This window comes from Chiloscyllium plagiosum, chromosome 21 (genome assembly GCF_004010195.1).
Source record: "Chiloscyllium plagiosum isolate BGI_BamShark_2017 chromosome 21, ASM401019v2, whole genome shotgun sequence".
In the NCBI taxonomy this organism is placed as follows: domain Eukaryota; kingdom Metazoa; phylum Chordata; class Chondrichthyes; order Orectolobiformes; family Hemiscylliidae; genus Chiloscyllium; species Chiloscyllium plagiosum.
The window spans coordinates 34,107,105-34,165,437 of NC_057730.1; the positions used below are offsets into that span (position 1 = coordinate 34,107,105).

General features: G+C 42.3%; 1 protein-coding gene across 4 annotated transcripts; it reads right to left on the bottom strand.

The window, feature by feature from the left end:
• Positions 1 to 7,234: 7,234 nt before the first annotated feature.
• LOC122560737 (sodium/myo-inositol cotransporter 2-like) lies at positions 7,235 to 47,024 on the bottom strand. 4 transcript variants are annotated; one of them, XM_043711731.1, is made up of 18 exons: positions 46,857 to 47,024; positions 46,532 to 46,695; positions 44,650 to 44,721; positions 44,459 to 44,563; positions 42,203 to 42,262; positions 40,082 to 40,186; positions 36,197 to 36,302; positions 35,897 to 35,977; positions 34,660 to 34,865; positions 29,515 to 29,650; positions 29,300 to 29,407; positions 27,910 to 28,060; positions 21,106 to 21,274; positions 18,676 to 18,891; positions 12,160 to 12,226; positions 8,160 to 8,255; positions 8,000 to 8,068; positions 7,235 to 7,708 (listed from the first exon to the last, which is right to left on the bottom strand). In XM_043711731.1, exons 2-18 carry the CDS (start codon positions 46,685 to 46,687, stop codon positions 7,497 to 7,499), a joined length of 2,115 nt encoding a protein of 704 aa, XP_043567666.1. In that variant the 5' UTR covers positions 46,688 to 46,695; positions 46,857 to 47,024; the 3' UTR covers positions 7,235 to 7,496. The 4 variants fall into 4 exon arrangements, 2 of the variants coding, with proteins under 2 accessions (XP_043567666.1, XP_043567667.1); XM_043711732.1 differs by lacking the exon at positions 12,160 to 12,226 and having other exon boundaries at positions 7,567 to 7,708; XR_006314796.1 differs by lacking the exons at positions 7,235 to 7,708; positions 8,000 to 8,068 and adding an exon at positions 12,829 to 12,942 and having other exon boundaries at positions 8,169 to 8,255; positions 18,776 to 18,891.
• Between the last annotated feature and the right edge of the window lie 11,309 nt (positions 47,025 to 58,333).

Sequence of the window (58,333 nt, forward strand, 5' to 3'; positions counted from 1 at the left end):
ATTAGCCAGCAGGAGTTTAAAAGTAGTCATCTCCAGACTACCCATGGTACCATGTGACAGCAACTATACTCTTTGATTTTCAGGGGCTCCTTTTCCATTCTCACCACCATATTTATTAGATAATGCAGTCACATAGAATTATTGGGTTCTGTGTTCACGTTGACATAAAGGGTCTTTGGACTTGCAAAAATAACATAATTAAAAGAATTTATTAATATCCTCAATAATTATCAACTTTCTATTAAACTTAAAGCCAAAACACAAAAGAAAAGTATTTATCTTAATGACCTCCTCCTGCTCCTAAGTGTAATGTTTCTATGTTCATGTATTTTGAGACAACACAGTATTTGGATTTGGATTGTGCACCAATCTAAGTTCATAGAAGTTTCTTTTGGGTAATCCAAGATGGAGGACAGGAAAAATTTCTGGCTGTAAGAGCTGCTCCTTTGTTGAGGTATTTTAGGTGCTGGAGGTGATTTCCACAAATTCCAGGAGCAGCAATTACTGTTTTATATCCTGTGGCATTGTTTTGGAACTTTGGGAAAAAAAATCAAAACAAAAGCAGTTTCAAAAGGGAGAAGAAAAGAACAAAGGAAGCACATGGTAAGGTCAGTGCAGGAGGGAAAGAGAGAAGGAAACTGATACTGCCATTGCTGTTTGAATTCATGTATTGCTGGATATTGGAGTATGTCTGGGAAAATTAGCAAACAGTGACATTCACAACTGATCTTGGAGGAACTGTTTGGGTGAAGTTCACAGCACAGAAGCAGATAAGTGTGTTGTTTTGAGTGGCCTACAGAAAGTCTGCAGTAGTGAGTAGAGTGGGTTCTTTCTTGATTACAGGTTTTTGGAGCTATGTCTCTTGATTAAACTTCAAATATAAGCCATAACTATTCATTTAACCTGGCGCAGTGTTTATAGAGGAATAGGACAGTGTCAATTTCTGGGTCTGTAGATTGTGAAGGAGCAAAAATGGCCTTTAGTAGTGCTTCTTGTTAGATGTGGGAGTTTAAAGAGGGTTTAAGGGTTACTGCAGATTATATCTGCAATAAATGCTGTTGGTTGCGAATCTTGTTGGATCGAATGGACCAGTTGGAGAGATAGTTAGAAGCAATGAGGAATTTGCAACAGCAACAGTATGTGATGGATGACAGTTATAGGAAGGGGGGAAAGTCTCAGATACAGTCACGTAGATGGGTTAACTCCAGGAAGGGTAAGAGAGGTCGGCAGCTAGTGCAGGAGTCTTTTGTGGATATACCCATTTCAAACAGGTATGTTGTTTTGGAAAATGTAGGGGGTGATGGACTCTCAGGGGAACATAGCACGAACAGCCAAGTTTCTGGTATTGAGACTGGCTCTAATGCAACGAGGGGTACATCGGGTTCCAAGAGATCAATTGTGTTAGGGGATTCTCTACTCTGCGGTACAGACAGACCTTTCTGTGGCCAGCAGCGAAAAAGCAGAATGGTGTGTTGTTTCCCTGATGCCAGGATCAAGGATGTCTCAGAGAGGGGGCAGAGGGGGAGAGGGGTCAACAAGAGGTCATTGTCCACATTGGAACCAACAACATAGGAAGGGAAAAGATTGAGATTCTGAAAGGAGATTACAGAGAGTTAGGCAGGAATTTAAAAAGGTGGCCCTCGAGAGTAGTAATATCTGAATTACTCCCGGTGCTACGAGCTAGTGAGGGCAGGAATAGGAGGATAGAGCAGATGAATGCATGGCTGAGGAGCTGGTGTATGGGAGAAGGATTCACAATTTTGGATCATTGGAATCTCTTTTGTGGTAGAAGTGACCTGTACAAGAAGAACGGATTGCACCTAAATTGGAAGGGGCCTAATATACTGGCAGGGAAATTTGCTAGAGCTGCTCAGGAGGATTTATACTAGTAAGGTGGGGGCGCGGAGGGGGGGTGGAGGGGGGGCGGTGCGACCCAGGGGGATACTGAGGAACAAGGTCGTCCTGATATGGTACAGTTGAGAACAGAAACACGTCAGTCAGGGCAGGCAGGAGCAAGGTAGGACTAATAAATTAAACTGCATTTATTTCAATGCAAGGGGCCTAACAGGGAAGGCTGATGAACTCAAGGCATGGTTAGGAACATGGGACTGGTATATCATAGCCATTGCAGAAACATGGCTCAGGGATGGGCAGGACTGGCAGCTTAATGTTCCAGGATACAAATGCTACAGGAAGGATAGGAAGGGAGGCAAGAGAGGAGGAGGAATGATGTTTTTGACAAGGGATAGCATGACAGCTGTGCTGAGGGAGGATATTCCTGGAAATACAGCCAGGGAAGTTATTTGGGTGGAACTGAGAAATAAGAAAGGGATGATCACTTTAGCGGGATTGTATTATAGACCCCCCAATAGTCAGAGGGAAATTGAGAAGCAAACTTGTAAGGAAATCTCAGCTATCTGTAAGAATAATAGGGTGGTTATGGTAGGGGATTTTAACTTTCCAAACATCGACTGGGACTGCCATAGTGTTAAGGGTTTAGATGGAGAGGAATTTGTTAAGTGTGTACAAGAAAATCTTCTGATTCAGTATGTGGATGTACCTACTAGAGAAGATGCAAAACTTGACCTACTCTTGGGAAATCAGGCAGGGCAGGTGACTGAGGTGACAGTGGGGGAGTACTTTGGGGTCAGCGATCATAATTCCATTAGATTTAAAATAGTGATGGAAAAGGATAGACCAGATCTAAAAGTTGAAGTTATAAATTGGAGAAAGGTCAATTTTGACGGTATTAGGCAAGAACTTTTGAAAGCTGATTGGGGGCAGATGTTCGCAGGTAAAGGGATGGCTGGAAAATGGGAAGCCTTCAGAAATGAGATAACAAGAATCCAGAGAAAGTATATTCCTGTCAGGGTGAAAGGAAAGGCTGGTAGGTGTAGGGAATGCTGGACGACTAAAGAAATTGAGAGTTTGATTAAGAAAAAGAAGGAAGCATATGTAAGGTATAGACAGGGTAGATCGAGTGAATCCTTAGAAGAGTGTAAAGGCAGTAGGAGTATACTTAAGAGGGAAATCAGGAGGGCAAAAAGGGGACATGAGATAGCTTTGGCAAATAGAATTAAGGAGAATCCAAAGAGTTTTTACAAAGACATTAAGGACAAAAGGGTAACTAGAGAGAGAATAGGGCTCGTCAAAGATGAGCAAGTATTTCGCATCAGTATTTACTGTGGAAAAGAATATGGAAGATATAGACTGTAGGGAAATAGATGGTGACATCTTGCAAAACGTCCATATTACAGAAGAGGAAGTGCTGGATGTCTTGAAACGCATAAAGATGAATAAATCCCCAGGACCTGATCAGGTGTATCCTAGAACTCTGTGGGAAGCTAGAGAAGTGATTGCTGGGATATTTGTATCATCGATAGTCACAGGTGAGGTGCTGGAAGACTGGAGGTTGGCTAACGTGGTGCCACTGTTTAAGAAGGGCGGTAAGGACAAGCCAGGGAACTATAGACCGGGGAGCCTGACCTCAGTGGTGGGCAAGTTGTTGGAGAATATCCTGAGGGACAGGATGTACATGTATTTGGAAAGACAAGGACTGATTAGGAATAGACAAACATGGCTTTGTGCATGGGAAATCATGTCTCACAAATGTGATTGAGTTTTTTGAAGTAACAAAGAAGATTGATGAGGGCAGAGCAGTAGATGTGATCTATATGGACTTCAGTAAGGCATTCGACTAGGTTCCCCATGGGAGACTGATTAGCAAGCTTAGATCTCACGGAATACAGGGAGAACTAGCCATTTGGATACAGAACTGGCTCAAAGGTAGAAGACAGAGGGTGGTGGTGGAGGGTTGTTTTTCAGACTAGAGGCCTGTGACCAGTGGAGGGCCACAAGGATCGGTGCTGAGTCCTCTACTTTTTGTCATTTGCATAAATGATTTGGATGCGAGCATAAGAGGTACAGTTAGTAAGTTTGTAGATGACACCAAAATTGGAGGTGTAGTGGACAGTGAGGAGGGTTACCTCAGATTACAACAGGATCTTGACCAGATGGGTCAATGGGTTGAGAAGTCGCAGATGGAGTTTAATTCAGATAAATGCGAGGTGCTGCATTTTGGGAAAGCAAATCTTAGCAGGACTTATACACTTAACGATAAGGTCCTAGGGAGTGTTGCTGAACAAGGAGACCATGGAGTGCAGATTCATAGCTCCTTGAAAGTGGAGTCACAGGCAGATAGGATAGTGAAGAAGTCGTTTGGTATGCTTTCCTTTATTGGTCAGAATATTGAGTACAGGAGTTGGGAGGTCATGTTGCAGCTGAATGGGACATTGGTTAGACCACTGTTGGAATATTGCGTACAATTCTGGTCTCCTTCCAACCAGAAAGATGTTGTGAAACATCTTTGTTTAAGGGTGTTGTAAGGGTTCGAAAAAGATTTTCAAGGATGTTGCCAGGGTTGGAGGATTTGAGCAAGAGGCTGAACAGGCTGGGGCTGTTTTCCCTGGAGCTTCGGAGGCTGAGGGGTGACTTTATAGAGGTTTACAAAATTATGAGCGCCATGGGTAAATAGACAAAGTATTTTCCCTGGGGTCAGGAAGTCCAGAACTAGAGGGCATAGGTTTAGGGTGTGAGGGGAAAGATATAAAAGAGACCTAAGGGGCAACCTTTTCACACAGAGGGTGGTACATGTATGGAATGAGCTGCCAGAGGAAGTGGTGGAGGCTGGTACAATTGCAACATTTAAGAGGCATTTGGATGTGTATATGAATAGGAAGGGTTTGGAGAGATATGAGCCGGGTGCTGGCAGGTGGGACTAGATTGGGTTGGGATATCTGGTTGGCATGGACGGGCTGGACGAAGGGTCTGTTTCCATGCTGTACATCTCTATGACTCTATGACTTCAAAATACTTCTATGACCAGGTGAGATGGAGTGAATTATCTCCTCTTTTTTCAATCTCTTCAGTTGGTCATAGCCAATGTTTACAATTCTCTTCTCATATGGACTATACCTCTCTGTCATAAAAATGGGGTAATCCAATGTCTATTGTAACAGGTAGGAACCAGTTCCTACATTTTCCTGAGTGAAAGAAAGAGCAATTTTCCTATCTGTTAATGTTGAGAAACATGGTAAAGATAAGATGTCAAACGTGTGTACACAAACTTAAGAAAGGATAGTGTTGAATACAAAACGAAAAGATGAAAAGCTCTAGGGTGTCCCTGAGATGTGAATGTTTTAACCTGAGACCACTGTTGTTTAACTCGTGTTTTGAGTGAACTGCAGCAGTGACTATGTCAGTTCTCCCTTGGGTTGCTCGTTTTAATCAGTTCTGTCACATCGCACTTCTTCTTGAGAGACTGGGAGCGTACTTTCTCCAGTTGGTTCCAGTTGCACTCGAAAATCCATTTGCTCTCCTCAACCAAAAACACCCACCTCTACCTGGACCCCTCCTTTCTCACCTTTTACCTGCACTTGACCTGTTCATTGAGAACTGTCAGCATGACCTTGGCCGTGTCAATTTCTCTGAACATCCCCTTATCCATTCAACCCCCTACCCTCTAAATTGACTGTTCTCTGTGCTCTCAGCTCCAACCCTGGCTTGTAATGAACCTTGCTGATGAGGGTGGTGCTGTTGTTGGTGGCTAATGTACTGACCTTGACATTGTGGAGGCTGAACGCCAACTCCCAGATACCTCCTCCTATCTCCCCCTGGTCTGTGACCCTACTATGCATCTATTCTGAAGATGCCAATTTTGACTGGTGGCCTCTGAAATGTCCACCTTTTTCCACTAATGAGGATTTCCCACCATCGTATTTGACAGGGCCCTCAGCCAGGTCTAATCCATCTGCTGCATTCTGGCCTTCACCCCCGTCTTCCCTCTCTTCCCTCCCACAATAGTGATAGAGTCTCCCTTGTTGTCACCTACCATCCCACTAGCATCCATTTCTGAAAAATCATCAGCCATCTCCAGTGGGATCTCTCCACCAGATACATATTCCCCTCCCCCAGCTTGTCAACCTTCCACAGGGACCGTTCGCTTGAGGCCACTGATTCACTCCTCCTTCGCTCCCAACGACCTTCCCTCACCACCTCCCGGCACCTTCCCTTGCAATCTCAGAAGATGTTACATCAACCCGTTTACTTTCTCCCTCCTCACTATCCAAGGCCCCAGATACACTCTCCAGGTAGAGCAGCAATTTACCCGAATTTCACTCAATCTAGTCTACTGTATTCATTGCTCAGAATGTGGTCTACTGTACACTGGGGAGACAAAATGAAGATTGGGTGACCGCTTTGCAAAACACCCTTGTTCTATCTGCAAAAATGACCCTGAGCTTCCAGGTGCTTGCCATTTCAATACTCCAATGTGTTCCTCGGCAGACATCTCTCTCTCTCAGGCATGCTGCAGTGCTCCAGTGAAGCTCAGCAAAACTGGAAGAACAACACCTCATTTTCCACTTGGGAACTCTGCAACTTCTGGACTCAATACTGAATTCAACAATTTTAGGGCCTGAGCACTATCTCCTTACCCCAGCCCCCACACACCAGGCCTTGTCATCACACGGGCTGCTACCACAAACTGCCCATTGTCAGGAACTAATGGTTCCCATTTGCAGTTATTTATTCTCCCAGGCTGATCTTTACCCATTCCTTTCTCTGTCCAGCTGTTCTCTCTCTCTGGGATCCATCTCCATCTATCATTTACTCCTTCCCCCTGCCCCTGTCCTTTCCTTATAATAAAAAAATAACTTTCTCATAATTACTTAGTTCTGAGAAAGGATCACTGGACCCAAAACATTAGCTATGATTTTTCTCCACAGATGCTACCAGACCTGCTGTGTTTTTCCAGCAATTCAGTTTGTGTTTGATTTCCAGAATCCACAGTTCTTTGGCTTTTTTTGTTCATCTTTTATAGAATTTCGCAGATTTACAATATGGACAAGAAGACACAAAATCTGTGGATCAGAGTCCAAATCAAAAGGACTGGAATGAAGTGACTTTATCATGATTGCGCCTTTTGGTAATCAGTGATGACATTGTGCTGCTGTTGACTGCAGTTATCTTCAATTTGGCATCTGGTCAGTTGGACCTACATCTTGGTCTTGAGATTTTTTTTCTTTCTACAATGTCTTTGAGCGTTATTACTTTGCCCACATACAGACAGGCAGTCAGAGAGAGAAAGATTTTGACTTGCTGACAGGTTTGACAGTCTTAGTCCCAACTGCCCTCTTTCATTTCAGTGCTGTAAAAAAACGCCACTGACAACAGATTCAAAATCAAATTGCTGAGCAGATACTATTTTTACCAAATGCATCTGGTACCAGTACAAAAGCAGCAAATCTGGTTCCAGAAAAGGGACAACTACACAGTTCCACTTTTCCTTCAAGCTGCAAAACGAAATAAATGATCGCCCAAAATTCCATTTTCCAGTTTATATTTCCAAATAAAATATGAGTAATCCTTACACTAGTTATTTCTATATTTATACAATTTTCACTTTACTATATTTGATATGACATTAGATCAGTCTTTTAAGCGAAAAATCCATAGAGGAAGACAGCAGCACTCAAACAGACGATTAAATTAGCATTAACAAAGTTGCGTATGTGACGGTTTTCAATGAACCTGTTAGTGTTGTCCAAAGCTTCGCTTGTTGGAGAATTAACTGTTTCTTCCTTCTTATCCATCCCACAGAACCACAGCAGGAAGGAGATCAGCTTTGAACGTTTCTTCACTGATTCATCTGTGGGAGAGAGGGAGGGAGTCAAATATTATGATCCAGAATGCCCCAATGCATGTTGAGCATAAAATCAAAACTTTTGGGTATGGATCAGCGCTGAAGAACCAGTTTCTTCCATCCTGATTTGCTTGACAAGAAAATTACTTGCCGTATTGAACTTATGAAATGTCAAAAATAGTGTGGGATTCAGGCATGAGATTCCCACCACAATTATTTATCCTTGTCTTGGATGTAAGTTAGTAACCTGGTGCCCTGTGTGCTATTACAGAGATGTAAACACTGAGAGTTACTTACCCTCGGAGAGACTGGCATTGCTAACGCTACTGTCTTCCTCTAAATAAACCTCACCATCATCAGGTTGATCTGGGTGAGAGCAGAATCAGAGACAGAATTACCTCTCAGTTACAATCCTGTTGCATTGGCACCAAAACAATAATCCTTCTGGATTGCTTACCCTTTGATACGGTGATGCTTCCTGTGTTGCTGATATCCTCTCGATGCTGCTTACTCTCTTCAGGCTGTTTGGTTGTAGAATCCATTTCAGGTGCAGCTGGTGGAGAAGAAATACAATAGGTTGCTTCAGGATTCTACTGGTTATATGATGATACTTATAGTCTCTTCTTATACCTATCCCTCCTCTAATTGTCTTGATATCGGTAAGTATTAGTTGTCAATTTACAACTTCCGTCATCTGATTTTCATACCTGAGAACTTTCATGGACTAAAATGGTTTTAAAAAGGCAAACAGTCAGTTGACCACAGAATAAAGCAACGCAATGTGGAATAAATAAAATGATCTAAAGTGAAATTTTCGTTTTAGTTAAAGACATGCGTAACAGTCAACTCTGTCAGGTGTCAAAAAACTCACATCACCTGTGTTAAGTTACACTTGTATGAGAAGTTGCAAGTATTGGAAATGATAGGATTGCCTGCAAATATCCACCTCAAAATGATAAAAGAGCCAACCTTGGAAATACAAAACTGAAGCATATTTAAGTAGCTGCTCGGCAGAGCATTAAACAGAGAGGAAGAACTGGTAACTGGGAACAGACTGGGAACAGAAAGGCCTAAGTATCTCTCTCTCTGTCTCTGGTTCCTTCTCATCCTGTCGTAAACAGCATTCAGTGAAAAAAAGCAAAAAAAAAGTCTGAATTTTGTTTTTTTTTTGGCTAATCCCAAGTTGTGTCAAGTTTTTTTGAGGAGATTTCTGCTGCAATGCCAAACAAGTTCTATTGGGGTACTTAGCAAACTCACCTCATAAAACATGCCAAAGTAAGATCAGCTTCACTGGACTTTGCACCTGATTCTGCCACAAATTGTACCCTAAATCCACATTGCTCAGATTACCCCAGCCATTTATGAACAACTTAATCCCCTCAGATTTTGCTACCACTAAGGATACAAAGCAACCATTAAACAACTGTGGTCTCAGGTTAAAATTTAACACCTCTAGGACTCAGGATGTTAAAATTCCTCCTACGCTCCCTGTCTGTCCTACACACACTCTCTCCTTTTAAACATTATACCTGTGTTTGCGTTTGTGTGTGTGTGTAATGTTTGATATCACATTTTATTATTTTTCTCAGGATTCAGTGAAAAAAGCAAAAAATAACTCAATCAGAATTTTGGTTTTTTTTGGCTAATCCCAAGTTACGTCAAGTTTTTTTCAGATTTCTGCTGCAATTTCAAGCAGATTCTACTGGGGTACTTATCAAACTCACCTCATTAATTAAAAGAAAACAAAGAAATGTGCATGCTAGAAATATGAAACAAAAACAGATTTTTTTTTTCTTTCACACAAGAATACTTTGTAAATGTCTCCTTTATTTTGACTATTACTCCAGTGAACTGTGTTCACTGCAGGCGAAAAAGAAACATAATTGTTTGTTATGACTGACCAAGAGGTGTTGAAAAAGTGGGGTGCTGAATTATCTCTCTTCACTCGGTCATTCCCTCTTTTTTTTCTTTTACCATTTGGTTACTGTGAAGGTGAGTCACGGAACATGCTGGGTCATAATCCTGGAATTTTCTCCCTAATGCATCATAGTGAACCTACAGCACATGGACTGCAGTTGTTCCAGAAGGTAGCTTACCATCTCCTTCCCAAGGGCACCTTCTGAAAGAAGGCTCACTGGACCAAAAGCATTAACTGCTTTTTCTCCACAGGTGCTGCCTGACCTGCTGAGTTTTTTCCAGCAATTGTGTCGATGATTTCCAGCATCTGCAGTTCTTGTTTTTTTTAACCTTCTCAAGGGCAACGAGGCAATGAGCAATAAATGCTGGCTAGCCAGCAATGATACCACGAGTAAAAAAAAATAAGGCACCTTCTCAGAACTAAAACCAAAAACTCATTTACCTCTACTTTCGAATCTAAGTGCCCAAATAATAATGATATATTATAAACATTCACACTTTTGCTAATTTAAATGAGGTTAAGTAACTGCGGGAGGCAGAGTGACAGCAAACTGTTCAACCTGGCAAGTCAATGCACCATGAGCAAGGGCATAGATGTGTGTTGGTGTTTGCTAAAGACACTGCATTGATATCCCACATTAAAATTCATCTGCAGCAGCTTGTAAGTTGGTTCTCCTGTGCCTCCAAGGAGTGCAGATTGAATCAACATCAGAAAGAGCAAAGTTATTGGGCCACGACTCAGAGACTTCCACCAACATTGACAACCTCACTCTGCACTTCTTCATTGGCAGCTTCATATCAACAATTCCAGTTGCTGTATTCAGTGCCAGTATTGCCAGGGTTGCAGCTGGAAAAGCAAAGTTGAGACATTGAGTGCAGGCCAACAGCAAATTAAACAAAAGTAGAAACTCTGTGCATAGCAGGCTCATGTTCTCAGCATCCTCCTTTACAGCAGCAAGCATGGACAATTTATACAAGTCTAAGGGAGCAGCTGGACAGTTCTGCTGCCTCAAATGAATATTGGGCATGTCCTGGCCAGACAGATGCTGAATAAGGAAATACACTACTGTCCAGAGAACTCCAGCATGCTTCCACTCTCAGTCAGCATTGTCTGGGTCACGTGACCTGAACTGATGACACCTGCAACTCCAAAATCATGGTCAACAGTGAATTTGTTACCAATGCAAGGCCAGCACAGATTGCCCACAACGGCAGTCCAAGGATGTCTTCAATCCAAAGACTGAAGTTGATTTAAGTTGATTGGGATCAAAGTCATTGAATCAGAAGTCCTTGTTGCTGAATAACTATCGGGAGTTGAGCAGTCAGAAAGCACATGGAAAAAGCAAAGGACAAAAGGAACCAGCAAATGGCAGAGAAGTGAGGCTGTCAGAAGGAGTAAACATCACCTGTCCGCAGGTTAGTACACCTGCAGGTAGAGCTGACACATGAATCAGCTTTAAAAGCCATAACAGAGAATGTTCATAACAGAAAGGACATTCATGCTTGATGCAATTGTTTCCCATCACAGGCAGATACCATGAGCACTGCATTATCCATTGGTCAGACCAGTGAGAGAGCTATGCATCTCCAATAGACAAGGAGGTCTTTAAGAGATTTCCCAAATGACATATATTCTTCTCTTTCCTGCAATCTGCAAGGTACTAGACCATGACCCATCATGTAGCATTACATTAGATAGAAAAGCTTACCTTAGACTCACATTAAGTTGCCCTACTGTGATGATGCTGCTCCTTTAACAAGGTTAGATTGTCCTCGGTATTTTTTTAGAGGGGTTGTAAAACCATAGATTTTGAAATGTCAGGGGTTATCTACTTGAAGAAGCATTTAAGTTTTATGAAAAAACATTTGTACAATGAAAGGGGAGTGGCCAGTTGTCCCAGCTCACCTTTTCTCTGGCCTGGCTTTGTTTTAGCAAGTAGTTCAGAGCTGCTGGGTCAGTTGTTAGCTGGGAATCCAGTAGAAACAGCTCCATGGAAGAAGGGGTTCCACACTGAATCTCTCAGCTATCTTTGTCTCTCACTCTCTATCTCTGTCTCCTGTAAGACCCTGTGTTTGATTTTACCTTTTTTGCTGAAGGGTGTTTATGGGAATTGTTGCAGGAATTTGGAACAGCAGCATTAAGTTGGGATAGTTTGTGGAGTTTTCGGACAGGTTAGATTATTCTGTATTCTGTTCTCTTTTGTTAGTGTTTCATTCAGTACTCTGGAAATAAATTCTGTTTTGTTTAAAACCAAGGGGTGTGGACCAGCTGCATTACTCCTGGAATATCCACTTTACACCTGTTCAAAACAACTAGAAATGTTAGGGTCTGGGCTACCTTCTTGAAGTATTTGAGGGGGTCTGGCCTGGTCCACACATTTGGTAGTTGCTACACTCGTACATAATTGTATCTTGTCGCATTTATGTCGGACTTTGGTTCTGCCTCTAATATATTGTGTATCGTTGCAATGATCGCAGGGGCCTTGTCCCCATTGAAAGTGTGATTGCTCGGGTTAGCAGTTCCTTGGCATGTAGCTTACCTTCATCAAGCTGTTTTACCACAGAATCGGTTCTTTCAAAACGGGTGAACCAGGTCAAGCGACTAATCTAAAATGGGAGGAGAAAGATTACAGCACAATGTACTAAGATGATAATTTTGCTGTGTTCAATGTTGGCCAGACATTTCGATCAAGAACCCTGTTAATTTGATATATTAAGCAGTCTTTCCTCAGGTAAAATATATGAATAGCTGTTGGGATGATGGTGGTGTAGCAGTCACAACACTGGACACAAGATAATATTCTGGGGACATGATCTCAAATTCTAACAGATAGCTGGGCCAATGAATAAATCTGACGTTTGAAGGTAATCTCAGTAATGGTGACCATGAAACTAGTTTTTATTGAAGGCTATGATTGGTTAATTTTACATGGAGAAGGAAGTCTGTGAAGCCCACCTTGTGTCAATGGCAAGTCACCCTCCGTCCCTGGGCAGCCTAGATGTGACTCCAGATCCACACTAATATGCTCAACTCCTAACTGCCCTCTGAAACATCCTTAATTAAAGGACAGTGAAGGATAAATAACAAATGCTAGCCTTGCTAGGATGACCACATTCCCATGAAAGAAGAAATGTTAAAGTTCATGCACATTCAATGAGTCATTCCCAGTTACGATGTCTGCCTATTTCCACCTGTGAGAGTTGCTCACCTTGACTTGTGTAGCCATGCTCCAAAGTTCAGAGCCAGGAAGAAACTTTTGCAGTAGATTTGCCAGAGGCTTATTTCAGGTGTATTGAGTCCAGTCCAAGTTGTGAAGACATTCCTAAAATCGAAAAAGATCTAAAGGGTGATTTGAACTGCCCAGCAGAATCTGGGAGGAATGGGCAGTTAAAATTGCCTGAGGTACTCTCAGAACTGAAGCAGTCATGAATCCACTGTTTGATATTTCAACCTTCAACATTGGACAAGGACACGCAGGCAAACCAATATTGGCCTATTTCACAAATACATAGCAGGACCCCATGATGCAATTGAGACAAAATGATAATTTTAATTGAAGTTTCAGCAGGGAATTTGACCTAATGTTCTGCCAAGTGAAAGCCTATTAGGGCCAGTCAGGCTCCTTCAGACCTCACACAGAACACTTAAGCCTGTCACTCTATATCAAGTGAGATCTATGTTCACAGCACAACCCACCCCAGTCCCCCGTAATAGAGAAATGGAAACCAGTCCACTTTGTATCAAAGAGAAGTCAACCTGCCTCTCTATTTGAAGACCAGATCAAATAGAACACTATTTGGTTCCCTCGAGCCTGTTCTGTCTGTCAATAGGATCACGTCATTTTCCACCACTTTTCCATCCAGAGTTGCTGGAAAGTCAACCAATGGGATTTTCAGCACAATCCAGGAGTTAAAGTGGCCTGGGTTCCAGTTCTAGAGCAACGAGAGCATTTCCACCTCTCCTCACCATCTGCTTGCCCAGAAGCTGATAGATCTTGAATCAAAGTCAATGTCTCTCATGACAGCAATATTATTTATTGACTCAGATTTTATTGAAGCAATGACGACCAAGCCTTCAACCTTGTGTGACCATGGTGGAAAGGCCCAGCAACTTACATGAGCAATGTCATGCATAAATCCAGAAGCTGCAGTGGGCCAACCTCCAGTTCTCTAGGAGCTTCATGGTATCAGTCATCTGCCGCCCTGCAAATTAAAATGGGAGATAGGGCAGGAGCAAGAAGTTAGGCTGATTGCCCTCTAACAAATTACTCTGGTTGAAAACCATTGGCTTTGGTAGGAATTCTCTCACATTGTGAATGCTTCATAAGGACAACTACACCAATAGAGAACTTGCAAAACTGCTGTCGGACAGAAGTAGATTTGTTATCTCTTCACAAACTCAGCTTAATTTATCAGACATTTTAAATGTTCAGATGGAGTTAACAAAGTGTAGTTGGCTTTTTAAATAGTCTTTGAAGTGCTTCAATGCATGTCACTTTTGAGAAATTCTGACTCTTTAAAAATGTATTTATTTTGGAGTTTGTAAAAGTATCCTGATCAAATTAACTGATATATTCTTTTTCTCCTTTGATTTCTTTTTTAACCATGACAGAAACAGAGGCAGTTGGATTTTGATGGAGTCTGTGCTATCGCTTCAAGACACTGCACGATGTTAAAGGCAGTGAACAATTAATCGACTTACAGCAGGTAGAGGTATTTGTACAACAAGAGGAGCCTAACATACTTGTTTTCTTTGACCATTTATTGTCCATCCCTAATTGCTCAGAGGACAGTTAAGAATCAGTTACATTGCTGTGGGTCTGGAGACACATGCAGGCCAGTCAAGGAGAGCAGATTTTCTTTTCTAAAGGGGACCCGGAAGGGTTTTTATGACAAATAGCAGTGGTTACACAGTCACCTTTTCAGGTGCAGAATTCTACTGCATTAAAATTTCACCACTTGCCAGGGTGTGACTTGAACCTGTGTCCCCAGAATATCAATTTAGTCTAGTCCAGTGACATTACATCATTGCCTCCAAGGTAAGTGCTAAAGACAAAACTGAAGCATCTTCAGCTAGAAGTGCCAAGTAGATAACCCATCTCAGCTCCCCCTGAAGTACCCAGCTTCACAGATGCCAGTCTTCAACCAATTTAATTCACTTTATATGATATCAAGAAACAGCTGAAGACACTGGATACTGTAAAACTAAGGGCTGATAACAGTAATGGTAACGAGGACCTATGCTCCTAGCTAACATGGTCCAATAGAGCTACAACACTGCCATCTACCTGACAGCATGTAAAATTGCACAGGTATGTCCTGTGCACAAAAAGCGGGCAAGTCCAACCCAGCCAATCATTGCCCTATCAATTTGTTCTCTATCATCAGTAAAGTGACAGAAGAGGTTGTCGATAAAGCTATCAAACACTACCTGCAAAGGAATAACCAGCTCACTAATGCTCAGTTTCAGTTCAATCAGTGCCATTCAGTTCCTCACTTCATGACATCCTTAGTCCAGGGCTGAACTCCAGGGCTGTCATAAGAATGACTGCCCTTCACGTAAAGATTACATTGGATTGAATGTGGTAACAAAGAGTTCTTGAAAAACTGGAATCAATGGGAATCAGAGAGAAACCCCTCTGCTGGTTGGAGTCATTTCTGTCATAAAGGTAGATGGTGGTGGTTGTTGGGCGTCAGTTATCTCAGCGGGTGTTCCTCAGGGTAGTGTCCTAGGCTCAACCATCTTCAGCTGCTTCATCAATGACCCTCCCTTCCTAATAGCATTGTTGTTGAGCCTGCACTCTACAATCTGCAGTTCTAGAAGGAACTCATCCCACCTTCTCCAGAGTCACTAGGATTGGGCAGTAAATGCTGGTCTAACCAGCGATATCGAAATGCCATAAATAAACAAGATGTCACAGAAGTGTTATGGTGCAGAAGGAGGCCATTCAGCCCATTGTCTGTGTATCAGCTCTCCAAACAAGCATCATGACTTAGTATCACTCTCCTGATTTCTCTCCATTGTTTCTATTCACATAATTATCCAGTGCCCTCTTGAATGCCTCAGTTAAACTTGCCTCCACCAAACCTCCAGACAGTACATTCCAGACACTAATTACTCGCTGTGTAAAAAAGCTTTTCTTCTTTTGCAAATCATTTTAACTATGTGCTGTCTCATTCTTGATCTGATCTACTAGTGGGAACAGTTTCTCCCTGTCTACTCTATCCAGCTCCCTCATGATCCTATCAGATCTCATGTCAGCATTGTTCTCTCCAAGGACAAACTCATAACCTCTCCAATTTAGTCAGATAACCTACATTCCCTTAATTTTGTTTCTCCACTGCACAGACCTCCAATATCCATGTGTTGCAGCAACTTGCGCATGTGGGATTAAAATCAACAGCACACTGATTGGCATAACTGGAACTGCACAGCTATACAGACACAGAGCTTAATGGAAGTGTTCTCTGTCTAATGCATTTACATCTTTCCTGTAATGCATCACATAAACTATACACAATATTTCAGCTGAGATCAAATAAGTGTCATATATAAGTTCACCATCACTCCTTGCTCTTGTACTGTATGCCCCTATTAATGAAGCCAAGAGGACTGTATGCTTTATTAACTACGCTCGCCACCAGTCCTGCTATCCTCAGTGACTGGTGCACATGCAGAGCCAAGTCCCCTTAGAATTGTACCTCCCGTTTTCTATTGTCTCTCCACATTCTTCCTCACAGTTCCCTACATTGAACTTCATCTGCTATCTATTCACCCACTTGACCAATTTGATAACATCCTTTTGAGGTTCCAGTCTTCTTTACCAGTTTACAATTCTTCCGAGTTTTAGTATCACCCATGAATTCTGAAATTGTCTTCCTGAATATCAAGATCCAGATCACTAATATCTGTCAGCAAATCCAAGGGTCCCAATATTAATCGCTAGGCAACTCCATTATAAACCTTGCACCAGCCCCAAAAATGTTCAGTCACCTTTATGCTATTTTCTTATCACTCGGCTGATTTTGTATACACCTTTGTTCCATGAGCTATAACTTTCCTCATAAGTCTGTTGTATGGCATTGTATCAAATGCCATCTGGAAGTCCATGTATACCATATCAACACATTACCCTCATCAACCCTTTCCTTTATCTCTTCAAAAATCCAGCAAATAAGTTAAACATGGTTTCTCCCTTAGAAATCCAGGCTGTCTCTTCCTGATCAACTCACCTTTTACCACGTGACTATTAATTCCATCCTAAATAATTCTTTCTAGAAATTTCCCCATCACTGAAGTTTAACTGACTGGTCTATAATTGCTGGACTTATCCTTACAAAGGACTTATCCTTACAAATGACATGATATTTGCAATGGTCCAGTCTTCCCATGAAACTAAGCAAGACTGAAAGGTTATGGCCAGTGTTCCTCTGCAATTCTCATTCGTACTTCCTTCAATATCCTTGAATGCATCTCATCCGATCCTAGGGCCTTGTCAACTTTAGATACCGACAGTCTATTCAACACTTGGTCCTTATTAATTTTAAATCATTCTAGTGACAGTGCTTCCTCCTCTTTCACTCTAATCTCCTTCCTTAGTAAAGACCAGAAGATATTGGAGCAGAATTAGCCCATCAGGTCTGCTCTGTCATTCAGTCATGGCTGATATATTTCTCAACCCCATTCTGCTTGCTTTGTTCCCCATAACCCTTGATCCCCTGACTAATCAAGAACTTATCTATCTCTGCCTTAAATACATTCACTGTGTGGAGTTTGCACATTCTCCCCGTGTCTGCGTGGGTTTCCTCTGGGTGCTCCAGTTTCCTCCCACAGTCCAAAGATGTGCAGGTCAGGTGAATTGGCCATACTAAATTGCCCATAGTGTTAGGTAAAGGGTAAATGAAGGGGTATGGGTGGGTTGCGCGTCGGTGTGGACTTGTTGGGCCGAAGGGCCTGTTTCCACACTGTAATGTAATCTAATCTAATCATTGAGTCCCACTGATTTATCACCTTCTGACTGAAGAAATTCATCCTCATCTCAGTTCTCAAGCGTCTTTCCTTCACTCTGAAGTTGTGCCTTTGGGTTCGTGTTCTCTCTTACTAGTGGAAACATCTTCTCCATGTCCAATCTATCCAGGTCTCTCAAGGTTTTGTAAGTTTTATTGAGATTCCCTCTCATCGTTCTAAACTCCGTCAAGTACCGATCCAGAATCCCCAGCTGCTTATCATATGACAAGTCATTCATCCCCGGGATCATTTTTGTAAATCTCATCAATGATTTATGTAACTAGACTAACATCTGAGTCACTCGTAGGTGCAGACAAGTACATAAATAAGGAACTAACTCGTCATTACAATTGCAAAAATACAAAACTGCAAATTCTGGAAATCTAAACTGGAAGACTGGATCTGCTTAGCAGATTAGTGATACTTGCATCGACAGAAACAACATGAACACTTCAGATCAACAATCTCTTGCAGAAGTTAGAGGCATGGCAGATTTTACGTAAATATGGAAGCAAGTACTTTTTTCAGGTTCCTTTGCCAAAACAAGATACGAGAAACAGAATTTTTGTCATCATTCATCAGTTATACTGTGAGGAATATCAACATCAACAGATGTCTTGTCCTTCATTGAGTAATCAAATTGTAACTCTACTGATACTGCACTTCTGACTAATTCTTTTTAAAAATAGGTTTCCTTGTCTTTAAAATGTTGATTCTGGTCTAGTACCATAGACATAAATCACACGACACCAGGCATGAAAAGACTACCAAGTCCATATACCATGATGATTAGAACTTTGTGACTAAAACTTCCAGAGATGACAAAGAGAAATCATCTCACATTCAGCAACTCTTATGTAGCTTTAGTAAATGTTCCCTAGTTCTGTTGAACTGGAACCATCTTAATAGGTATGCAATCCAGTCCGTTGCTTATTTGACTTCCAGCAGGTAGTCTCCAAGTCTGCACTGTTCTAAAGTAAGTAGATCAAGGCCCATCAGCCTCTCTCAATAGCCCAGCTGAAATATTTGAAATGACTGAATCACTTACCCTTTCTAGATCTGGAGGTTTTGTACTGAGACTGATGATCACCACAACAATCAATGTAAAGACAGAAAGGATGATGGAAAAATGCAGGTAGTGAACGTACTTGGTCACCAGAGGCCGGTTATCAGGTTGGCCACACACAGGCTCGGGATAAATGAAGTCCAAAGCCATTCGAGTGCAACCAACCAGGATCCCTGTCAAGAGGCCCCAGAACGCGCCCTGTGCACACAAGCAGAGTCAGACATTAGCTCTTGTAGTTTTCCAATACTTCTGTAAAATATTCACAGACACATTCTCTGCAAGATTTGTTTTAACATCGGAAACCAAGGTTAAAGGATCAAGTAGTAAAGCTGGAGAACTGTTACATTTGAAAAGAACATATGGAGCACATAACAAGGTGACAACTATAATTTAGCTGATAACAGTTGGGAGATTGTGTGTTTCAATGTCCATTTCAGAGATTGTCATTCTACCGCAGTACTGAGGAAGTGCTAGCCTGTAGGATGTGTTGTCTTGCAGATGAGATGTTCAACTAAAACCCTGCCTGACCCAAAAGATTACATGCACTACAGAAGAGAAGGGAAGTTCCTTGGCCTCTATTTATCATTCAACCAATATCAAAAATTATATGTGCATCATGCAGTGTGTAAATTAAGTGCTATGATTTCTATATTACACCATGGACTACAGCCCAAAAGGTCTCTATTGACTATAAAGTGCTTTGGGATCGCTTGAGGCCATGAGAGGTTTAATATTAGTGTAAGCCTTTCTTTTCTAGTCTAAACAATCAGTAGTCTATTGGAAACTTGGGTTTAAGTTGAGAAGACAACTAGGAGATCACAGGACTGAAGCTGACTTACACCCCCTTAGACAGATTATCTCCGTCCCACTTGCTATTCGTCTAACCCAGCCCTGTCCCTGCTTAATGCAAGGTCCATTTTTTTCATCCCTTCAACCCTATCGCACAATGATTATGTAATTTTCTTAACATTCAACAACGTTCCGCATGGTAGACTGGTTAATAAGGTTTGGATACAAAATTGACTTGTAGGTAAGAGACAGAGGGTGGCAGTGGAGGGTTGTTTTTCAGACATGGAGGCCTGTGACCAGCAGTATGCTGCAAGGGTCAGTGCTAGGTCCACTGCTTTACATCATTTATATTAGTAATTTGGATGTGAATATAGGAGATATGCATAGTAAGTTTGCAGATGACACTAAAATCGGTGGTGTAATGGGCAGTGAAGAATATTAACTCAGAGTACAACAGGATCTTGATCAGATTGGCCAATGGGCTGAGGAGTGGCAGATAGTGTTTAATTTAGGTGAATGTGAGGTGTTGGATATTGGTAAGGCAAACCAGGGTGGGACTTATATAGTAAAGAGTAGCACCCTGGGGAGTGTTGCTGAACAAAGAGACCTAGGGGTGCAGGTGCGTAGTTCCTTGAAAGTAGAGATGAATGTGGACAGGTTGGTGAAGAAGGTGTTTGGTATGCTTGCCTTCATTGGTCAGAACATTGAATGCAGGAATTGGGATGTCATTGCTGCAGCTCTACCGAACATTGGTGAGACCACCCTTAGAATATTGAGTACAGTTCTGGTTGCCCTTCTACAGAAAAGATGATGTTAAACATGAGAAGGTCCAGAAACATTTACAAAGATGTTGCCAGGATTGGAGGGCTTGAACTATAGAGAGAAGCTGAACAGGCTAGGGCTTTCTTCACTGGAGCATTGGAGACTGAGGGGTGACCTTAGAGGTTTATATAATCATGAGGGACTTGGATAGGGTAAAAGAGACAGGGTCTTTTACCAACTAGAGGGCATAGGTTTAAGCTGAGGGGAGAGTCTCAAAAGGATCTGAAGGGTAACTTTGTTACACAGAGAGTGACGTGTATATGGAATGAATTGCCATTGGTGGAGGTTGGTATAATTAAAACGTTTAAAAGGCATCTAGATGAATACATGAATAGGACGGGTTTAGAAGGATATGGGCCAAATGCTGGCAAATGGGACAAGTTCAAATTGGTTGGCGTGGATGATTTGGACCAAAAGGCCTGTTTCCATGCTCTGTGACTATCCCACAAATTGAGTACGATTTTGCTTGCTGTAATTGGATTGGAGGTCATTAAATGGCTGGGTCAGGATCTGCTTTGCCTTCTGATTAGTCAAATTAGAGAGGTTTATTGCGTTTCTTCTTTAGACATTTTATTGCCCAATTGAGAAGTTCTAGCACATCGCAAAATGCCCAAAGGGTATTGTGAGACAGTTTTGGCAGTGGCTCCCTGACAGTACACCGTTATCTTTGGACTGGTGTACTCCTTTGACACTGTTAACAGGAGCTCACCAAATAAAAATAAGCAGAGAGAGCCCAGGCAGGTTCAACGTTATCACCTCATATTAACCGAAGGTTACTAGGGAAATAAATGCAATAGGCACCATCTCATTAGTTCGTTTCCAGAAGCAACCAGTCATGAAGACAATTGCGACGGGTGGCTGGAGGTAGGAGCTGATGGATTGGATGTACTGGAAGAGTTGGCCACCTTGGCTCATTTGTACCAAAGGAATCCACAGGACAGATAGCACCACCAGGACGAGAACAAACACCCTGGAGCAAACAGAAAACCCAATTTATCAACTGTGCACAGAAGCATCACCTCCACTCAATAGCAACCATGACAAGACACTGCTAGAGGAAAAGGCTTTTTATAAGAAACAGAAATTGGGAAGGTTAATTGTCCCTTAAATCTTAATGGAAACCCATTGCAATAACCAGAAACTAAACTGTGACTCAAGTTACCTTAGAACATCATGCAAGAATAAGATCAATGGGATGGTTTTGCAGACCAGAACTATGATGCAGAGATATTGTACAGAGCAGTCTCTGATGGGGAATGATGGAAGATCTAAAGATAAGTTGAATCATACTTGGTCTATTGCTAAAGCTCTTCCAAGGGTAGGGTTTGCTGATTCTGGAGAAGGTGAAGGAATAGCAGGCAATGACATTAATGGGAAGAGTCAAAGAAATCTCATTCTTACACTGAGATAAACCTAAAGTAAGACCAACCTCAACAGATAGGCTTACCTGCATATGTTGCCTTTATTCAGCCTTTACAAGACTGGCAACAAAGGGAGAAGGTTTCTGACAGAATCTGCAAATGTCAAAATTCCTACAGCCTGGGACCTCCTCGGGATTTGAATCAGGTTGCACTGGTATATTTGGAACAGGCCAATTGACTGGCAGTTTTGAAAAATGTGATGCTGGAAAAACACAGCAGGCCAGGCAGCATCCGAGGAGCAGGAGAATCGATTTTTCAACTATAGCAGACACAAATAAGAATCATTCCTGAAGAAGGGCTTAAGCCCGAAAAATCGATTCTCCTGCTCCTCGGATGCTGCCTGGCCTGCTGTGTTTTTCCAGCACCTCATTTTTCAACTCTGGTCTCCAGCATCTGCAGTCCTCACTTTCTCCCAATTGATTGGCAGTCAATTCTTACGATCATGGCATTTTGATCAAGATCCAAGGTTTTTGGAAGGGCAATTAAGGCAACTCGTATCTTTCTTCCTGGGATGAACTACCGTACATTCACCTAGAATTTCCTATATGTTCAATAGGTCTATTAACTTTCAGTCTTCTGTGTTCCAGATGTGCCACTAACTACTAAATCCCATGATGTTTCCAGCCCCATGAAAAGCAGCTGTGGTAAGAAGTCGCACTCACATGGAGATCCATCACTCTCTGGACTTTTACTGTGGTATAATAGAATGGATAACCATTTTAAACTGGTGCATTGTGGGCAGCACGGTGGCAGAGTGGTTAGCACTGCTGCCTCACAGCGCCTGAGACCCGGGTTCAATTCCCGACTCAGGCGACTGACTGTGTGGAGTTTGCACATTCTCCCCGTGTCTGCGTGGGTTTCCTCCGGGTGCTCCGGTTTCCTCCCACAGTCCAAAGATGTGCAGGTCAGGTGAATTCAGGTGAATTGGCCGTGCTAAATTGCCCGTAGTGTTAGGAAATAAGGGGTAAATGTAGGGGAATGGGTGGGTTGCGCTTCGGTGGGTCGGTGCGGACTTGTTGGGCCGAAGGGCCTGTTTCTACACTGTAATTAATTTAATCTAATCTAATCTAATTTAAACTTCGATATCCCACTTTCACGTTCTCCCTCACCCTTCAAATCTCCTTGTGAACTTCACTAAGCTAAGGAGAACAACCCCAGCTTCTCTCATCATTCCTCAAGGTTATTTCCCATCCATCAGACCATTCAAGTATCATTCTTCTGTATCTTTATGAAGTTAGAAGGAGACAGACAGAGAAGGAGGGAAAGGAGAAGGAGCAGGAAAATCCAGAAAGACTTTTGCTGATCACAAAGGCAGTTGATTCCATTTCTTAAGGTAAATAATTCCTTCACTGTGAGACTATAGCAGACACAAATAAGAATGTGCAAATCTAGAAAGAATCTTTCTGAACAAAGAACACCAACAATCATTTGAAAATTGTTCAATTATGTAAAAATGTTTCAGATAACCAGAACTATGATGCAGAGACATTGTACAGAGCAGTCTCTGATGGGGAATGATGGAAGATTTAAAGATAAGTTGAATCATACTTGGCCTATTGCTAAAGCTCTTCCAAGGGTAGGATTTGCTGATTCTGGGGAAGGTGAAGGAATAGCAGGCAATGACATTAATGGGGAGAGTCAAAGAAATCTCATTCTTACATTGAGATAAACTTAAAGTAAGACCAACCTCAACAGATAGTCTTACATGCATATGTTGTTAAAGTACAAATTCTAGAATGCCCTATCTAGGAAGCTGTTGCTTCAGAGACCTGGTTACTTATGATAGGAGTGTACCTGGCAACCTTCAGTACTTCCTGCAATACAGAGTAAGTACGAACTGCTGTGTCCTTTAGAACAATATGGCATTGAACAATCTTTGTACTGAGTTGTGGTGTAAGCTCTCCAAGTATAGTCAAAGTATGAAGGGGAGGAAAGCAAGTTGTGTCCATGGGCCAAGCTATAACCTGAGTGGCTTGTTGGAGGAGGCAGGGTGTGTCCAAAAGGAGTCCAAGTGGCTAAGGGGATAGGGACTGCCTCTGGCTTAATGCTTTGTTACTGCACACACAGGCAAAGGGGACGGAGGGCTCTGTCTGGCCAGAGGTGAAAAGATGGACTTTGCAACAGTCTCTGTCCTGTCCTGTCCCAGGGTTTTTGATGCCATAGGTGGGAAAGGATAGCCAAAGGGACAGGGAGATGGCTTTCCAGGGAGTTTTCCTTCCTGCTCTGTAATAGGGATGAGTCCAGGAGCATTGGCTCTCAGGGGCTATGGTCACAGTAATAGTGGGGAATTGGGTGTGGTCGGTTGGGACTTGGTAGGTTAATTAGTGAGTATGTAATTTCAGAGCTGGGGTCAAGGAAAGTGATGATGCAGTGGTCTCAATCGTGGAAGGTTGTGGGTCAAGAGGGGCATCACAATGTCAACTGGGGAAATCAAACGTGACTTGGAGGACGGTGCAGGGGCATATGGGAACAGGGATTGTAAAGCATTGAGGAATGTAAGCCATCAGGGACAACGTGTTTGCTCAGCTGAAGGGTCAAACATATTGGTTCACAGGACAAAAGGAAAGCTCGCCACCTTCTACAACAACTGCACAATTCTCTTTTTATTTCAGAAAAGCTACATCCATGTGGGAGGAGTTGTGTATTGAGGTAGATGGAGTTCCAGCTTCTGACTGACTGAAGGAACGTCCCATTAATGTGTCTGATGGATGGCGAATCAGGATCTGCTGGGCTCAATCTCCACAGAACCACATCTCTCCACATTGAGGGGTATCACATTCCAGTGAGATCTCATGAGGTAACAGAACCATGTACACAGTGGCCTGATTGCTAGCTCATGTATGAAGCTATGGAAGAAAGCAGATGGATTTAATCCATAAGCTGCTCTGTTGGCACATTGCTGACTTGGTAAAATGATTCTGCTGCAGCCTGCCTGAGGGAAGCTGACTATTGTAGATGGACAGATTCCGTGAGAGGCAACAAGTATTCAGGCTGATGCACATTCTATCTCCAGACACATTCTATCTCCGAAAGTTTGGTCCCAGGAGCTGACTCAATGGTATGAAGCTTTCCAGGGTCTGCATGTTGGTTTAGAGAGACGGGCAGCGCCGCGATATTACCAAGAACAAACCACAAGGAGAAAGGTGACTGTATGCATCAAATTAATGTCTTCACAGATCTTCTAAAACAACAGCACGATGAACAGATCAACACTGCCATTCCTCTGGCCATCTTGCAGCTGAGGAGGAAACAGTGCTGTGAGATGCAGAGCAGCATCCCTGACTGTGGTGCAGGCTGTGAAGGCATATCACAGCCAGACCAGTGAGCCATGGCAGAGGTCCCACACTTGCAGGGTGCTACCAATGTACACACATTGTGGTCAAAGACCTTGCAAATAATCTGTCGGGATCACCAATAACAAAGGATTCCGCCCCCTAAATGTGCCAGCATCTGTAACCACACTCGCTAAATGTTCCAGGTTTAAATGGGAAGCAGTAAGGTGTCACAACTCCTATATACTGGAAAAATCACAGTTGCCTGTACCTTCATCACTTATGGGACTGGCTGCTGAGAGGTAAAGGCTACTCCCTCGAGACCTGTCAGAAATCCTCAGACTGATGCGCAGGAGATGTACAATGCAGCACATGTTTCCATAAGGTCCATGGTTAAGCTGACCATGAAAATGAGATGTATGGATCACTCAGATGGCGCACTGCAGTTTACCACAGACAGGGCGTGCTGCATCACTGCAGTGTGCTGTGCCCTCCACAAACGTATGAAGAACATGTTGCAAGAAAAAGAAATGTCAGAGTGAGAGGACTCCTCCATTGAGGAAGGTGACAGTGAGAAGAAAAGATTGGGGTCATGTTCGAGGAGTCATACTGGGGCTACAACAACCTTGCAGGTAACTGCCTCCAGGGTAAGTGAGCAAGATGCTTATTTTAGTTTATATATTTGCTGGCTGGGAGTGATGTCACTTTGGGACATACTTCAATGACTGAGAAATCTTTCCGTTGCAGGATTGTTTTAAATAAAGGCTAGATTCTTAATTTCCATGTACTTGTGTACTGTGATCAATTAGCAGCACCAAAGTGAGGGAACAAACCTACAAATGGCACATAGTGAGACTCATAGATTTTCATTTAGATAAGGATATTACCGAAATACAAAACTAACGTGGGTAGATGGGGTTAATGTACTGATCAGCTGGAATTTATCTGACAGAACACTCTGAAGGAGATGAATAAACTATATTCGGGGTCTATTAGAAAGATTCATCAAAGGCTTGGTCAATATAAGACAATGTATAGTAACAAACAGTTAGTTCTAAGCCTGCAAAAAAAACAAGGACTCAGCTAAAGTTTTTAGTTTGATTAAATTATGAGTCTTAAAGCATTGGAATCTAATGGTGAAGTGAATTTGTGAGGTGTTCAAACACAGAAAATTAATACTAACAAGATGATCTACCTAAGGTCAGACTTTGGAATGTGATTGTTACTTGTACTTGATCATCAGGGTAGAAGAGATGCATGGATGGAGTGGACTGTTGGATTTATCACACGTCAAAGACCAAGAGCTTGATTTAAAACCAAATTCACCACTGTAATATTCCTGAAGTGAGAACACTTTTTCAATTGCATTTAGTTGGAATGCAGCCAGAGCTCTCTGCTTCCCAGTATCCAGTGGATCACTGGTAGGCCATACCAGGGTGCTGCACAGATACTGATCTGGCTATGCCATCTTATACAGTTCACCTAAAGCTCGCAGTCCTGCAGTAGGAGAGGTGGGGTAAGCTTTGGGTATTCAATAACTCCTCCTGTATCTAGCTGTGCAACGGTTAAATGAGGGAAGAATGGTTTCTATTTGACTCCTGCTTGTTAAAATGCTAGACAACTGGGACAATTAATGGAATGGAAAGGGAAAATATGATTGCAGCCAGGATGCGAGCAATAAATGATGGTGGTAGTAGGAGGGTACGAGATGGTTTACAAACATTTTTAGATTTCACCAAATAAGGATTAGCAAGCAGCAGGGGTGGTTGGATTTCAACACTGCTGTAATCCCAGAGGTCAGCCAAATCCCAACTTCAATGTGCAGGTGGCCTGGCCCCAAGTAGCTGAAGTCACCTGGAAGGTATCCTGACCCCTGCTCCAGCCCTGTCTAAGTGTTTTTTTCACCCTATGATCTATAAGTCTTTGCTTACTATGATGTGCCTGGACTGCTCGAAAACAAAGCTTTTCACTGTACTTATGTATACATGCCAATAAATCAATCAAATCAAATCAAAAACCCTGTCCCTCCTTGACCCAAAGAGATGTAGCTCAATCAACATGCAGGGAGTGGAGAAGCTACACTTAAATCTCCCAAAATACTCAGTTTGGAGGTTGAATATGAACAATTGCTTGCGTTGAAAATCAGAGAGATTCTCCATATGAAATCATTTTATTGTACAGCAAGAGTATTTATAAATGAAAGCATAATTTAGTTTTAAATAAATTGGATCTTCATTCGTAAGGTTCCTATTGTGTAATCTACTTTGGAGAAGGAAGCTTTGGTAACAGTGTTGCTCTGCTCAATATCCCGGTTAGACTCTGTACAAATCAATCAAGTTTCAGTGTGGAGTTTTCAAGCTTGAAATGATGAGCTGACAGTGAAATTGTTTATGATCTCACATTCTGAACTATTATTTGAAGCTCTAACAAAAGTCACAATGATCAAAGCACTCTCTTATCTTCCAGCCCAAATTTCTGTCATATTTGGTTGCATAATAACAGGGTAAATTAATCATTAATTATATGTAAATATTTACAGATATGATATAAATACAAACCTTCCCCATGCTGTATGCTGACACTATTGGACAAAATAAACTATAGGTTTAAGGAGTGGTTGAAGATACTGGGACTAACTGCACCACAGCAGTGAAGACCAGAGTGTAGGAGGTAGGAAGGACTCAGTAAAGTAAGAGATTTCTTTCTTTTGAGAATCTGGGAAACAACTAAAGGAGGTAATAACATGATGAGGTTTGATTTCAACACAATTTAAATAGAGGAAGAACACATAGGAGGGTGTATTAAAACCTCTACTCAGAAAAGTGTAAGAGATCCTGTGTTGCTTATGGACAGACAGTAATTATACTTTCAGAAAAACATTCTTCTCTTCAGCTAACTTAATCGTTTCCTACCTGCCAACGATCATGAGCTCCCACTCAGTGCTCTGAGGTCGGATGTGGTGCCAGATGTCTATTGTAAACAATGTACTCGCACTGTTGAAAATTGAAGTGAGGGAGGACATCAAGGCTGCAATCATTACTGACATCATAAGGCCTCGCAGTCCTGCAATAAAAGAGGTGGTGTCAAACTAAGCATTGAAGTATAAAGTGCATCACAATAGTGACTTAGTTACAGAGTAATGATATTTGAGTCTAAGAACACCAAAGGCCACTCTCTTTGAGGGCAATTAGGATAAGCAACAAATGCTGACCATGGCACTGATGCAAAAATATCCATGAAAGAATAAAAAACAAAAAACTCCCATAAACCAGTTGAGACACTTGCACTTCAGTGGGAATTAGAGCTTTATGAGTGAAAAATATGAGTGAAAAAGGAAACTCAGAAGAGAAAAGTCCCTTGAACAATTTAATAGGAGGAAGGATGCTTCCCATTAATACTGTCTGCTCGTGATGGTTTTACTGAAAGACCTTGTTGGGATCCAGCGACCTCCGTAAATGATCTATGCAGGGTCTGATGGGAAGCGGCTGCTGAAACAGGCCAACCATGTCAGGCCACTGGAATCCTGGGCCGCACGATTCCATAGAGGCTGCCCCACGGACTAATCTCATCGCCAAAGTGGGCCATCCATGCCACTGACCCTTTCGGTGGAATCCAGGCCATGCCACCGAAGAGTCCGAAACAGACAAGCAGACCACGCAATGGCCACAAGGAACCGCCAATGCCACTGCAGCAGCTGTCCGAAACATCCCTCATCCACCTCACCAATGTTGCCTCTGACAATGTAGCAGCCAGTACCGAGTCCCCATGCTTATCCTTCCATATCCTCAATGCTGCTGCCAGAGTCTCATTCCGATATTCCAGCAGCCCAGTGTGGTGGTTTTGCAGCAGTCCTGTCTATTTCTGAACCCAGGAGCCATGAATTGAACTAAGATGGACTTTGTCTTTTTTTTCTTCTCGATGCCTTCTGCTATTACTATGGGCACCGTGGTATGGCGGCTCAAACACTTTTCATTGCAGTCTATTTCGTTAAAAAATACAAGTGAGAATAAATGATGGAATCAAGACAAACATCTCAATGGCAATGTGCCACTGGCTCCTTTGTACAACTTTCCAGATTCTTTCTTAACTCAAATAGTGGCGAGAATGTGGAAATCTCTCATTCTTGCAGTGGTTGAAATGAATGGATTGATGTATTTAAGAAGGAATAACTGAGTATATGAGGGATCTAGAATGCTGATGGGCTGGAATGAAGCAAATCAGGGAAGAGGCTATTGATAAACATAAACACCAGCGTGGATCAGGATCCGTGTGGGGAATTCTAGATAACTGGAGTTCTTTTACCTCCTGGCAGCAACTCCATTACCAGCTTCGGGTAGGCAATGTCCGAACAACCAACTTTGTTCCCACAAATTCTCTGACAGGTGTCGGCATCAGCACAAGCCACTTCATCTAGAAGATGAATCATAATGGAGGTAAGCATTTTGAGGTTAAAGGAAGATGTTAATGCTGTTAAATTACATGGTGTCAAGAAGCTGCAGCTATTTCTTTCCACATACCTGTAAAGAGTACTCGGCTTATCATGCCTGGAAGAACCATGATGAAAACAGGCAAAGTTTTCAAGTAGACGGCCAACAAGGAGCCACCTTTGGCATGGAGCAGATTCTTTGCAGAGAGTGACCTCTGGACAATTACCTAAAGTTGACACGAGAAACAGAATCATTGAGTAAAATATTGCAAGTTCTGGAAATCTAAGCTCAGGCCGAAGTGACAGTTGGTATCCGAGAAGAGAGGACCTGACATTTCTGATGTGTCGATTTCATCAGAAAACTGGGGTCACTTCTTCAGACATCGGTTTCTCTATGACTTTAAGGCTATTTCAGTTCTAAGCAATTCAATAATTGCCACTTGGCACCACTTCCTAATATGAAACTATTGGCATTCCATTAATATATCTCAGGATTTTACCCAGACAAGCTCCAGCGCAGGAACACCACTCAGGAGAAAGAAAAACGTGACAGGACGATACTGATCTTTTTCTTCTGAAATTATAGGTGGAGTCAGCAAGCTTTGACAATAGGGTGCTGGTCATCAGTTTAATAAAGTGCAATCAGCAAAGGTAAAGCCCATAGAATAAAAGAGACAATAGTACCATGAACATAAAAGCTGGGAGCAGAGAGTTGGAGTATATTGTTGCTTTTCAGACTGGAATAATGTGGCCAGTGGGATTCCTTAGGGACCAGTATTAGCACCACAACTTCTTGAGATCTGTATTTGTGACCAGGAATTGGACATGCAGTGCACAATTTTAAAATTTGAGGATGACATAAAACTTGTAACTATTGTGAACTGTGAGGGGAATTAAACTTCAATGATTTATTGTTACATGCATTTTACAGTGAATATTACAGTCAAACGCAGTGAAAAGCTTCAACTGTTGCCACAATCTGGCACCATTTTAACAGTTTAAGAATAAAAAGAATTTTAAAAAGACATAACTTTCTTCATCCTGCCACTGCACCAGCACTGGACTCTTGATTTACTTCAAGAGAAATACAGAGCTGGATCTCAATTTGTTTTGGCTGAGTCTGAGTTGTGTTGAGTTTTTGGAGGGTTTTTTACCGTGACGTCCATATCTAACAACACTCACTGCATTCAATACCTGTAGCATCTCTCATGTCCAATTCCATATCATGGACTATTTCCCGAGCCACGCCCCATTCAGCTGATATCTACCAAAAGGTTGTGTTTCCACCATCTTTAAATGGCCACTGTGCTCCTGGGTGAGTACTGGTATTCCAAAGCTCCCCTGCTCACTGATGGGCAAACTCAGAACAAATCATAGAGGGCAGTGAAGGCACAGCCAGGGACCTGGAGTTCTTGGTGGGTGGGATGTTTCAGATAGAGGCACTTTTGGGTGGCATGGTGGCTCAATGGTTAGCATTGCTGCCTCACATAACCAGTGACCCAGGTTCAATTCCCTCCTTGGGTGAGTGTCTCTGTGGAGTTTGCACATTCTCCCCGTGTCTGTGCGGGTTTCCTCTGGGTGCTCCAGTTTCCTCCCACAATCCAAAGATGTGCAGGTCAGGTGAATTGGCCATGCTAAATTGCCCATAGTGTTAGGTGCATTAGTCAGAAGCAAATATAGGGTAGGGGAATGGGTCTGGGTGAGTTACTCACTGGAGGGTCAGTGTGGACTTGTTAGGCTGAAGGGCCTGTTTCCATGCTATAGGTAATCTAATCTTTTCTCCATTGAGGAAGCTGTGCCAAAACACCCTGGCAGCCTGTTCTGAGGTTGTTACCCAGGGCAACACTGTCTCCAAGGTGCAGAGGAACAGCCAGCAGTGCCTCAAGGTTAATAAACATCTCCGCTCTGCCAGGGTAAGTGCCATGCTTCTCTTTGCCACATCACATCCATTCTAACTCACCTTCTGTACCCACCTGTCACAAAGGCTCATGCTCTACCAGTCTCACTCCTGTCTGCAATTTCTTCCCCCACTCCCTCACACCAACCCTCCACACCCCTTGCCAAAAACCTCCTCCCTCCACAGCGTGCCCTCTGCCTGGCCTCCTCAGGGCCTCTGAACACCATCATTTCCCCATAAGTACCAATATTAACAGCTGTGCCACCCACTGTTAGGAGACTCAGTCCCTCATGTTTCTTATCATCACAGAAGAATACAGCACAAAGCAGCACATTTTGGTGGGGAGGGGTTGGTGGTGGTTGCCAGGCAACTGGGTCCTCAGTCCTCAGCCCCTATGAAAAGAGAATCTTTTCCCTCATGGGACCATTACTGTGGGTATGCAGAAACATCCATGTTCCACCAACAGACCAAGTACTACCCTGCATGCCACTGCCGATCTCCCATTGCCACTCTCATTCATTGCATACCACTTCTATACCTTCTCTCGCTTGTATCTTGCAAGTACAGCTAGACTCTCCCTGATCTCATGTAGAAAGGCTGTTTCCCCTCAGGAATACTCTCATCCTCAGAGGAACTATCAGCAAGGCTGCCTTCTTTCATCCCAAGATACTGGCACCTCGGTGGGCACCTTAGCCATTGAAAGTGTGAGGGCACAAGCTGGTGAGCACCTCACTGTGACAGCTCTGCAGCTGGCTGAGGAAGGAATGCCTCAGGCCACTGGCACTTGGAGGACTGGCAGAGACCAGGCACCCGTTCATGGCCAGGCAGGAGAGGACTCTGTGGTGTTGATAATCAGGGATTTGGTCCACAAACACCATGAGATATGGGACACAATGTCCCTCATTGGCCACAAACTGCAGCAATGCAGTGATTCATGTGACTGTCTGGCTGTCTCCCTGAACAAGTCATCATGGACAACCAGGCTCTGCATCTTCAAGGGCTGATGGAGAGGTGCCCACTCCTTGCATCCATCGCCCTAGCCACTGGTCCACAGGGGGATGGGGAGCATTCTCATCCCATCACATGTGATAGGACAGAGTCAGGAGGTACCTAACCAGTGGGGAAACCACACACACAGTCCCCTTGTCAGTTAATATCCGTTTCAGTACAGGGGTGGCCAGGCTCTCCATCTCCAACCTGTCTGCCCTTCTTGGACCCTTGGATGTTCAAGCTCAGGAAGGTGAACTTGCCTATGGCAGCATTTCAATGATGGTTGCTGGTACACCCTTTGAAACAGGTCTGTCCTTCCACAGCACTCTGCTGGTATAGTGGAGAGGTGCCAGGATGGTCATAAGAGGTTGCTGAATGCTCATAGACAAAGGGTGCATGCATCTCTGCCAATGACTATGATCATAGGCAACATGAAGGTTGTTTGGAGGCAGTGGTGAGCTGGTACTACCAGGAACTTGTTCCCGCTTCCTTGTTGAGGTTTCCCGGCATCGAACTTGTCTGGTGAATTGCATTGAACAAAAGTGCAGGGGTTAGGTGAATTGGCCATGCTAAATTGCCCGTAGTGTTAGGTGTAGGGGTAAATGTAGGAGAATGGGTCTGGGTGGGTTACGCTTCGGCGGGTCGGTGTGGACTTGTTGGGCCGAAGGGCCTGTTTCCACACTGTAAGTAATCTAATCTAATCTAATTTAAAAAGTCTGAATATTAATGCAGTGAGTTGTTCCAATGTTCCAATATTCTGGGGCTAGACATCTGATTTCCAGTCACCCATCACGTTCACTGTGACAGAGAGGCTCTCCATTGTAGTAGCCATTTGAACCACAGAGAATAAAACCAGGGACATTCGAGTGAACTGTTAAAAGATACTGGTTTGGCTTGAACTGGAATGTTGCGTTCAGTTTAGGGCACAATACTTTAGGTGGCATTTAGAATGCATCAGAGGGGATGCATAAAATATTTATGAGTATGGTTCTAAAAGTGAGAGAGTTACGTGGACAGATTGTGAGAAGCTGGGACTGTTGTCTTTGGAAATTAGAAGGTTGAGAGGGGATTTGAAAGGGCTTTATTGAACTCCTGGGTGTTTGGGTCAAAGCACAGAGCAATGACATGATCCTATGAGCTCTGAAAGATTGAGAACCAAAGGAGTCCTAATTTAAAAGTGCTCACGATGACAAGAGGAGAAAGATTTTACACAGCTAGTAGTTAGCATTTGGAATACACTAATTCTCATCTCAGGAGGAGGTTGGGTGAGGGTAGAGGAGGGGTGGAGGGTCATGCCTTCATCCTCCTGACATTCTCCAAGGATTGAGTAAGTCCTGAGAAAGGGCAAGGGTGGCCTTCCTAGCCGGAGGCTAATGGACACCCACAAGTGGCCAATCAATATCCACTTAAAGGTCTACTTGGCCACTGACACAACCAGAGGGGGATGGAAACAAATACTAAGGTAGGCTGTCCACTCAGAGTTGGTCTCCAGGTCTGCCTGGGAAGGAGAGAGCCTTTTTGATTATGCAAGTTTCTCAGGCATTCTCCTGCTCTTTCAACTGATCTCAAGATGAGTCACAAAATTGTAGGTCAAGGCTGCTCCAAGATGAGTGTATAAACATTAAACTCATTACTTGTGCAGTACTGAGGGTGTGCTGCATTGTTGGAATTGCTGTCTTTGGAATGAGACATTAAATCGAGGGCCCATCTACCTCCACTGGTAGATATAAAAGACCCCACGACACTATCTTGAAAAACAGCACAGGAGTTAACCTTCATCTCCCGCCCAATATTTATCCCTCCAATCAAAGTCACAACAGTCCATCTGGTCATTAGCCCACTGCTGTTTGAAGGAGTCTTGTGCCCAACCTGATGATTAGAAAGCACTTTAAGACATCCAGTCACTGTGCAAACATTTATATAAATGCAGGTCTTCTTCCTATCTGTCCTATAACATGATCATCCAAATCATCAACAGATTGTCTTGAGATTCCTATCCTTCCCTTCCACAAACTTACAGAAACTTTATAAACCAGAGCAGCTCTTGAAATTACAAAGTACATTATTGTAAAGAGATGGTGTGAGAATCTGATACAACAACTGAGAAATTAGTCTGGGCCCAACCCATGCTGATTTCTTTCCACAGATACTTTATACTTCGGGAAGATTAAGGAAAGCAGTAAATTCTAGTCTTTACTTTCAGCTGAGCCAATCAGATATGCGAGTGCCAGTGTGGAAATGCTGAAGTGTTAATGTAATTGGTTGGATGAGTCATTCCAAGCTTTATATTGAAAAACTCAGAAGAGAAGACTGAGGTAGGACACACTAATATTAACAAAGTGATGATACCTGATCTGTGCACCAATACCAGATCGAAGGGATAGTCATTCCGATCAATACACCTGGCCAAGGAAAGTCAGAGGTCACAGGGTCCCGAAATATGTGGAAGGCATCATTCCTTGGGAGGCCACAGGTTGTATTGAGGTCACGGACACTGGGGATGGCATGGAAGTATAGTTCCTGAAGACCTGAATAACCATCAACCTTAACGAAAGCTGCAGAGCAGAGACTGGTTTTATTGATCCAGCAAAACTATACATTCATCAAGTTAACTAACCCCCATCAATCAAACCTGCACTAAAAAAAAGTAGCTAATCCCCTTTCTACAAAACCAATGTTTATTTGCAATTATTAAGATGCAATCTTTATAGAAAACCATTAAATGAAGATTATTCTTTTGGATAAAATTTACCTACTATTTCTTTTTATCTCTTGTTAAAGGCTTTCTTCTCTCCTTTAGCTAATTGGCACCTTTATATTATATGGGTTATTCTGAGCTCAATGATGGGAGAGAACTTCAAGAGATGTTCCTGGAAGTTACCATTCGCCTCCTCGGAGGATGTAAAATGATCCGAGCAAGATCTACCCATTGATAAGCATTAAGAACTCACTGTACTGGGTTACACTGGTTTAATTGGTTTTATTTGTTCCTGGATATGATATGAGAGTGAGTCTAGGTCAATAATTATTACTCATACCACTGTTGTTCTGGAGAAGGTGGTAGTGAGCTCTCTTCTTGAACCACTGTTGTCCCGGGTTGTAGATAGATCCACAATGCCACCAGTGAAAGAATTCCAGGACTTTGACCCAGCAACAGCAGATGAACAGCGATATAGTTCATATTTAGGATAGTATATGCCTTGAAGGGGAAATCATAGGTGGGCATAACCATGTATCTGATGCCCTTGTCCTTCTCAGTAGCATCCTCTCAGAGTCAGGAGGCAACAGCCAATGATGCCACCTGGTTTGGAGACACCTCTGGATAAAAGCAAAATCTCTGCATCTGGTGATTCCTGGAATACATTTCAGTTGCTGCTATCATTCCCCTATATAGTCCTTCACTCCAGAAATACTAGTGCTGATGGTTTGATGGATATCAGCCTTACTTTGTGATTGGTATTGGCCGATCAACATGTTACTGGTATCAACCTTCATTGTACAAACCCAGTGCAGTATAAATGAACAGTCAATTTTGGTTCTGATCAGTGCAGGTTTAACATTGAGCACATGGCTCAAGTGCACTTACCAAATCCCATGAGAACCAGAGCCCCAATCAGCATGATCACAGTCTGTAGGGCGTCGGTGTATATTACAGCAGCTAGCCCACCTAGTACATAAGATAAACTAAAGTAAGTACTTGATTGGTTAAAAGCAACACTAATTTTTCTTTTCAAAAACCAACTTACAAAGATGGCTTTGCTGACATAGGCTCTTTGAAGAAGAAGGAGGAAGATGAGAATTTTGGAGACAACACCAGGATGGGATAGTGTTGTTGGATACATTTACCTTTTACATGGGAAAAATGCTCACAGTTTGTTGAACCTACCCCCAACAGTGTAGAGAGTAGTGATCGCCAATAATCCAATCACTGCAATGTACAGGTCCCAGCGAAGAGCTTGCTGAATAAAGACAGCTCCAGCATAGATATCAACCTGCACCCAATACATACCACAAGATACATTACTCAGCAATACAACATCACAGAACCTCACAGCTCAGCTCAAAACCACCAAATCTGATTTCTTACAGGAGGAATTATTTACTTATCCTTTCACAGAACATAGACATCACAGTATTTATTGCCCATTCCTAATTATTCTTGTGAAGGTGGGTGTAAACTGCCTTCTTGAACTATTAGATACAACCACAGTGCTGTTAGGAAGGCAGTTCAAAGATTTTAACTCAGTGACAGTAACATAGCAGCAAGATAATTCCAAGTCAGGATTGTTACGGTCCAGTTAGGGATTGTCAGAATTTCAAGAGAAACTTGAATGATTTGATTTTACCATTAGAACCATGCCATGGTTTTACTTTTTTAAAGAACACAAACTTTATTTTCCAAACTGGACTCAAAACAAAACAATAACTATTCATTTAACAATATGATTTATAATTATATACACTCTGCATTTAGGTTTATTCCTTATTCCCTGTAAGAATTAATCCTATAGTTCTGTAAGGAGCACCGATAAGAATGCCACAAGAAACTAGCTTTAATTCTCCTCAGCTCCAGGCATTCTCACAAGAAAGTCTTCCATTTACCACCTCTTGATGCCTCAGTCCCGTGTTCAGTTACGTTCAGTACTGGTTACGTTCAGTACTTCCAAGCTAACCTGCTTTCTTTGGGACAAGACTCAGTGGAGAACCACTGTAGATTCTTCCACAAGTTTCAAACTGAACAATCCTTTAGCTTTTGTTCCTTCACAAAATTCAAGCTGTGATTAAGTCTCACTTGTACACTGCAGACCGAGTGATTTTAACTCTTCTTAGAGGGTAGGTCTATCGATCAGCCAGTGAGTTGCAAATCACACAAAGTCCAAACTGTAACAAACTTTCTCAGCAGATATTTCAATAGATTGAAATCAGAGAACCTCCCAAAGCTCTTGTCCACAAATCAATCTTTAAGTCAATTATCACTCATTTATAAGTTCAGTTTTGATCTGTGAAGTAAATGGGTTTTACCATCTATTTTAAGCAATGTTTTAAAAACATTTTGTTTTCTTGTGTAAATGGCTTTTACAACTCATTTACCCACAAAAACTAAATGTTTTTAACCTAATTAACCAAAAACAAACATCTCATTGGAATTCACATTTTGTAAGAATTCCAGACAAAAGGTTTCAGTCCTTAACTAAATAAGCCCAGCTAATATTTTATAGCTCCAACTCCCTGTTGTTCTGATTTTATTAAACAAAATGGGTCGTCTTTTGAACTGCCATCTTTCAGATTTTCTCTCAAGCCCAACATTTAATACCCCTCCCTTTGCAACTTTAATGTCCTGAGAATTACAAATTACCTCTAAAATATTAATATGAACCATGAAGGGGAGATTCTCAATTGGATTGTGTAAGGCTGAGAGAGTACTTCAAAGGCAATAGAGCTCCCACATGTCTGCTGCCCTTATCTTTTGGAGGACATAGGATTGAAGACACCGTTGAAGCAGCCTTGGAGAGTTTGAGCAGTGCAAATTGTAAATGATACATTTTGCCTCATGGCAAATAGACAGAGTGAATGTTAAAAGTGGTCAGTACAGTGCTAGACAAGTGGGTTGATTTATTCTTGATGGTGTTAAGCTTCTTGATTGTTGCTGGACGTGTACTCATTTGGTTAAGTGGAGAGCATTCTATTACAGGACTGGTTTATGGCTTTTAATGATAGCCAGGACATGAAGAGTCAGCAGGTGAGTTATCTTCCACAGAATTCCTAGCTTCTGACCTATTATATTGTGTGAATATTGCACACCATGTATCTGCCCAAGTCTGAGTGTATTACAGGTCTTAATGAACAAGGACAATGACACCTCAGTGTCTGAGAAGTTGTGAATGGAGTTGAAAATTGGGCAATCAGCAAATATCCCCACTTCTGGCTTTATGATGGAGGGAAGGTCATTGAAGAAGCAGCTGAAGCTGGTTAGGCCTAGGACACTACCCGGAGGAACTCTTTTAGTGGCATTCAGGGATTAAAATGATTGACCTCCAACAACCACAACCAACTTCCTTTGTGCTAGCTGGGACTCCAACCAGCAGATACCATTCCCCTAATTCCTACTGATTCTAATTTTGATCCCTGATGTTTTACTTGGTCACATACTGCCTTGATGTCAAGGACAGTCAGTCCCACCTCACCTCATCTCTAGAGTTCAGCTGTTTTGGCATGCTAACACAAAGGTTGCATTGAGGTCAGAAGCTGAGTGGCCCCGACAGAATGCAAACTGAGCATCACCTACCAGGCTATTCTATAAATGCTGTTTATTAGCACCGTAGGTGACACCTTCTCTCACTTTAAAAATGACCCAGAGCAGACTGATGGGGCTGGGTTCGATTTAACCTGCTTTGTTTGAGGACAGGACAAACCTGAGTAATTTTCTATGTTGTCGGATAGATGCCAGTGTTATAACTGTACTGGACAAGCTTGGCAAGTTCTGGAGCACACGTCTTCAATACTGTTAACAAAATGTTGTCAGGGCCCATAGCCTTTGCAGTATTCAGCGTTTTCAGTCACCTTCGAATATTGTGAGGGATGGTTAGCTCAGTTGGCAGGATGGTTGGCCTCTGATGCACACTGACAGCATGGGTTCAATTCCTGTGTCAGTTGTTGTCACCACGAATGCCCTTCATTGACCGTGCCAGAGGAATGGTTGAACTCACCACCATTAATCTCTCTCTAATGAGAGAGCAGCTTATAGTCCTTGCAGTGATTTTCACTTTTACTTGATCATGTGGAATGTGTCAAATTGGCTGAAGACTGTGATGGTGGAGGCCTCAGGATCATCCACTTGGCATTTTCGGATGAAGAGATGCACTGATTTGCTGGGCCCCCTCACCATTATATGGCAAGACTACCAGCCTAGATCTGATCCGTTGGGTTGTGGTGTCATGAAACTCTGTCTATCATAAGATGGATCCACTGTTTAATATGCAAGTGGAGATGTAGCTTCTCCAATCGATTTTTAGATGATTACCGTCATTTTCAGATGGTAACCAGCAGAATGTTGTTTGACCTGGGACCATGAGAGTTCATGGACATGGAATAAATATTGTGAATCTCCATGGTAACTCCCTCTTGACTGTATTCCACTCTGGTGCTAACTCTAATGGCTCAATTGTAACCTGTCTTATTCGGGGTTGGTCACGCTGGTGCCTGAGAGATAATCATACTCACAGAATCATACCCATGTAGATATTTGCAGGCTGTTCTTGACTAGTTTGTGGGGAAACTGTCCCAACTTTGGCACAGCCCTAGATGATATTGAAGAGGACTTTGCAGTTTGATAGGACTGGGTGTACAATTGTCATTTCTGGTGCCTAGGTCGGTGTCAGGTTGTTCCTCCATGTCCCCAAAGTATTATCCTGAGCTTCTAGTTACATTAATCTACAATGACATGATGACCATGACACTGCATTTAATTCTTGTATACAAGGGACACGCTATAATGCTTTATTTTTCCAAAGTGAAGTATCTGTAATCCAATACACCTGACTACACTTACAATTGACACTGCTCAGTTTTATGCCTCACCCATTTACAGATTTTTCTTTGCTCCTTTCCATTAATCTGTGAGGAACTCAAGGAGGAATATTTCTTCCTACATGTGCATTCACTCTGTTTGTGTTTGCTAATCATTTTCCAGATTCAGAAATACAGATTTTTCATGCTTTGGAAGCATTGTTCCAGAACCTTCAAGTTGGTCTCTTCAAAATTGCATACTCACCGATATCTTTGTGAATATGTAGATGAATAAGTAGAGAATTGCAATAAAGAGCCGAATTCTTTGGCCTCCAAACCGTTTTCGTAAATATTCGGGCATGGTGGTGACCTGCAGGGACAGAATACCTTCAACTCTATTCTAATGTTAAAATCACATGGGAATCAGACACAATGAGACTTATTTATAATGTTTATGATTCAACCTTGCCCAGCAATCAAATGTGTAACCATTCCGAGATGCAGGACATTCTTCTTCAAAGATGAAAGAGATTGAAAGAAATACATGAGGAGTGAGCATTTAGACAATTATCAAAATTGCACACTGAGCAGACAGCATGGATTAGAAACAGAAACTCAATGCTTCCAGAATGTGTAACCAGCCCAGATCATACAAAGTCATTACCAATCTTGATGGTAATGTTGCAAAGGAGCAGAAGCCAGCTCAGAAAAATGCATGGTACAACAGTCATGCACAAAGATTGTGAGGAAGAACACTCTGATAATGATGATTGTGCAGTGATGTTGAGTGACAGCAATCAGCAGCAAGACACCAAGCTATCAAACAAGTGCAGCAGAGAAGAAGGTGTACCTCACCACACAGGATATGTGATCACAAATTGTCCAACTTCCAAAGCATTAGATTGAATTTTAAAGCGGCATTCTTGTAAAGTCTGTTTCAGTTAATTATCAAATTGACAGCACATGCCAATGTATAATCATGTAAATCAGTTTGGAGGATGCTTTAATCGTTGGGAAATGAGGGTGGTGATGTATTATATCTCACAATCAGTATGGCAGTATACCTTCAAGGGACATGCTCATGATATTATCACTGTACCTGGCCTGAGGTTGTAATGATTAGTGGTCATGCCTTAAAGCTCGAGGGACCGGTCTTCAATTCCGCCCTCAGGCAACTGTCTGTGTAGAGTTTGCACACTCTCCCCGTGTCTGCGTGGGTTTCCTCCGGGTGCTCTGGTTTCACCCCACAGACCAAAGATATGCAAGTTAGGTGGATTGGCCATGCTAAATTGCCCATAGTGTCCAGGGATGTACAGGCTAGTTGGATTAGCCATGGGAAATGCAGAATTACAGGAATAGGGCAGGGAGGTAGAACTGGGTGGGCTGCTCTTTGAAGGGTCGGTATGGATTCAATGGGCCAAATAGACTATTCCACATTGTAGGGATTCTACGAACCATCACAGACTCCATCTTACCTTGAATTTCTCTAAGTATGCTGCTCTGCTGTAACCTGATACCTTAATATTAGCCCATATGTTATGGACTAGGCCAGACCACTCAAAACATTCTTAAGCGAGCAGCCCAGACCATAACTTTGCAATTTGTTTTGGTAAATGTTCAGTGAAAATTACCCAGAGTAAGGAAGCTAGGTTGACTACTGGATTTTAAAACAGACAAACATTTATTCACAAAATTACACAATGAAACACAAAGAATAGAATAAAGAACCCCTACAGAACTCAGACTATCCAAACTAGATTTAAGTATGCTGTTCCGAATATACACAACAGTCCCAATCAGCAAACCCCCCTTAAAAACACAGTACCAAAAAAGGATCATGCTCATGTTGAAGTTAGGTTGAAGTTAGAAGGAGAGAGAGTTTCCACATAGCTCACTGTTAAACTCCCAACTATTTCTGGACTGAACTAAACTGCTCAGTTAGAGTGCTGACCACTTCCCTTTCATTCTACAAGTCATTTCTAAAACATGGCCACTTTGGACCTGAAATCTCATCTGCTTACGTATAAACAAAAGGCCTCTCAAAATCCTTTTCATCTCTGTACCAAACCAGACTGATCGGAGCCCGGCCTGGTTTATTACCCCTCTGAAAGAAATCAGAGCCAAGGAACAGCTTTTAGAAGAAAAAGGACTAGCATTGTAACACATGCCTGAGGAATGTAATGTTTATACATTATCGTTAATTGCTATAAAGGACTGTTGGTTTCTTCAATATCATGATATCCATTTCCATGTGTTATGTTATAGGAGATAACATAAGCAACAGATGAAATGGCTTGCTAGTGGCAGGCTCAGCAAGGATCAAACAAATGGTGAAGAAAAGGAAAGCTTCCCATGAATGAAGAGATCAGCTTGTTTTTAACTTTACCTCAGCTGCAATGTAAATGGGGAGAAAACACCAAGCCAGCAGGATCACAATAATCATTCCCTAGAAAAAGAGAAGTCGAGAAATTACAATCAGGAACTGGAACAAGAAAATTCTACCACTGGGTATTGTGACCATACCCTTCCAGACAACAGTAACTTTCATCCTGTTAGTCTCCACCCTCCTCTTGACTGTAGGAAACATCCATGATGATAATTGACAACCCAGAGACCCATCCCTGATCACACTATCAATCCTCAGATGAAGCCTTTGAGAAAAATAATACAAAGCTGTGGACAGACTGAAACAATGCAAAGCATTACACATCCAATGAAAGAATGGTATTTATCTCAGAGTACAAAGTGAAACACTGAGATTTAGAAAATCGTAACAATGAATATGATGGAGTTAGTTGAGTACATAAATTAGGCACACGTCAATATAATGACCATATTTCAAAAAATCTAAAATCACTTAAGGCTAAGGTAGATGCATAAGTGCCAGACCTGTAGGACAGAAAAGGAGAAGTTTCACTCCTGCATAGATTTGAGTTGATGTCAAAATGTAGTTGTATTCATAAAAAGGGACTGGCCAAATGTCTAACTAAAGTAGGCGATGAGGATAAACGCATTGGAAAATAGTTTGAATATTTTATATAACACCTGACTCAATCAGATACATTATTTATATAATATAAATGGTCAGAGATTACAGATTGTAATTAACAGCTGTATTCTTAAATTTTGCATCAATTTATTCATCATAGAATCAGCTAAAGACAAAGCTGTAATTTCTTTAACATATTTTGCATGCTCAATATCTCCCAAAGCACTTCATAGTCAATGAATTATTTTGAAGTGTGTTTATCTCTGTTATGAATGAGACCAAAACTGCTCAGATAAATCCACAAATTTAAGATTAAAGAGACAATTCATACACTTTAAGTGCCTGATTGGTTCAAGTATAAACTAGACATGAGGACAGCTCACCTGCTCTTAATGTTATAGATTTTTTATATCTGCCTGAATAGATAGACAGATGTCTTAGTCCAAAAGACTGTACCTTAAAGAACAGATTTTCTCCATGACACACAAGTGGTAACCTGTATTAGGTGTTGTAAATCTTAGGGTGGGATATTATTACACCCTCTTTAGGAATGATTCATGTAAAGTGAAATGCAATGGATTTCGGTCTCCATTTCCAGCTCAGGAAGTCTCAGTGCCTTGAACAACGTGATGACTGACATTTCAATTTAGTGCAATTAGCAAGCAGACTTCAAAGGCTGCAAACCAGGCATGTACCCAAAACTTCAATTTCACACCAACTGGTCACTATCTTTAAGGCAAGCTAACACTTACATCACCACCAATATTATAATTGCAGATGATTAAATACTTTGTTTATTTACTTGTGATTCTTACGATAACTTAGTTAACAATGACCTTATATTAGATGAACAGATTAAGATTGTTTATCTATCTACATCTGATTGACTATTTCACTGTCTGGATTTGTCAGCTCAGTTCTGAAGTTGGGCCAATCTCATGACTAATTAGTATATTCGTTTTGGTGATTGGTATAATATTCATATTTTATTATTCTTCGTGATCCATCAATCCAATTCTTTGTTCAAAGTATATATGTAATGAAAATGTAAAAGATTAACATAAAGTAAATGATTTCTTCTTCTAATTTTCAAGGAATCATAGAATGGTACAACCGCGAAAGAAGGCCATTTGGCCCATTATGCATTGCTAGTTCTTTATTCTAGCATTATTTTATAAGCTTTTAAAATATTTGAGACCGTTTGTCACACAACATTTGACTACTTGGAAGGTGACAGTTCAGGAGTGAGGATAGGAACGGTTTACATACAGAATTACAGGCAGATCCTGGGGTTGCAAATGTGTTCCATTCTGGAGCCCATTCCTAAGTGGAATTGCATGCAAGTTGGAACACAATACAGGACAATGGAAAGCTGCCGTTCATTAGTACAGGAAAACGTTATCTGTCAATTATAACCATGTGTGACCATGGTATAAGCTTTTGTAAGTTTATTAATAGGGGACCCTATGTACTTTGAATCCTTTATCTAAATGGTACACAATTGCTCTCTTACACATTGGTAGTTTTGCATTATTCTATAGCAGTGTTCCTCATCTTAAAGAGTTGGGCTGGAGAGGGAAGGCAAGACAGAATCTTTCTAAATAGGTAATTGTCTGTGCTAATAAAACCTAGCAAATTTGTCATAGGGCTCACATTGAATTCATATGCACTGACAGCGATCCCAGAGGCTGCTCCTGTTCCAGCTAATCCGATGAAATGACCACTTCCCACATTACTGGCAAACAGTGATGCTCCAATCTAATGGAAGAGAGTAAAGAAAGTCTCAGACTAGGCAGAGTCAAAGGCCACAGTCAACAAATGAGATCATGAGCCAAAATACTCACCGGCCACCATACCATATTCCTTCCAGCTAGAAAATAGCCTTTCACAGTGTTCCTCTTTGTCCTGTACATAGACTGACAAAAACAATGCATCATTCTTAATCGAAGATAACGTGTACCGAGCAAACTATAAGGGTGAAATCAATACAGTGATCTACACCTTTCTCATTGATTAACACTGGCTCTCAAAGCTCTACAGGTAGCTACTGTGGTCCACCTGGATTCTTTGTTATGTCCCATCCCCGATAAAGAGCTGAGACACAATGCCATTTCCACACAAAAGCTCTTCCTATGTCAACAGCAGGCCTGTGCTGGTATGTAGCTTTTACTCACCCACCTGCTCTTTCCCCAAAACCCATTATCTGATGATATATTTCAATAGTTGCTTTAGAATCTGATTCCACTACCCTTTCATATAGTGCATTCCACATGGAAAGCACTGCGCCTATTTTTCTTTCTCATACCAACATTGACTTCCTTATTTACTTTATTAAAAGCATTGATGATTTAAATACCTTCACTCAAATCCTCCCTTAACCTTCTGTAGGGAAAGTGATTCTAATTTCTGCATCTCTAATTTCTCCACTAGTTTACACACAGAATTATAGGTAGTCACCAAAGCTGGTAACACATCATATTTGTCCTTAAAGGAGTGTGTGTAGTTCTTATAGATGGGTAACAATATGGGTCTCACATAGGTTAGAACAATCCCTGCAGCCTACAAAATAAGGCTGAGGTCAAGAAGAATACTTTTGGAGGTTAACATGCCACAATCCATGTTGGCTGTGTTCAAATTGCTGGAGTAAATCCAGGTGCAAAAACCTTCCCCAGCTGACCAACTTTGGACACTACATACCTGAAGTCCCCTGCTCATTCCACATCCTCTTTATGCCTTGACATCCTTCCGAAGTTATGTGTTGCCCAAATTTGAATACAATATTCCAGCTGGGATTTTCTAAAATTAAGCTTTCTTATTTTCATTAAGGAATATATTGAGATTATGAGATACAGGGGTGACAATGTAACATTAGCCCACACTTGGTTCCATTGGAGCAAACAGCATACAAACTGCATGCAGCCTGCTCAACAGCCTGACTGTAACACGCAGTTCAGCATGAAATGCTCTGCCGACCGATTGAATGTTCGGTATGATACAATGGATGTATCATAAGCACATGACAATTAATCTACACTCTCTAAAAAGCAGCCTGTCTCTCTTAAAGGGGAGTTGGTACACAAGCTATTGGATCAGTTTCAGAAGAGCTTTGTTGAAATGCAGACGACTGGCTAGAAAAAGGGCATTTCAACACATTCAGAAGCTCTTAGTGATGACGGTTGGTAGGACTGGAAAAGCCATGGGGCTGAGAGACAGAATACCCATTTAGCTGAGAGTAAGAAAGGTGGGTCAGAGCACCAACTGGGTACAAATGACCAACCGTGAACGGTTATTTATTGAACGGTGTTTGACATCACAATGAGCATCCTGTGAATATATCAGTGGAAACATGATGCACCCAGACTAATGCCCTTCCAGTCAGAAAGTGCCACATGAACCGCACTGTAAATGGACAGAAGGATTCCAATTGTCATTTTAGATGTTCTGGTCTCTGTAAACCAACACCAATAGCATTACTGAACCCAGTTTTACAAGCCATTTCTCCATTGACAAAGCCAAAGATCTGTTTGATTTTACAATTTTTCAATAGCCTTTTCAATTTGTCCCACTAACAGCACATCTGGATACTGTTGTGCATACACTTCCTTCTTACAAACACAAATACATTATCATCCAGACATTTTTTTCTCTGCAGCTGAGCTCACACAGTCCCAACCATTACCATCCCCCTCACCAGGAAAAATGGCTTCCAATGAATAGAGTTCTTACCCAAAGTCCTACAGCCAAGACAAACACTAAATATACAGTCAGGATCACAATGTCAGCCACATCCAGTGTGTGTGGTTTTACTGGAGCTTGAGCTGTGCTGCCTGGGGTATTTGTTGTCTTCTCCATCGTCAAAGTGATCTCAGTCTTCATTTCCATTTCTCAGGCTTTGATGAGAATCAAATGGGATTTCATAATTAGCAAACGGAATGATCAAAATTTTATGCTAATATAAATAAAAAAGTGCTTTAAAGTTATATCTGTAATCTGTCAGTTTTATCTTACAGAGTGTTGATCAAGTGGGTGGCTCCTGTTTAACATCTCTTACCTGGCTTTCAAGTATAATTCTTTGCCTTTACATTGACCTCACACAGTAATGCTGAATTAACCTTTCTCTGCAGCTGTGTTTGAGGGGTATCACCGGAACAAACAGAAGCAGGTAATCTTCCCGTATCATGCGAGCTGCTCTCCTAACAAAACTTACACAAAAATTTGCTCTTTCTATGGTCCTAAAAGTTCAAATTCCAATCTGAGGTGTTATTAAGTAAAGGAACAAATTCACTTTGGGTTAAAGTTTAAATCAAATCTATTTCTGTAATGTTAGTTTAAGCACAGCCAGGGAGAATCCAATCATGTCACAATCATCTGAACCTTGGAGCCCTTTAACAGCTTTCTCCTTATCTCTTAGGCAAAAATGAGGGCTGCAGATGCTGGAAACCAGAGTCTAGATTAGAGTGGTGCTGGAAAAGCACAGCAGGTCAGGTAGCATCCGAGGAGCAGAAAAATCGACATTTCGAACAAAAGCCCTTCATCAGGCTTCATTCCTGATGAAGGCCTTTTGCCCGAAACATCAATTTTCCTGAGCCTCAGATGCTGCCTGACCTGCTGTGCTTTTCCAGCACCACTCTAATCTAGACTCTCTTCTCCTTATCTCCCACAGCTTAATGTTCTCCTTCAATCCCATTCCATAAGGTGCTCGTACCTTGCCTCCAAGCCTCTGCTCATACCACCAAAGTGAGGAGTTTCTATGTCAATGCAGCAACTCCATTGATCGATTGAACATCTCACTGTCTTTTGCAGGAATCAGGATCGGCAAAATCCTCAGCTAAAAGGATATTGCTGGCAAAGAAAGCTAACTGACAAAACATGGGTGAATTGTCAGCTGTTTTTCATCCATTCAAGTTGGTCAGTGAAAGACTGTATGAAACATCTACACCTATCCAATAAATGTCCACTGTGGGAAATGCTTCACCAGTGAATTTGGGCCTTTAGCATGTTAACGCCCGAAAGTTTTCATTTCCTTAGCTTTCATATGGTTCAAGAATGAAAGTTGCATTCTTAATGTGAAAGTGAGGCGATTTCAACCAAGCAGTAGGACTCATAATGTGGCTCATTTATTTATTTTTATTCACTCACAGGATGAGGGTATCTCCGCATCGGCCAGAATTTGTTGTCCATCCCTAATCGCCCAGAGGGCAGTTAAGAGAGAACTGCATTGGTGTGGGTCTGGAGTTACATGTAAGGACAGGTGAGGATGGCAGCTTCATTCCTTAAAAGACATGGGTAAACCAGATGGGTTTATCCCCCAACAATCTATGGTCATCAATTAGATTCTTAATTGCAAATATCTATTGAATTCAAATTGCATAATCTGTTATGGCAGCATTTGAACCTAGGTCCAGAACATTACCTGAGTCTCTGGATTAACAAGTCCAGCGATTATACTACTAGGCCTTTTAGAATTTATGCTTGCTAGAAGAAACACACATTTCGATGCAGAGACCCATTCTTTTCAGGCAGAGGGATATTGTGAAACCTTGCATTTTCCTTTGGATTACCTGGAGCACAGGAAGCCTCTAGGTCCTTGATGCCTTTTCTATAGCAACACTACAATCAATCAGTATCAACTTGCCAACTAATCAGCCTTTCTTCCTGTAATATTGAGTTCTCCAATTTCAAATAACCTCCCTTCTCTTCCCCTGACTCCCTCCCAGCCCCTTTCCTTCCCTTCCACTCCATCAGCCACCTACTGGAATCATTTCACCCATTGATCAACCAGGACATACCCTCTACGTGTCTTCACCACTCCCCACTTTACCACCCTGCCTCCGTCACCCCCTTTATCTGCAGCGCCCCCAGTCCTGAAGAAGGGTTACACCTGAAATATCAACTTCTCCAACTCCTGATGCGGCCTGTCTTGCTGTGTTCTTCCAGCCTCCTACTTGTCTATGATGGTTTGAATTTTAGCAATTCAGTCTTTGTCCTAATGAGTGCAAGAAAAACAGTTTCAACACTATGTCTCTTTTCAGTAATATTCAAGTTCTGTACTACCAACTAAGTAAGATGCTGATTAGATAACAATTCATAGGATTAGATGGGGCAAGTTACTATCAATGTCAACTCTGATAAGATTAATACCAAACCTCCAGAAAGTTCAATGTATAAAGTTGATATTAGTCATTGTTAGGCAATGATGATCACTTTCTTGATCAATCTGTAATGTAACAGAACTGACCTACAATGTCTGCAGAGCAATGTGCATACAATCAAAAGCCCATGGGAAATATGCACTCCAGGTGAAGTCCTGCCCTTTTTCAACATCTTCTCTCTGGTAAAAATCTTCTTTCCTTCTCTCCTCCTCCTCGGTCTTTTGGTAACCGATCGTGCTCTGTATAACCTTTTGTCATTCTCTCAAGGATGCTGTAAACATGGGCAATGCCAAGTAATGCCCTCATGCCTGGGAGCAACTGACTTGTGCAGAGCCTTGAACCCTGTGCATGCTCCTGCAATTCTCACCATGCCATTGGCTAGACATTTTTGCAGCTTTAAACATCAAGGGAAAGCACCAATCATTTTTACAGACTCAGCAAGGGCCAGGAGAAAAAATGTATCTATCTGTAAATAGTCAATGCTACCCTTCAATGCTGTGAGGACGATGCCAGGGGATAGGGAATTTTCTATTCTACTGCTGAATGTGAAGCTGTACAAGGAGCATTAGCTGGCAGCATCACACTCTGCTTGACGGCAAATCTGCCTGCTGTGAATTACCAGTGACTGATTGTTGTACTTATGCTAATGATCTTCCCAAAGCAGTATCTCTGCAATTTGCCCCAAAAGTGTCCACACGTGTCACAAACATCATTTTGTACTGAGGGCACTTGTGTGCCCCCCAAGAAACAGATGTGAACCAGTGTATTGGCCTGTTCTGAAGATTTTACAAATAGACCCAGGAACATTCACAAAGACAACAATATCAGCCTGGGACAATTTTATTTAAATCAGAACAGCATGGCTACACACTAAGGCTGAGTGTGTACATAAGCCTGTAGAAACATTGCACTGACATACTTTGAGCTGAGCTTTAAGTACCATAGTGCATTTTTTTTGTTTTTTTTAAACTACTACAAAGTGCATTTATTGAAGTTCTGAGAATTGCAAACTCTTAATTGCCTTGTTAACTTGTAAACAAGTAGTTTAGAATTGTTACTGTTACTGCATGCTGATTCGTTGAGCTTTTTATAATCAATGCTGGAATTCACTCTTAGAGAAAATGCACTGTTCAAAGTTTACAAGTTGTGAAGCTGGGATACGGTTGAAAGCACATTCAGCAGTAGAGGATTTCATCTCGTTTAGTTCAACCAAACTGAGCATCTATTTCACGCACCATAGTCAATTAATAGTGAGAATTACCTCAGCAAATACTTGGTTTAATTCTCAATTGGTAAAAATGAAATGCAAAGCAGTGAGATTTAGGGGCATATAAGACCATAAAATAGAATTGAGTCCTTCAGCCCATCAAACCTGCTGTGCCATTCGATCATTTTTAATTCATTCAAGAGATGGGGGCTTTACTGCTTACATCAGCAGTTAGTACCCATCCCTAATTGCCCTTATGAAGGTAACGTTGAGTTGTCTTCTTGAATTGCTGCAGTTCATTTGGCGCAGGTAGTATTGAGGGAGTTCCAGGATTTTGACACATTGACGCTGAAGGAGCAGTAATTTACTTCCAAGTCAGGATGATGTGTGGAATTTGCAGGTGGTAGTCATAGAGATGTACAGCATGGAAACAGATCCTTCAGTCCAACCCGTCCATGTCAACCAGTTATCTCAACCCAATCTAGTCCCACCTGCCAGCACCCAGCCATATCCCTCCAAACTCTTCCTATTCATATACCCGTCCAAATGCTTCTTAAATGTTGCAATTGTACCAGCCTCCACCACTTCCTCTCATTCCATACACGTACCACCCTCTGCGTGAAAAAGTTGCCCCTTAGGTCTCTTTTATATCTTTCCCCTTTCACCCTAAACCGGAGACCAGAATTGCACACAATATTCCAACAGTGTCCTAACCAATGTCCTGTACAGCCGCAACATGACCTCCCAACTCCTGTACTCAATACTCTGACCAATAAAGGAAAGCATACCAAACGCCTTCTTCACTATCCTATCTACCTGCGACTCCACTTTCAAGGAGCTACGAACCTGCACTCCAAGATCTCTTTGTTCAGCAGCACTCCCTAGGACCTTACCATTAAGTGTATAAGTCCTGCTAAGATTTGCTTTCCCAAAATGCAGCACCTCGCATTTATCTGAATTAAACTCCATCTGCCACTTCTCAGCCCATGTATCTGCTAGCCCTATCCTTCTAGATGTTAGTGGTTGTGGGTTTGGAAAGTGCAGTCTAAGGAGCCTTGGTGAATCTCTGCAATGCATCCTATAGATGGTATATATCGCTTTGGTGCATCACTGGTGGATGGAGGGGATGTTTATGGATGCGGTGTTGGTTAAACAGTATGCTTTGTCCTGGATGGTGTCAATATTCTTGAATATTGTCATAACTGCACAAAGCTAGGCAAATGGGGAGTATTCTATCACACTCCTGACCTGTGCCTTGTAGAGGGTGGACAGGTTTGGGGAGTCTAGAGGTAAATTGCTTGAAAGGATTCCTGGCCTCTGACCTGCTTTTGGAGGCACTGTATTCAAGTGGATAATCCAGTTCAGTTTCTGGTCAGTACTGACTCCCAGGATGTTTACATTTGAGTTTTCAGTGATGGAAATACTATTGAATGTCAAATAGAGATGGTTAAATTCTCTCTTATTGGTGATAGTCATTGCCTGTCTCTTGTGTGGCATGAATGTTATTTGTCACTTTTCTGCCTAAGCCTGGATATTGTCCAGGTCCTATTGGTTACAGACATACACTGCTTCAGTATTTGAGGAGTCACGAATGGTGCTGAACATTGTGTAACCATCAGCGAACATTCCCACCTCTGACCTTATGATGGAGGGAAGGTTGTTGATGGAGGACCTGAAGGTGGTTGGACTTAGGACACCACCCTGAGGAACTTCTGCAGAGATATCCTGGACTGAGATGACTGACCTCCAACAATGACAACCATCTTCCTTTAAGCAAGATATAACTTGCAATCAGTAGACAGTTCTTCCCCAGATCCCGTTGATTCCAGATTACTAAGGCTATTTGATGCCATGTTCAGTCAAATGCAACTTTGACATTAAGGGCTGTCACTCCCACTTCACCTCTGGAATTCTGCTCCTTTGTCCATGTTTGAACCAAGGCTGCAATGAGGTCTGGAGCTGAGTGTCCTTGATGGAACCAAAATGGAGTGTCAATAAGCCTGTGTTGTCTTGTCCAGCTGTTTGTATACAGGGCATACTAGATAATATTCCACATTGTTGAATCAATGCCAATATTGGAGCTGTACCGGAACAGCTTGGCTATGGGAGTGACAAGTTCTGGTGAACAAGTCTTCAGTTTATTGCTGAAATGTTGTCAGGACCCAAAGCCTTTGTAGTAACCATTTCTTGATATCACATGGAGTGAATCAAATTGGCTGAAGACTGCTTATGCCGTTAGGCACACAAGTAGTCCTATGTTGTAGCTTGAGCTGGTTGGCAGCTCATTTTCAGGTTTGCCTGCTGTTGCTCCTGTCATGCTCTTATGGAGTCATCAAGCCATACAACATAGAAGAGACTCTTGGGTGTGAGTCTGTGCTGATCTATCTACACTAATCCCATGGTCCAGCATTTGTAGTCTTGAATGTTATGTCATTTCAAGTGCACCCTATGTTGCACCAGGGTTAGCTCAGTTGGCTGGACAGCTGATTTACAATGCAGAGTGATGCTAATTCCCATATTGGCTGAGGTCACCGTGAACATTCCACTTTCTCAACCTTAGCCTTCCCCGGAGTTATGGTGACCCTCAGGTTAAACTCACAACCAGTTGTCTCACTCTATTGAGAGAGCAGCCTATGGCCTGGCAGGAGAATGGCAACTTTACCTTCATGTTAGACAAAGAAAGGAGATATACAACCTGTGACAGATGAGAATGCTTTACTGATCCTGGAATCTTTCCAAAGAATGGAGGATTAGAGGCAGCACACTCCCACATCCCAGTGGTCCTATACCATTTTCTGATGGTCTCTAGTAGTCTTTGGTGGTCTCACTACTAACCATCTTTGTTTATCCCCCAGGCTGATGTAGAGGAACTCCTGGACTTATCCCAAGGAGATGGTGTGGCTGTATCCCTGGACCTTCTTGTCCCTCCCTCCCATCCTGTTCTTGTTAATAGACTTTACGTTGGCGACTGGCATTCAACGCTCTGTCAATCATTTGTCTAACCCCTCTTGGCCAATGGTCATGAGACAGATATTCATGATGTCAGCTGACCATTGTCCCCTTGCTCAGGTTCTTCTGAGCATTAGTTTACTTTTATAAGAACAAATACTTCTTAGTTTTGAAAGCAATAAACTGATAATAGGGTGATTTAGCACCAGATAAATTGTTGAGACTAGTTCAATACACATCATATTTCTTCCTTTTTTTTCCCATGCTAAAGTTTTGAAAGTTAACTACTGCTGTAATAGCTGGTAAATGAAATCTCATGCTATAAATTAACCACTAAGAGGCTAGTACAATTACAACATTGAAAAGGCATCTGGATGGGTATATGAAAAGGAAGGGTTTGGAGGGATGTGAGCCGGGTGCTGGCAGGTGGGACTATATGGGTTTGGATATCTGATCAGCATGGACAAGTTGGACCAAAGGGTCTGTTACCATGCTGTATATCTCTATGACTCTATGAAAATTCAATTCTGACGGGACCCCAATATCTGACAACAAAAACGGTATGGTGGTGACTTTGACTGATACCATCATGGATGCGACTGCTACAGACAGATTGATGAGGGTGAGGATGTGGTCAAGTATGTCTTTCCCTTTTGTTGGTTCCTTTGCAGACCCAGTCCAATTCCCTTTCAGACTCAACCACCCGGGTCAGTAATGATGCTGCTGTGCCATTCCTGGATATGTCATGCCCCACTGGCAGGACAGACCCAGCTGAAGTGGTGGACACTGAAGACCGCCACTTAGAATAAATTATACACTCTTGCCATGCTCAGTATTTCCTCCAAGTTGTGTTCAACATGGAGAAAGACTGATTCACTGGCTATGTGGCAGTGGGGGTGGTAATAACCAGCAGGAGATTTCCCTGCCTATGATCAACCTGATGCCATGAGACTCCATGAGATTGGGAATCAATACTGAGGTGCCCCAGGACTATTCCCTCCATCTGTGTATCACCGTGCCAGCACTTCAGCTGGGTCTGTCCTGCCAGTGGGGCAGGACATATCCAGGGATGGCAATGGGGCTACCAAGAACATTGTCTGTAAAGTATAATTCCGTGAGTATGACTATGTCAGGCTGTTATTTGACTAGTCAGTGAGACAACTCTCCCAAGTTTGGCACTAGCCCCCAGATGTTAGGAGGGGGGAGTTTACAGGGTCAACAGGAGTGTGTTTGCAATTGTTGCTTCCAGTTCCTGGGTTGATATGGGGTGGTCCGTCCAATATCATTCTTTTAAGAAGTTTTACACCTGGAGAGTTGGCAACCATAATTAAATAGAAGATTGACTGAATGTAAGAATGCACATTCCTAATCTTTCCTGACTCATATTTGGCCAAGATTGGCAGGTGCAGCAGTCAATGTGCATTACAAGGTTATTGATTTGGTCCTCTCAGCACTGCGTTGTCTGCCTAACTGTTTTTATTTGCTTTATATTCTTTAGATTCTAAAGGCTGAATTTTGCCAGATGTGATCCCTGACACCTAATCTACTTGGCCTATGGGGAATTTTATCCATATTCTTTCACTCATTGCCTCATTAATTGTGTGACTAGTTTTTTTGGCATCAGTCTCATGGAGCCATGTGGCTATAGAGAAGGAGGCGACATTGAAGCTGCTGGTATCATATCTAAACCCCCGTAGTGCACCACTTCAGAACCACCTTCCACACTGTTTTACCCAGACATTATCCTGAAGGAAAGGGTCCAAGAGAAAAGCTTAGCTCCTTGCATTGCCTGGAGATGCTGATGGTTCGGTGGTGATGGACAGGAGGGCAGCACTATATCCTACTGACTGGAAAAGACAGCCACATCGTGAGCATTGTTTCCTCAAGTTATATTTTCTGCTGCGGGCTCCTCAGAATTGCAGAGAAATGAAGTGTGTTGGGCTGTTAATGATATTCAAGTGCATGGAAATGAGATAGTTGCCATGCATTAGTGAGAGTGTGAAATTGCAGTTCAGACTTTAAGGGGAAATTTGGTGACTGTTTTTCCTCAGAGTCAGATTTCAGTATCTCAAATGCACCTCATTGCCAAAATGATAAATAATTGGATAACTGCAGAGGGGTGTAACGTATTTGGAAGAAGCTATTGAAAAGGAGGTGGCAAGGTGGAAGAAAAACATACAAACATTTGTAGCTCAGTGGTTAGCACTGCTGCCTCACAGCACGAGGGACTCTGGTTCAATTCCAGCCTTGGGTGACTGCCTGTGTGGAGTGTGTACATTCTCCCCGCGCCTGGGTGGGTTTGCTCTGGGTGCTTTGGTTTCCTTCCAAAGATGTGCAGGTTAGGTGACTGGGCCATGCTAAATTGCCCAGAGTGTTCAGGGGTGTGTAGCATAGGTGCATTAGTCAGAGGCAAATATAGGATAATAGGGTAGGGGAATGGGTCTGGGTGGGTTACTCTTTGGAGGGTAGGTGTGGACTTGCTGGGCCAAATGGCTGGTTTCCACATTGTAGGGATTCTATGAATATACAGGTGTAGAGCATAGAATTATTATCAAAGCAATTCATGTTCCTCCTAAGCAGTAACGTCCTTTAGTTGAAGCTTGTTTAACTGCCCACTAGCAAACCATTCAGTTCAACTGGGACATGTACAGTCATCATCTGCACAGGGAGCAGTGTGTATTGGGGACATATACAGTCATCATCTGTACAGGGAGGAGTGTGTATTGGGGACATATACAGTCATCATCTGTACAGGGAGCAGTGTGTAATGGGGACATGTACAGTCACTATCTGTACAGGAAGCAGTGTGTAATGGAGACGTGTCCAGTCACTATCTGTACAGGGAGCAATGCGTAATGGAGACATGTACAGTCACCATCTGTACAGGGAGTAGTGTGTATTGGGCACATATACAGTTACTATCTGTACAGGCAGCAGTCAATAATGGGGACACGTACAGTCACCATCTATACAGGGAGCAGTGTGTTATGGGGACATGTACAGTCACTATCTCTACAGGGAGAAGTGTGTAATGGGGACATGTACAATCACCATCTGTACAGGGAACAGTTTGTAATGGGGACGTGATCAGTTACTATCGGTACAGGGAGCAGTGTGCATTGGGGACATTTACAGTCACTATCTGTACAGGGAGCAGGGTGTAATTGGGACATGTACAGTCACCATCTGTACAGGGAGCAGTCCATAATGGGGATATGTGCAACCACTACCTGTACACAGAGCAGTCTGTAATGGGGACTTGTACAGTCACTACCTGTACACGGAGCAGTAAGTAACGGGGACATGTACAGTCACCATCTGTACAGGGAGCACTGTGTAGTGGGAACATGTACAATCAGTATTTGTGCAGGGAGCAGTGTGTAATGGGGACATGTACAGTCACAATCGGTACAGGGAGCAGCGTGTATTGGGGACATGTACAGTCACCATCTCTTCAGGGAGCAATCTGTAATGGGGACATATACAGTCACTACCTATAAAGGGAGCAGTCTGTAATGGGGACATGTACAGTCACCATCTGTACAGGGAGCAGTGTGTAATGGGGACATGTACAGTCACCATCTGTACAGGCAGCAGTGTGTATTGGGGACATATACAGTCATCATCTGTACAGGAGCAGTGTGTAATGGGGGCATGTACAGTCACTACCTGTACAGGGAGCAGTGTGTCATGGGGACATGTACAGTCACCATCTATACAGGGAGCAGTTCATAATGGGGACATGTGCAATCACTACCTGTACAGGGAGCAGTCTGTAATGGGGACATATAGTCACCATCTGTACAGGCAGCAGTGTGTTTGGGGACATTTACAGTGACTATTTGTACAGGGAGCAGTGTGTAATAGGGACATGTACAGTCACCATCTGTACAGGGAGCAGTGCATAATGGGGACATGTACAGTCACCATCTGTACAATTAGGAGAGAGTAAGAAAGCTGCATTTTGGGAAAGCAAATCTTAGCAGGACTTATACACTTAATGATAAGATCCTAGGGAGTTTTGCTGAACAAAGAGACCTTGGAGTTCAGGTTCATAACTCCTTGAAAGTAGAGTTGCAGGTAGATAGGATAGTGAAGAAGGCGTTTGGTTTGCTTTCCTTTATTGGTCAGAGCATTGAGTACAGGAGTTGGGAGTTCATGTTACAGCTGTGTAGGAAATTGGTTTGGCCACTTTTGGAATTTTGTGTACAATTCTGGTCTCCTTCCTATCAGAAGCATGTTGTGAAATTTGAAGGGGTTCAGAAAAGATTTACAAGGATGTTGCCCGGGTTGGAGGACTTAGAGTCATAGAGTCATACAGATGTACAGCATGGAAACAGACCTGTCCATGCCGGCCAGATATCCCAACCCAATCTAGTCCCGTTTGCCAGCACCTGGCCCATATCCCGCTAAACCCTTCCAAACCACATACCCATCCAAATGCCTCTTAAATGTTGCAATTGTACCAGCCTCCACCACTTCCCTCTGGCAGCTCATTCCATACACGTATCACCCCCTACGTGAAAAAGTTGCCCATTAGGTGTCTTTTATATCTTTCCCCTCTCACCCTAAACCTATGCCCTCTAGTTCTGGACTCCCTGACCCCAGGAAAAAGTCTTTTCCCTGGGGTGGGGGAGTCCAGAATAGAGGGTATAAGTTTAGGGTGGGAGGGAAATTTATAAAAGAGATTTAAGGGGCAACTATTTCATGCAGAGGGTGGTACACGTATGGAATGAGCTGCCAGACGAAGTGGTGGAGGCTGGTACAATTGCAAATTTTAAAAGGCTACTGGATGGGTATATGAATAGGAAGGGTTTGGAGGGATTTGGGCTGGGTGCTGGCAGGTGGGACAAGATTCAGGTGGGATATTTGGTCGGCCTGGACGAGTTGGACTGAAGGGTCTATTTCCGTGCTGTACATCCCTATGATTCTATGGCTCTAAATAGTGGCTTTGTGAACAATAATCACACCCCATTAAAAAACAAAAGGACGAATGTACTGATTTTGAAAACAAAAAAGACAATGTCCACAGTGAACTCCCTGCTTATGACACATCACCAGATCCCAGGTTTGCAGCTGAAACAGATATATAAGGCAGTGTAGAAAGAAGCGTTATAGCTGAAATGTTGACTTCACCTCCTGATGCTGCCCAGATTGCTGTGTTCTTCCAGCTTCCTGCTTGTCTCATGTGGGATTTAGAGCTACACGATCAAATTCTGC

Excerpts from the sequence above, each read along its gene's own strand:
- LOC122560737 (XM_043711731.1), bottom strand. The coding sequence starts at position 46,687 with ATGGAAATGAAGACTGAGATCACTTTGACGATGGAGAAGACAACAAAT. Across the intron at positions 8,256-12,159 it reads GGTAAAACAGCTTGATGAAG|CTGCACCTGAAATGGATTCT; the intron begins GTAAGCTACATG and ends CTTCTCCACCAG. Across the intron at positions 8,069-8,159 it reads AAGCATCACCGTATCAAAGG|ATCAACCTGATGATGGTGAG; the intron begins GTAAGCAATCCA and ends GCTCTCACCCAG.